The sequence below is a fragment of the Phyllobates terribilis genome, unplaced genomic scaffold, assembly GCF_046119375.1.
Source record: "Phyllobates terribilis strain yellow unplaced genomic scaffold, ASM4611937v1 Scaffold_1__5_contigs__length_1240528914, whole genome shotgun sequence".
Lineage (NCBI taxonomy): Eukaryota > Metazoa > Chordata > Amphibia > Anura > Dendrobatidae > Phyllobates > Phyllobates terribilis.
Genome location: NW_027362761.1, coordinates 281814602 through 281886690, shown reverse-complemented (window position 1 = coordinate 281886690; position 72089 = coordinate 281814602). Strand labels below are relative to the sequence as shown.

Here is a 72089-nt window from a genome sequence, read left to right as displayed (position 1 = left end):
TGATTGTAGTCATGCCTTGACCTAAACACTCCACAATTTGTTGCTTCTCAGCAGCCGACACATCCTTTTTCTTTCCCATTTTGGCAGAAAATGTAGGCTGCTTAATAATGTGAGAGAGCCTTCTTAAGTAGTCTTGCCTTTCATTGGACACACCTGCCAAACTAATTAGCACATGTGTCTGCAATTGCTTACAGTGATATAAAGAGCCCTGACACACATCACCATCAATGAGTTTAACTGACAAACAAACAAATTCTTCCCTTATCACTCCTAAACACTTTTTGCATAATAATTTGGAATGCAGTGTACATGTGCTTTTCCACAAAACACCAGCGGTTCACGTAGTGAATCTTACAGTTCTAACTTGCCAACCGTGGTCTGTATGGAGTTGTTCAATAAAGGGCCCAAAATTAAGATAACATAAATGGGAGAGGTCTCTATGAATAGGAATTCCTAAGTATTTGATACCCTGTGAGGGACAGGCAATGGGAAAGTTGGACTGGATGGAATCCTATATGGATTTGGGGAGGGAGACATCGAGGGCCTCAGACTTCGCTGCATTGATTTTAAAATTTGACCATGTAACAAAGTGATCTATTTCAGCCATAACAGCAGGGATGGATATATGTGATTGAGTGATATATACTAGGACATCATCAGCAAATAGAGAGCACTTGTACTCGGTGCCTCCCACCTCAATCCACCTAATATTGGGGTTATGGCGAATTGATGAGAGCAGGTGCTCCGTCACTAGGATGTATAAGAGAGGGGACAGAGGACATCCCTGCCTTGTCCCATTGGTGATTGTGAAAGGTGATGAAAATGTTCTGACGCACCCCCTGGGCCTTGGGACACCCGGAGCCGGACCCTTTTTGGTGGATGCTGGTGGTTGTAGTCTTCGTGGCGGCGACCCGGTTCCGTGGCTCAGGGCGGTCAAACCAGTGGCGGAACTATTTATGTGGTTTTGATGTTTAAATGTCCGACTACGCCACCCGTGGATTGCGGTCAGAGTGAACCGCTGCTACAGGGCAGACCGCTGAGGCTGGTGCTGTGGGTGCAGCAGAGCGTAGCATAACTCCCCACGGGAGGAGTATAGCCTCAGGGCAGTGTATGCGGAGGATGGGGGTGATGGTGCAGGGCAGCAGCAGTAACGACACGGAGTCAGTGATGCAGTCCAGGGCCTTTACTCACAGTTCTTATTATCCAGACCACGTCTGCAGGTAACGGCTGCCCACGTCGTACTGTGCTCACCAGGTGAGGGGCTCAGACAACTCCCAGATAACTTTGGAGCACTTCACAGGACCCCCTTTGTGTGTCCTTTGTCTGGCCTTTCTTACCAACACTTCTGTCCGGCTGCCTCGGGCCTCCTCTTGGTAAACTTGGCGCCAGTTTCCCTGACCCTATGTGGTGCCTTCCTAGCGGGTGTAGCGAGGGGCTGCGCCACATAAAATGTCAGAGCCTCCGGTTTCTAGCTGAGGGTCGTTTCCTGCCTCCACTAGTTCGGGGACCGGTCTCCCCCTTTGGCCTGACCCCTCCACGCAGGTGGATTCGGGCGTGCGGTGGCGACTCGCCCGTCCGCACCCCTGGGATCCCTTCATTCCTCGTTCCTGGAGCCTTCTCCGCTCCTCTTCCTTCCTTCTCCCTCTTCCAGGCCTGGGCCTCTGTTACTAGGCCCGCCTCCGGAGCAGAGCTCATGCAGAGCCCCTGCTCCCTGCCACTTCTGCTCAGACTTCTCTGCACTGAACTAAGATGGTGCCCACCTTTTATACTCCCTTCTCAATGCACCCAGGAACTGCTTCCTCCCTGCTCCTGCACTACAGGGTTCCCCTTCCTCAGTGTTCCCTCCCCCCACTCCAGCCAGGGACAGGGACTGTCGTGCCCATCTCAGGGGCATATTGGTCGCCCTGCCCCACGGCAATGTGGTGTAATGCATGCAGGTGTCGGGTCCTGATCCACACTCCATCCTTACCTGAGAGTGAGATATCACACCTCTGGGTGAGGTGCAATACGTCTGTAGCAACCGAGCCCTCAGGGTGCTACAGTTCCATTTATCTTCAGCCTAGGTGACGTATTGCGATACAGGGCCGTGATTTTGGCTATAAAAGGGTCCCCTAGACCCCTACCCCAAGCTTTTTAAGAGAATCATATATGGCGTGCCAGGAGACTCTATGGAATGCTTTCTCAGCATCCAACGAGAGTATCTAATTACAAATTTTTAACTGCATCTAGCCCAGGAAATACTTTGTGCCTAGTAGCAGTGTCTGCTAGTCAGCGGATTATCCCGGCTGTTAAGCAAGCTACACCACCTGTAGTTTAGACACTTAATTTTTTCAAAGGAAATGATTCGGGACCATGGGATACTTAGTGAAGAGCATCAGGAGGCACCCCAAGGCATAGGGGCTGGGACTGGCATTAGGATGCCTTGCGGTGGACAGCCGAGCTCGATCCTTATAAAAGCTTTTTAACTGCAGCAGCTTTAGTGGACGCTACTGGAGCTGGAATTACGCGGCTGCTGGCATGAGACTTGCCCTCCAATAGATCCTTGTAAATGGATTTAAAGTGTATTCATTCAAATTAGAGAGACAATTTAAATTAAAAAGCTTAGAGCTGCCTCCACCACAGGGGGGCTCGCTCGACCCACCAGCGGACAGGCACCAGTATTGGGAGAGGGGGGCTGGCCGTCAGGGTTCACCGCGGCTCTGGCACAAACCCGGCGACACGGAGGTGGCACGGGCAGGAGCGGACTGGCCGTGTCGGCTTCTCACTTTTTGGATTTTAGAAGGGCATGACATGCCTATATCTGTGTCTCCCCCTCCTTTTACTCCTCCACCTCTTTTATTTTCGCATGACTATATGTACTTGTCACTTTTCCATGTGTTAGTTATGTCTTCTGAGCAGTTTGTCAGCTTTTGGACACCTTTGAAGGTGTTTTCTATGTGTTTCTATGTGTTTTTGTTTGCCTGCCATTGTTTTTAACGGTGTTCGAAGGTGTTCGACGAACAGTTCGACGAACAGTTCGGCGAACACACGGGTGTTCGACGAACCGAACTCGAACACTACGGGGGTGGCTCAACACTACTCTTCACCACCTGCCAAATTGCCCAGGCAGTCAGAGAGCCCTGGACAGGAGCCATCTCTACTTCTGTTCTCTGAATCTCTTGGCTTGGAAAGAGGGGGCCAGCCAAGCAGAATTCGAGAATTTGAAGAAGAGGTAGTATGCAGTGATGCGCAACCGTTTTGTTTCTCTGAATCTGAAGAGGCGGGTGGGCCAGTGCCTATGGTCAGCAGCACAGCTCAGTACGCATCTGATGATGAGACTCAGGTGCCACTTTCTGGTGCGTACTGTGCTGTCGAGACTACCCAGGAGAAGCAGTTGTTTGAAGAGGGTGGTGTAGATGATGAGGTCCTTGACCCATCATGGCGTGAGGGACAGGAAGGTGGTGGGAGCAGCTCTGATGAAGAGATTCCCCGAACAGCCCAAAAAGGAGGCAGAGGGAGGGGGCAGACTTGGTTGCCTGTAGCCTCCACTTCGGCACCCATTAGGAGCATGGCTCTTCCAAAATCCAAAGCGGGCGCTCCCAAGACTTGCAGTGCCTGGTCCTTTTTTGACACAGTTGCAGATGACATTTGCTTTGTCAAATGCAAGCTGTGTAATCAGAAGGTGAAAAGAGGGAAAAGTGTCAGCAACCTCAATACCACAAATATGTGGAAACATGTGCGGACCAAGCACGTGGTGGAGTTACAAAAACACACTGAAGACCTAGGCCAACCTACAGCGCCACCTACCACCTCTTCAGCTCGTGTTGTAGCCTCTTCCTCCAGCTCACACACAGCTGGTTCGGCTTCCTCACAGGATCGCCATGGAAGAATCTCTGGCACTGTTGTACAGAGACACAGTGTAATTCCACCCACAGCACCACTTTCCCAGTCATCCTCACACTCCCAGGTCAGTCTACAGCCATCGTTAGCACAGACATGGGAGAAAAGGCGCCCATACTCGGCAAATCACCCCCGAGCACAGGCTCTGAATGCTGGCATTGCTAAACTACTGGCCCTTGAAATGCTATCATTCAGGCTGGTGGAGACTGACACATTCTGTGACTTTATGGCATTGGCAGTCCCACAATACAACGTGCCCAGCCGATTTTATTTCAGCAGGCAAGCCGTCCCTGCCCTGCAACATCATGTGGAGCGAAAAATTAAACATGCACTACAAAACGCCGTCAGTAGCAAGGTCCACCTGACCACCGATGCGTGGACCAGTAAGCATGGACAGGGACGATACCTTTCCCTCACTGCCCATTGGGTAAATGTTGTGGAGCCGGGTACAGATCTTGAGAGTGGCGCTGTACGTGTTCTGCCAACTCCAAGGATTGCAGGAATCCAGTCTGTACACATTGACTCCTCCTCATACTCCAGTTCCTCTGAATCAGCGCTGCAGGAGCCGTCACGGTCTACCTCCACATCGACCCGTCAACGGTTACCTGTTATGGTGACCAATATGAGCACAGCCGTGGCCAAACGTCAACAGGCCGTATTAAAATTAATTTCTTTGGGGAATCGAAGCCACACAGCGCAGGAGCTCTGGAATGCCATCAAGCAGCAGAGCGACGTGTGGTTTGTGCCAGCGAATCTCCAGCCAGGCATGGTAGTGTGTGACAATGGCCGAAATCTGGTGGCAGCTCTGGGCCTAGGCAACCTCACTCACATCCCATGTCTGGCACATGTGCTCAACTTGGTCGTGCAGAGTTTTTTGAGGGACTATCCGGATCTTGATGCACTGCTTCACAAGGTCCGCATAGAGTGCGCTCACTTGCGGCGTTCCAGCAATGCAAGATCATGCATTGCAGCTCTGCAGCGCCGATTACGTCTTCCGGAACATCGCATCATATGTGACCTACCCACCAGGTGGAATTCAACGTTACATATGTTGGAGAGGTTGTGTGAGCAGCAGGCAGCAGTAATGGAGTACCAGCTGCAGCAGGCGCAAACAAGTCGCAGTGCGCGCCGTTCACACTTCACCACCACTGAGTGGGCCTCTATGAAGGACATTTTCCACGTTTTGCATGCCTTCGATTATTCCACGCGGATGGCGAGTGCAGATGATGCACTAGTCAGCATGACTATCCCCCTTATCTGCCTGCTTAAAAAAACACTGCAAGCACTAAGGGACGAGGTTTTGGAAGAGGTGGAGGATGAGGAGTCACAAATGCCATCTGCTTCTCTACAGTCTGCGCAACGTGGTTCCTCACAAAGGCCTAGGCAGGGGACACTTTGTGAGGAGGATGAGGAGGAGTCAATGGATGAGGAAGACATCTGTCCAGAGGAGGGAGGTACACAATGCTCTAGTAGTCACTATCTAGAGCGAGGGTGGAGTGATGCAGAGCAGGCAGAGATCACGCCTCAAGCAGGGGACAGCGTTTCTTGGCCAGTTGGCAGTCTGCAGCACATGGTTGATTTCATGCTGCAGTGCCTGAGAAACGACCGCCGCATCGCCCACATTCTCAACACGGCTGATTATTGGGTGTCCACCCTCCTAGATCCTCGCTACCGGGACAACTTACAAAGCCTCATAACACCGTTGAACCGGGAGCGTAAAATGCGGGAGTACCAGGATGCACTGGTGCATTCCATCATGTTCTCCATTCCAACCCAGAGCAGTGCTGCTAGTGCTTTACAAAGCAGCTCAGTGCGTCGAGGCAGTGGAGGAAGCTCTGCACAAAGAGGGAGCAGAAGCAGCGCCTCAGCACAAGGCAAGACCAGTATGGCCGAAATGTGGCAAAGTTTTGTGTCCCCGCCGCCACAAATGTCTACACCATCACAGACGGCTCCAGTCAGCAGGAGGCAACGTTTCCGTCAGATGGTGACAGACTACATGTCTTGCCCTCTTAGTGTACTCCCAGACGGCTCTTCTCCCTTCAAGTTTTGGGTCTGCAAGCTGGATACATGGCCAGAGCTTAGTCAGTATGCATTGGAGGTGCTAGCTTGCCCTGCTGCTAGTGTATTATCGGAACGCATCTTTAGTGCCGCAGGTGGTGTACTAACAGACCGTCGCATGCGACTATCCTCCGATAACGTTGACCGGCTTACTTTTCTCAAAATGAACAAGGCCTGGATCTCTCATGAATTTGCCAGTCCTCTTCCAGAATAAATAATTGGTTGGCAACAGTATCCAGGTCTCCTGTTGTGTTCATGTTTCTACCACCTGAACTGTAATCCCTGAGCTCCAACACCGCCAGTTGGCGCTTGGAAGTGCCGTCTGCACAGTCAACACTTGCTGCCGTGTTATTGGGGTTCAGTAACGTCAGCTGTTCCCCTGCTGTGCGGACGGCAATTTCTCCTGCTCTGTCCACATTCTCACTACTACAGATTTTAAAGTTGCTCCAATTACACCTCTGGCACCTCTGTTTTCAGTATTATCCCTGAGCTCCAACACCGCCAGTTGGTGCTCGGAAGTGCCGTCTGCACAGTCAACACTTGCTGCCGTGTTATTGGGGTTCAGTAACGTCAGCTGTTCCCCTGCTGTGCGGACGGCAATTTCTCCTGCTCTGTCCACATTCTCACTACTACAGATTTTAAAGTTGCTCCAACTACACCTCTGGCTCCTCTGTTTTCAGTATTATCCCTGAGCTCCAACACCGCCAGTTGGCGCTCGGAAGTGCCGTCTGCACAGTCAACACTTGCTGCTGTGTTATTGGGGTTCAGTAACGTCAGCTGTTCCCCTGCTGTGTGGACGGCAATTTCTCCTGCTCTGTCCACATTCTCACTACTACAGATTTTAAAGTTGCTCCAATTACACCTCTGGCTCCTCTGTTTTCAGTATTATCCCTGAGCTCCAACACCGCCAGTTGGCGCTTGGAAGTGCCGTCTGCACAGTCAACACTTGCTGCCGTGTTATTGGGGTTCAGTAACGTCAGCTGTTCCCCTGCTGTGCGGACGGCAATTTCTCCTGCTCTGTCCACATTCTCACTACTACAGGTTTTAAAGTTGCTCCAATTACACCTCTGGCTCCTCTGTTTTCAGTATTATCCCTGAGCTCCAACACCGCCAGTTGGTGCTCGGAAGTGCCGTCTGCACAGTCAACACTTGCTGCCGTGTTATTGGGGTTCAGTAACGTCAGCTGTTCCCCTGTTGTGCGGACGGCAATTTCTCCTGCTCTGTCCACATTCTCACTACTACAGATTTTAAAGTTGCTCCAATTACACCTCTGGCTCCTCTGTTTTCAGTATTATCCCTGAGCTCCAACACCGCCAGTTGGCGCTCGGAAGTGCCGTCTGCACAGTCAACACTTGCTGCCGTGTTATTGGGGTTCAGTAACGTCAGCTGTTCCCCTGCTGTGCGGACGGCAATTTCTCCTGCTCTGTCCACATTCTCACTACTACAGATTTTAAAGTTGCTCCAATTACACCTCTGGCTCCTCTGTTTTCAGTATTATCCCTGAGCTCCAACACCGCCAGTTGGCGCTTGGAAGTGCCGTCTGCACAGTCAACACTTGCTGCCGTGTTATTGGGGTTCAGTAACGTCAGTTGTTCCCCTGCTGTGCGGACGGCAATTTCTCCTGCTCTGTCCACATTCTCACTACTACAGATTTTAAAGTTGCTCCAATTACACCTCTGGCTCCTCTGTTTTCCGTATTATCCCTGAGCTCCAACACCGCCAGTTGGCGCTCGGAAGTGCCGTCTGCACAGTCAACACTTGCTTCCGTGTTATTGGGGTTCAGTAACGTCAGCTGTTCCCCTGCTGTGCGGACGGCAATTTCTCCTGCTCTGTCCACATTCTTACTACTACAGATTTTAAAGTTGCTCCAATTACACATCTGGCTCCTCTGTTTTCAGTATTATCCCTGAGCTCCAACACCGCCAGTTGGCGCTCGGAAGTGCCGTCTGCACAGTCAACACTTGCTGCCGTGTTATTGGGGTTCAGTAACGTCAGCTGTTCCCCTGCTGTGCGGACGGCAATTCCTCCTGCTCTGTCCACATTCTCACTACTACAGATTTTAAAGTTGCTCCAATTACACCTCTGGCTCCTCTGTTTTCAGTATTATCCCTGAGCTACAACACCGCCAGTTGGCGCTCGGAAGTGCCGTCTGCACAGTCAACACTTGCTGCCGTGTTATTGGGGTTCAGTAACGTCAGCTGTTCCCCTGCTGTGCGGACGGCAATTTCTTCTCCTCTGTCCACATTCTCACTACTACAGATTTTAAAGTTGCTCCAATTACACCTCTGGCTCCTCTGTTTTCAGTATTATCCCTGAGCTCCAACACCGCCAGTTGGTGCTCGGAAGTGCCGTCTGCACAGTCAACACTTGCTGCCGTGTTATTGGGGTTCAGTAACGTCAGCTGTTCCCCTGCTGTGCGGACGGCAATTTCTCCTGCTCTGTCCACATTCTCACTACTACAGATTTTAAAGTTGCTCCAATTACACCTCTGGCTCCTCTGTTTTCAGTATTATCCCTGAGCTACAACACCGCCAGTTGGCGCTCGGAAGTGCCGTCTGCACAGTCAACACTTGCTGCCGTGTTATTGGGGTTCAGTAACATCAGCTGTTCCCCTGCTGTGCGGACGGCAATTTCTCCTGCTCTGTCCACATTCTCACTACTACAGATTATAAAGTTGCTCCAATTACACCTCTGGCTCCTCTGTTTTCAGTATTATCCCTGAGCTCCAACACCGCCAGTTGGCGCTCGGAAGTGCCGTCTGCACAGTCAACACTTGCTGCCGTGTTATTGGGGTTCAGTAACGTCAGCTGATCCCCAGCTGTGTGTCCGGCAAATTCTCCTGCTTTGTCCACATCCACTGTACTACAGATTTAAAACCTCCTCCAAATACACCTCTGGCTCCTCTGTTTTTAGTATTTACCCTGGGCTCCAATACCGCTAGTTGCTGCTCAGAAGTGCCGTCTGCACAGTCAACGCTTGCTCCAGTGTTATTGGGGTTCAGTAACGTCAGCTGATCCCCAGCTGTGTGTCCGGCAAATTCTCCTGCTTTGTCCACATCCACTGTACTACGGATTTAAAACCTCCTCCAAATACACCTCTGGCTCCTCTGTTTTTAGTATTTACCCTGGGCTCCAATACCGCTAGTTGCTGCTCAGAAGTGCCGTCTGCACAGTCAACGCTTGCTCCAGTGTTATTGGGGTTCAGTAACGTCAGCTGATCCCCAGCTGTGTGTCCGGCAAATTCTCTTGCTTTGTCCACATCCACTGTACTACGGATTTAAAACCTCCTCCAAATACACCTCTGGCTCCTCTGTTTTTAGTATTTACCCTGGGCTCCAATACCGCTAGTTGCTGCTCAGAAGTGCCGTCTGCACAGTCAACGCTTGCTCCAGTGTTATTGGGGTTCAGTAACGTCAGCTGATCCCCAGCTGTGTGTCCGGCAAATCCTCCTGCTTTGTCCACATCCACTGTACTACGGATTTATAACCTCCTCCAAATACACCTCTGGCTCCTCTGTTTTTAGTATTTACCCTGGGCTCCAATACCGCTAGTTGCTGCTCAGAAGTGCCGTCTGCACAGTCAACGCTTGCTCCAGTGCTATTGGGGTTCAGTAACGTCAGCTGATCCCCAGCTGTGTGTCCGGCAAATTCTCCTGCTTTGTCCACATCCACTGTACTACGGATTTAAAACTTGCTCCAATTACACCTCTGGCTCCACTCTGTTTTTAGTATTTACCCTGGGTTCCAGCACCGCCAGCTGGTTCTCGGTAGTTCCATTTGCTCTTGTACCTTCTACTACCCATCCGGGTTCCAGTACCGTCAGCTGGTTCTCGGCAGTGACTTTGGCACGGGTACTCCCTCCTGCCCAGCCTGGTTCCAGCACGCCAGCTGTTTCCGGGTAGTGTCAACGTCACTTTGCCTCCAATGCGTTGTCCTGTCGTGTTGCGGTTGGGTTAGCCGACTCTATGGTGCCTGCAGTTTAGGTGACTCCTATGTGGGCTGCGGGATCTGGCAATGAAGGCTGGTTCCATAGTGCCAATAGGACAAGCACCCCCTGTAGGACTGTGGGTTTTGGTAACTGCGGCCGGCTCGCGGCCTTGAACTTTTTTTTACATGGGTACCTTCTGCTACCCATCCGGGTTCCAGTACCGTCAGCTGGTTCTCGGCAGTGCCTTTGGATTAGGTGCCTCCTTCTCGGTATCCAAGTTCCACCAACGTCTGCTGGTCCTTGGTAGTGCTTTCTGGCACAGGTACCTCCTGCTTAGTAACCGAGTTCCAGTACCATCAGCTGGTCTTCGGCAGTTCCATTGGCTCTTGTACCTTCTGCTACCCATCCGGGTTCCAGTACCGTCAGCTGGTCCTCGGTAGTTCCTCAGCTTTCTTGTACCTTCTGCTACATTTCCAAGTTCAAGCTTTTTGAAATGGTTCTTGGTAATCACTCTAGATCTCCCTGACGAGGACCCTGAAGACGAGGACCCTGAAGACCAACCCTAAGAAGACGAGGACCCCGAAGACGACGACCCTGAAGACGAGGACCCCGAAGACCACCCCGAAGAAGACGAGGACCCTGAAGACCACCCCGAAGAAGACGAGGACCCTGAAGACCACCCCGAAGAAGACAAGGACCCCGAAGACGAGGACCCAGAAGACCAACCCGAAGACGAGGACCCCCGAAGACGACAACCCTGAAGACCACCCCGAAGAAGACCAAGAAGATGACCCTGAAGAAGTTGACCAAGAGGACAAAGAAGAGAAGACAAGCACCAAGATACAGAAGAACAAGAGACAGAAAACCAAGAAGCAGAAATACAAGAAGCTGCAGAACAAAAAGCGGAAGAACATTAAGCATAAGACTAAAAATCAGAGCAAAAGATAATATCTAAATTATAAGCAGAAGATGACTAAGCAGTGTATGGGGGTGAGTCCGTTCCTCCTCGTGGTGCCCCTGGAAAAGACCTGCTGCTGCAGGCCAAACTGAACGCGGACAAATCCTGTTGTAAATCTTTTGTGACGGGCAGAACGAAAGGTGTAATGTCCAACCTTTTATAGATAACAACTACAGGAATGCCTGCCACAAATAAGAATATGATGAAGAAGAAGAGGATGAAGAAGATGAAGAAGTAGAATATGAAGAATGTAAAAAAAAAGAATAATACGAAGAAGGTGAAGAAGAAGAAGAAGGTGAAGAAGAAGTGGATGAAAAAGATGCTGAGGATGATGAAGGAGAAAGTGTGGGAGAAGTAAAAAAGAAGGTGAAGAGCATGGAAGTAGTGAAACATAAATATCTGACAAAATATAAAAATACTTAACATAGTCAATATTTCCGTAACTCAGAACGTCTTAAAAAAAAATATTAATTCCTGCTATTCCATTTGATTGGGCTAAACCTCTATGCCTTTATTGTCTCCCCCACCTCCCCCAATACATTCTACATTATTCTTAGTTGTTTTCCTTCATGTAGAATTAACCTACAAGGAAAGAAAGGGTTTATTTTCATTCCGATATTTCTGTCCCATTGACTTGCATTGGTTTCCGGTATCGGAATCGGCGATATCCGATACTTTTTCGGTATCGGTCCGATCCAATCCGATCCGATATTTCCCGATATCGGAAGGTATCGCTCAACACTATTCCTAAGTAAAGATCAATCGGTGCTTGATTATAAGCAACTAGTCAGTGAAGTGGCAGCACATTTAACACCTGATATTAAAGATATGTTGGCAGCTGTGGTGCAATCTTACTTAGCTTATCTATAGGAGGCTATTAACCAACATGGCACTCGTCTCACTGAGACGGCACAGTGCATTTTTGACTCTGAGGAGGCACTGGCTGCTATCTGTTATCAATGAATTGGGGACCTTATTAAATCATCTCAGGTGATGCACAATAAACTTGAAGACCTAGCGACTCGGTCTTGATGGAATAATCTGAGACTGGTGGGACTGACAGTATCGGTGAATACATAACACTTAAAAAATCTGTGTGTCTGATCTACCTTGAGCTTTGGTATTACAGGGTTCATTTAGAATGAGGAGGACACACAGAGTGGGTCCTTTATATAACAAAGATCCTGTTCCCAGGACATCATTGAGATCTATGTTTAATGTGTTAGAGAAAACTAGTTGTTTTATACTGCAGGTAGATTATGATTCATTGCATCAGCACACTGCTTTTAACATTAAAAGGAAAATAATTGTCTTTGAGACAAAAGGTTTGTTATCTTTATATGGGAGAATAGAGAAAAATGAAAGTATGGTCATATTAATTAGATCCAAATTTTATGATCATATATGGTGAAAATTGTAGAGTGGAAAGTGAAAGGGCTGAAATTTCCCATAAGAGATAGATGATACTTCGCCATCTTAAGTGGCAGATGTGGCATTATCGCAGGAGATCCACTTGCAAGAACACAATTTTTTCTGAATGAATAAATTGTGAGTGGAAAGCTATTTATGGATCTCCTTCTATTGATTAACAACCACTTCACACGCAAAGTGGAGTCTCAAGAAAAAGACAATATAGACAGTATAAAAAAGACAATATAGACAGATACAACCATCTCAAGAACTCAGGTCCTACTAGGGATATGAGCATTTATAATATATATGTACCAATTTCCTCTCAAAAGCCCTATCTTTGAAAGTCTCAAGACTAGAGCCTTGACAGATAGTCGTCCAATAAGATATTTGGGGGTGATCTTAATACTGTGGTGTCACCTTCAAAAGTTAAACAATATAATATGAGGCAAGTGTGACACTTAACAACCCAGGAAACGGCATTGGCAGACGTGTTGATTGCTTCCTTACTCCATAACGGCTAGAGGTTCATTTATCTGAATGGGCATCAGTATACACACTGTTTGTACCCTTGTGATTCATGGTTGAGGATTGACTATATAATGGTGAGTGAGCCTTTGCTGCAAAGAGTAACCTCAGTTTATATAGAAGACCCAGTCAAATCGGATCACAGTCCAGTGTCTCTGAACCTATTAACTACAATCCCATGGGAACAGATTATCTGTAGCGATTTCCATAGTCATTGGGGATAGTAATTTTCATAAGGTCTTGAGAGATTGTTGGGTGGAATATGTCGATGACAATAAAGAGCATGCCCCAGGCTCATTGGTTTTCTGGGAGAAAGTGAAGTCGGTTCTAATTGGGAAATTGATGGGCTATGTTGCTAAGCTTAAAAAAGATGTTAAGGATCAATGTATTAAAGCGAGTAGACAGTTAATAGAAATCTACAAGTAATTTTTGATGTACCAGTCACCTTAGTTAAAAGAGGCATGGTTACTAGCTAATACACACACAGGTGACATTTGCACAAGGAAGATCTGCTGTCATCAACATTCAGAAGGTTCCTTTGACTTTAGATGCGGAAAGGCACAGAGAGGTTGACGAGAAGGTACTAAATACTCTGATAACCCTAGATGTAGGAAAAGCAATCAACATTGTCAGATTAGGATGACTGGATCAGGTACTTGAAGTAGTGGCGGTGGGGGATGCCTTTAGAGACTTTTTATGGACTTTATATTCTAATCCGCAAGTGAGAGGGCACACACCACGGTTCCTGTCTGTGCCTTTCCGCACTAGATAAGGATGACCGCTTTCCCCACTTTTGTTTAACTTGGCGATAAAACCTTTATTGAGATTTCTTAACTTGGAAGGTGTTTTCAGGAATAAATATAGGGCAGAACACGATAAGGATGGCTTTTTGTGCTGATGGTGTAAAAAAAAAAAATTATGTCTGATCCAAGCGGTGATATACCTAGAGAACTATAATATTTCACAACATATGGCTCTTTTCCTGATTTTAAGGAAACATTATCACAAAATGTGAGATCTTTTTTTTAAGAAAAGGAGGTTATAGCATGAAAATGAGTAATGGAGATTATTTACATGGAATTCCAAAAGCTAGTACCCATATAAAATATTAGATAATAAAAATAGGTAAAACTCCTGTCTGAACTTATGTACATAACTACCCTCCTTTATTTGCTGAAATCGAGCAAGGAGCTGAAGAGTTGGCACAATCTCCCTCTGCCGACCATCCCATTGTAATTGAAACATAAAATCTTGGCAAAATTTAATAAGGGGACGGAAACGTCCTCATTTCCAGTTGCAGAAAATGATGAAAGCAAGGGAGGAAGGGGGTAATAATTTATGATATACATCATATCACAATAAGTGTACCAAATGTCAAACTTAGGACTCGGCGCTGCTACATTTTTATCTTAAAATGTGATGTGATTCACCAGCAATGATTTCTATAGACATCCAATACCTACTGTTTATTTAAGTATTTTATGGAATGCAGATAAAAAGGGGTATATTAGCAGATGCTGAGACCTCATGATGTAAAGGATTTAATACCAGGGGTTGGCTTACCATGGGGGCATTCTATGCAGCTGCCCCTATGGTATGCCAACCCCAAGAGATAAGGGGGCCCACTTCCAGCTCCAAAGCAGTAAGGAGCTTTTGTCACTGACGTATAAGGGTGTGCCTTGTAGTGCAAACAGCCCATATAATGATCTTGCACAGAAGTTCTCTTCTATCTGTACCCGCCCCTGGTTAATATACACTGCTCAAAAAAATAAAGGGAACACTTAAACAACAGAATATAACTCCAAGTAATTCAAACTTCTGGAAATCAAACTGTCCACTTAGGAAGCAACACTGATTGACAATCAATTTCACATGCTGTTGTGCAAATGGAATAGACAATAGATGGAAATTATTGGCAATTATCAAGACACCCTCAATAAAGGAGTGGTTCTGCAGGTGGGGACCACAGACCATATCTCAGTACCACTTTTGAATGTTGGTTGTGCTTTCACACTCGTAGTAGCATGAGACGGGCTCTACAACCCACAGAAGTTGCTTAGGTAGTGCAGCTCATCCAGAATGGCACATCAATGCGAGCTGTGGCAAGAAGGTTTGCTGTGTCTGTCAGCGTACTGTCCAGAGGCTGGAGGCGCTACCAGGAGACAGGCCAGTACAGAATTAGACGTGGATCGGGCCGTATGAGGGCAACAACCCAGCAGCAAGACCGCTACCTCCGCCTTTGTGCAAGGAGGAACAGGAGGAGCACTGCCAGAGCCCTGCAAAATGACCTCCAGCAGGCCACAAATGTGCGTGTGTCTGCACAAACGGTTAGAAACCGACTCCATGAGGGTGGTATGAGGGCCCGACGTCCACAAATGGGGGTTGTGCTCACAGCCCAACACTGTGTAGGACGCTTAGCATTTGCCACAGAACACCAGGATTGGCAAAGTCGCCACTGGCGCCCTATGCTCTTTACAGATGAAAAATGGCTAACATTGGACATCATTTAAAAATAAAAGCAAACACATAACAGTAAAAGATAATGCCTTACCAACACCAGGTCAGATTACCAATGTACTGCAGGATGCAGCAAGCCTCCATGATAAAGGTAGGTTACATGATAAAGGCTGCTACACAGCCACCCCCTCCATGAATTGGTAGGTTAGTGAGGGGCTGTCTGCATCAGTATCCTGCACATGTGCTACCTCCGCCTTTATCATGGAGGCTTGCTGCATCCTGCATCCTGCAGTACATTGGTGTTGGTAAGGCATTATCTCTTCACAGATGAAAGCAGGTTCACACTGAGCACATGTGACAGACGTGACAGAGTCTGAAGACGCCAAGGAGAGAGAACTGCTGCCTTCAACATCCTTCAGCATGACCAGTTTGGCAGTGGGTCAGTAATGGTGTGGGGTGGCATTTCTTTGGAGGCCTCACAGCCATGTGCTTGCCAGAGGTAGCCTGACTGCCATTAGGTACCGAGATGAGATCCTCAGACCCCTTGTGAGACCATATGCTGGTGCGGTTGGCCCTGGGCTCCTCCTAATGCAGGACAATGCCAGACCTCATGCGGCTGGAGTGTGTCAGCAGTTCCTGCAAGATGAAGGCATTGAAGCTATGGACTGGCCTGCCCGTTCCCCAGACCTGAATCCGATTGGGTACATCTGGGACATCATGTCTCGCTCCATCCACCAACGTCATGTTGCACCACAGACTGTCCAGGAGTTGGCGGATGCTTTAGTCCAGGTCTGGGAGGAGATCCCACAGGAGACCATCCGCAACCTCATCAGGAGCATGGACAGGCATTGTAGGGAGGTCATACAGGCACGTGGAGGCCACACACAATACTGAGCCTCATTTTGACTTGTTTTAAGGACATTACATCAAAGTTGGATCAGCCTATAGTGTGTTTTTCCACTTTAATTGTGGGGGTGACTACAAATCCAGGCCTCCATTGGTTAATAAATTTGATTTCCATTGATGATTTTTGTGTGATTTTGTTGTCAGCACATTCAACTTTGTACAGAACAAAGTATTCAATGAGAATATTTCATTCATTCAGATCTAGGATGTGTTATTTGACTGTTCCCTTTATTTTTTTGAGCAGTGTATAACAAAATTATGTAGAAACAGTTCCTATTAAAAGTGTACCTTTGTATAAGTATGATAAAAGATTAACTCAAAATAGTGCAGTATTGTCATCTGGATTGTCCCGGTATAGAAGGAATAAAATGAAAGTAAAAATATAAAAAGAGTCCTGGATAATATCATATACAGTACAGACCAAAAGTTTGGACACACCATCTCATTTAAAGATTTTTCTGTATTTTCTTGACTATGAAAATTGTACATTCACACTGAAGGCATCAAAACTATGAATTAACACATGTGGAATTATATACTTAACAAAAAAGTGAGAAACAGCTGAAAATATGTCTTATATTCTAGGTTCTTCAAAGTAGCCACCTTTTGCTTTGATGACTGCTTTGCACACTCTTGGCATTCTCTTGATGAGCTTCAAGAGGTAGTCACCGGAAATGGTCTTCCAACAATCTTGAAGGAGTTCCCAGAGATGCTTAGCACTTGTTGGCCCTTTTGCCTTCACTCTGCAGTCCAGCTCACCCCAAACCATCTCGATTGGGTTCAGGTCTGGTGACTGTGGAGGCCAGGTCATCTGGCATAGCACCCCATCACTCTCCTTCTTGGTCAAATAGCCCTTACACAGCCTGGAGGTGTGTTTGGGGTCATTGTCCTGTTGAAAAATAAATGATAGTCCAACTAAACGCAAACCGGATGGAATAGCATGCCGCTGCAAGATGCTGTGGTAGCCATGCTGGTTCAGTATGCCTTCAATTTTGAATAAATCCCCAACAGTGTCACCAGCAAAGCACCTCCACACCATCACACCTCCTCCTCCATGCTTCACGGTGGGAACCAGGCATGTAGAGTTCATCCGTTCACCTTTTCTGCGTCGCACAAGGACACGGTGGTTGGAACCAAAGATCTCAAATTTGGACTCATCAGACCAAAGCACAGATTTCCACTGGTCTAATGTCCATTCCTTGTGTTCTTTAGCCCAAACAAGTCTCTTTTGCTTGTTGCCTGTCATTAGCAGTGGTTTCCTAGCAGCTATTTTACCATGAAGGCCTGCTGCGCAAAGTCTCTTCTTAACAGTTGTTGTAGAGATGTGTCTGCTGCTAGAACTCTGTGTGGCATTGACCTGGTCTCTAATCTGAGCTGCTGTTAACCTGCGATTTCTGAGGCTGGTGACTCGGATAAACTTATCCTCAGAAGGAGAGGTGACTCTTGGTCTTCCTTTCCTGGGGCGGTCCTCATGTGAGCCAGTTTCTTTGTAGCGCTTGATGGTTTTTGCAACTGCACTTGGGGACACTTTCAAAGTTTTCCCAATTTTTCGGACTGACTGACCGTCCTTTCTTAAAGTAATGATGGCCACTCGTTTTTCTTTACTTAGCTGCTTTTTTCTTGCCATAATACAAATTCTAACAGTCTATTCAGTAGGACTATCAGCTGTGTATCCACCAGACTTCTGCACAATACACCTGATGGTCCCAACCCCATTTTTAAGGCAAGAAATCCCACTTATTAAACCTGACAGGGCACACCTGTGAAGTGAAAACTATTTCCGGTGACTACCTCTTGAAGCTCATCAAGAGAATGCCAAGAGTGTGCAAAGCAGTCATCAAAGCAAAAGGTGGCTACTTTGAAGAACCTAGAATATAAGACATATTTTCAGTTGTTTCACACTTTTTTGCTAAGAATATAATTCCACGTGTTAATTCATAGTTTTGATGCCTTCAGTGTGAAGGTACAATTTTCATAGTCATGAAAATACAAAAAAATCTTTAAATGAGAAGGTGTGTCCAAACTTTTGGTGTGTACTGTATATGTTATTTCAGAAGAGCAGTGTTGCCTCGCTCTATGGATGCAAATTGTCCATATAAATGTCCATATAGATATAAGGTATAGTGGGCAGTTCAATTATCATATGAGGGGATCTGGCTCCTCTGTGGCTGTGCTGAAAATAGAAGTAGCGCTGGATTCTGTCCTCTTTAAATTGCAATGCTTGCGGCAGCAAAAAGAAAGATAATTATCATCCGGACATCCTACCCCGTCTGACCCGACCTCAGATGTCCGCTACCGGCCGGAGCACCGCCTGCGGTGTAGGGCCACGTGTCAACAGCGTGGAGAACGTCCTGATACTGCTCTAAGTCCATCCACTGATGTATTTCCAAAAGGAGAATTACCTGGAGCACCACTGATAAGGTCAGTTATTGACACCTATGGAATTCTTTCTTTTTGTTGCCGCAAGCATGGCAATTTAAAGGGAACAGAATCCAGCGCTAATTCTATTTTCCACGCAGCCACAGAGGAGCCAGATCCCCTCATATAATAATTGAACTGGCCACTATATCTTATATCTATATGGACATTTATATAGACAATTTGCATCTATAGAGCGAGGCAACACTGCTCTTCTGAAATAACATATATATGATATTATTCAGGACTCTTTTTATATTTACTGTCATTTTATTCTTTCTAAACCGCGACAATCTATATGACAATACCTTCAGCGCTATTTTGAGCTAATCTTTTATCATATATATATAATATATAATTTTCTTAGCAACATGTAGTTATTGTTAGCTCATTCCAGCAGTGGGGGATCGTTTCTCTGTGTTTATAACACCACAATCTAATTAACCAAGCGCCAGTGCTATTTGTATTTCTACCTTTGTATAAGTATTCCACCATCACCCCCTTAATGTAGAAGGCGGAGAGTTCAACGATAGATGTGACTCTTCTGTATGACCGGATACAGGACAAACATTCCGAGAGGGACTGGTTGTAAAATGCTTTATACATAATCATTCACGTTATGTGTTGTTTGACATCTTAGTAGTTTATGTTTAGCAACCTAATGAAAAAGCTGTGTTTGTCGTCCAGGAGAACAGTATGTTTCGTGAATGGTAGATAGCGCTCATTTCTGCCTGCCTCCTCGGTGTTATTTATTGTATAATAATCTTTCCTCCTACCCTTTCCACTCGTTTCTCAAAGTGGTTTACAGAGCCAGGAGCAGTGGAGCATCAATCAACGGAAGGCTGAGAATTACAGGTTAAGAACTGCTAAAAGGGCATCTCAAAGTCAATTGGGCCAGCTGCCACTTCAAGCAGGGACATATTGAACTTTGTCTCAACGATCCATAGGCCTTGTTTTTAATTTTAGTGGTTTTGCAAAGGGCAGGTAACTGGGAATAGAAATGAGCTGAAGACCTTGCCGTGACATTCCTGTCTAATCATACTGAATATAATAAAACTCTTTGAAGATAAACCTATTATCCCAAACTCCATGCTCTTGTCAAATAGATTATTTTGCGATCAAAAGAAGTTTTAGTACAGGGGCATAAACATGATGTTTGTTATATGAATTTATGGAGACCTCCAGGAGCATCTGGCAAGAAGAAGCGGTAAAGAAGCCACCGAGAAGTTATTTGATGTTAGCGTCACCCTTGATATTCCTTGTTGTACAGTCAACCATGAAGACTTCTTAGTGCTCCTAGTTCCGTTAGTTGAGAGAAATGCAAGACAGTGGAAGAAATGATGTAACCTATAAATATTTCCTTAAAGAAGCAAACTCAGCTCATGGATAGAGATAAAATGACTTCAGTACATTACACTGGTAGAAGACATGTTTATCTGGAGTAAAGGGGAAAACTGATGCTGGTCCTAACATCTAATGATGAGCTAGATGTACGAGATGTACATGTGCTCATACAGCACATTGAAATATCATTTTCTCTAGAAATTTCTTACACCTGTCCACACCCTTTGATCCCTCTAGAAACATGTTGGGCTTGGTCAATTTCTACTGGAGGGGAAAGGCCAGGTGCTTTTTCGGCTTAATTTGAGGGTGTGGGGTTCAGGAGATACTTGGAGGAACAATATGAACAAATATGGATAACTCACCATGGATGTCTAACCATAAAATACATGCCATTGTCTGTATATATTTTTAGAGATTCATATTACATCATAGATATATCGAGGAACTCTTGAAAACCCTTGGTAACTCTACTTGTCCAGTTACCCTTCATACATTTAATTGATTGTTATGCAATATATCAGTATCTGTCACCATTTCACTAATTACAGACGAGTAACTATATGGACTAATGGACATCACACAAGTTCACAGTGGTGTAGACACAGATATTTGACTCTCTTCACAGGAGTATTGTTCTCTAGTAGAGTTGGTGAAAATGGATTCGCGGGGCCCAGTCCACCAGTCAGGTCTGTAATCTGTGGCTTCTGTACCGGATCCCTGTGATCCGCCTCCTACCCGCCGGCATCCTCAAAACTTCTTTTGATTAGCCAGCCTATCATGACCTCATCCTTGTGGAGTGGCACATATCTGACGTCGTGCCAGGCAAGCTAGTCACATGAAGAGTCACGGATGCCTGAAGATGGGAGACACCAACTCTAATCCTAAGGCCACATTCACACATTCAGTATGTAGGCTATGTGCCCACGATGCAGAAATGCTCAGGATTTTTTCCTGAGCGTTTCTGCATCTCCCTGGCAGAAAAAAACGCATGTGGATTGTACATGCGGATTGTACATGCGTTTTCCTGCCAGGGACATGCGGAAATGGAGCAGTTACCCACTGACATTTCCGCATGTGGATTGACAAGCGCTTTCCAAGCGATTGGCATCACTTGGAAAGTGCTTGTGACAACTAGGTCACACTATATAAATCCATGCAAACGGCATGGATTTATATAGTGTGACCCGAGAAAGTGGTAAAAATAAAAAAATAAATGTATACTTACCCTCCGATGGCCCCCGGTGTCCTGCTCACTCCGTTCTCCCTTGCCGGCAACAGTGAATTGAAAGACCTGCCGACGTCAGCGTCACGTGACCCGACATGACTCTGACGTCAGCGCAGGTCCTTCAACTCACTGCAAAGTGCCGGGAACCAAGCAGGAGCGGTGCGCGGGCCGACAGAAGGTAAATATACATTTATTTTTTATTTTATTCTTTTTTTACAGATTTTTTAATGGTACCTGGGTGTGGAGTAGACTCTCCTCTCATCTACACCCGGGTACCATCCTCACATTAGAACGCATGGAATGCGCATCTACATATACAGTGATGCGTAATCCATGCGTTCTAATGCAAGTCAATGGTGGCGAAAACGCAGCACTTCCGCAAAATAATTGGTAGTGCTGAGTTTTTTTCCGCAATGATAATCCGCAGCGGAAATTTCCGCAGCATGTGCACAGCACATGCGGATTATCATTGGGGAACATGGCAGGACTTCTACCATGCGTTTTTAATGCGTTTTTAATGCGTTTCCGCAGCTGCAAAAACGCTGCGGAAACGCATTAAAAACGCATCATGGGCACACAGCCTTAGTCTGTTTTTTACCTCAGTATAAGTAAGCCAAAACCAGGAGTGGGTGATAAATACAGAAGAGGTGACGTGTTTCTATTATACTTTTCCTCTGATTGTTCCACTCCTGGTTTTGGCTTACAAATACTGATGGAAACTACTGACCAAATACTGAACGTGTGAACATGGCCTTAGGCTAGTTTACATCAGCTATACATTTCTGCATCCATATTGTGACTTCAAGTCCTGGCCTGACTACGGGTCTAATGATTCAAACTGACAACATCATGGAATCCTTGTAGGGGAATGAATGCAGTCTTCTCTCCTATGTATATAATGCCTGTGTTTGGACAGCAGGTGGCAGCAGAGAGAAGCCATGTGTGACAGTTTCTAGGAATGAGTAAGTGCGGTCAGTGTGCACAGTGAGTGCATGTGCAGGCCGAGCACAGATACTGCAGTTGTGTAGGGTAACCTGTGCTGTGTAGTGCACACTCATGCTATGTATGGAAAATGTTATTTATTCTGTGCTGCTACTTAGCCTGCACTAAATTCCAGTACATTGTATGTTTGTGTTTGATGACTCAGTGTTAATAAAGCTTTTTCCAATCAAAATAGTGGTTGTGCGGGAGCCTTCTCTAAGTCCTAAGCTTTCATTTACAACGAGTTTTTGAGGAGAATTTTGAAGCGGATTCCCCTCTAAAAACCTCCTTAAAGACCACTTGAAAAACACTATTAACCTGTATTAGAGCCGACTGTTAGTCAGTATCAGGGGTGCGGTTACTGGCCGGTCTCAATACACTGAGCAGTGACTGAAGCTACGCCGGCTCAGCCCTATGACTGAAAGTCCGACACTGCCAGGAGGAATAAAGTTAATTTCCTCCCAGCAGTGGGATTCTCAGTGTGGGCGCTGGTCATTAACCTACAGATTAACCCCATATCTGCAGGTTAATCCCTTCACGACCTATGACGTATATTTATGTCATCGGCCGTGTCCCTGCCTTTCTTTCCCCTCTCTGACTGATTGGTAAACGTCGTAACAAGGACAAAAATCAAAACGCTAGCGTTACAGTTTTTTGATCGCCTCAACATTGCAATAAAATGCAATCAAAGGCAATCCAAACATCGCATCTGCTCCAAAATGGTATCAGTAAAAACATCAGCTCAGGGTGCAAAAAATAAGCCCTCAGACAGCCCCATACCTTGAAAAATGAGAACGTTACAGGTCTCAGAAAATGGCGACAAAAGTGAAATTTTTTTTTGCTAAATTTCAGATTTTTTTTTTTACCACTTAAATAAAAAAAAAACTATACATGTTTGGTTTGGTATCTGCATGTTCGTACTGATCTGAGGAATCATATTGCCAGGTCATTTTTACTATATATTTAACATGGTAAATGAAAAACCCAAAACATCATTGTGGAATTGCACTTTTTTGCAGTTTCACTGCACTTGGAATTTTTTTCCCATTTTCCAGTGCACTGGAATCGCCGTGTTAATAGCGTTTTTTATACATGACAGGTTCCCTTTAAATACTGTTCTTATCCATTGCAATTCAAAATCCACTTTGCTGCTCATTCAAGTTTATTGAGAAGCTTATTGGGCTTTTTTTTTCCCAAAAAGGTTTTTGAAAACCTCGCCGCAAAAAAAGAAGCGGCGTGTCACTTCTTTGAGGTGGACTCCGAGCTTGACAGCTTCATAGCTATATATATGGCTGTCAAGTTCAGGTCAGGAGACCCGCGGTCACTCCATCCATCGCAGTCTGTACTCAGACCATGTTTCATGGAGGTCATAATGAGGCTTCATATATAGGCATACGTCATCTTATCAGGAAATAACCACGCCACCTATTATTTGTTTTTTACCCGCGGTCACTCCATCCATCGCAGTCTGTACTCAGACCATGTTTCATGAAGGTCATAATGAGGCTTCATAATGAGCCCCCATAGCTATACCATAACACCGCAGTGATTGGCTTATTAACAGCGAATTGTAGCTGAAGTAACAATTCCTGACAATGAAACGTTTTATTTTTGGCTTAAAATAACATTAACAATATCAAATATAAAAACCTGGAAATTCAATCTGACAGGAATTACCCATATCCATTTCCACTGAGGAACATTTGGCCTCAGCTAACGCTCCACTTATATTCTAATGTTATGTATATTGTCTAATTTGGAAAATGATTATCTAAAATGTCGGTATGGTCATATTTCTTAAAATGCCCTTGAGACACTTAGGCGATATGGATTCTCGTCTATGATGCCAAGCTGCTTGATTCAACTCAGGTTGGTGATTTTCATCCCTAGCCAAATGACATTTCCAGACCCTCACAAGGGGAACGCGCGTGGCATTACAATCATTTGTATCATTGTTGCCGAGCTAATTAGCACACTGCCATCAGCCAAGTTCTTCCAATGCACTTACATTCATTAAACCTCCCGTGACGGATACGCTGTTTACTTTGAATGTTCCCAGAATTGTTCCTTGATTATGGCACTATACGAGAAGTCCCCAAATTGTTCCACAATGATGACACTATACAAGAAGTCCCCAATGAAAAGCCACGAGCGTGTCCAGTGATAAACAAAAAGCTTTATTCTCTTTAATCCTTACTTTGCTAGCCTCAGGATAAAATAGGTGGTTGCACATAACAGGTGTTTACTGCTGGATTCTGCGGATGGATTGGATCTGGAAAGTCTGTGCGTGGGATCCCCATTCCCTCCAATGTTTGTACTCTCCTGAGTGACGGTCACATTCCAGGATGTACTGGAAACCACGATAACCGGGATACTGGTAGCACACCCAGCTGTTGACATAAAAGAAAAATATATATATTTGATAAATTTCTATATTTTATATAGAAAAATATTTAGATTTGAGAGTCCTCAGTGCTTGATACCTTTTAATGGCTAACTGAAAAGATGGTAACAAATTGCAAGCTTTCAAGACTACTCAAGTCTCTTCATCAGGCTAGTATACCACAAAATCTGAAGAGTCACATATTTATACACAATAAGACACAAAAATAATGCAACAGATAAGACATGTGATGTGACTCTTCAGATTTTGTGGTATACTAGCCTGATGAAGAGACCAGAGTAGTCTCAAAAGCTTGCAATTTGTTACCATCTTTTCAGTTAGCCATTAAAAGGTATCAACCACTGAGGACTCTCAAATCTAAATATTTTTCTATCTACTGGCTAACACGGTACAAGAATATATATATTTTCCCTATATTTTATTTATACATTTATAAAATATATGTAATCCGGTAATTGCTATATACACAATGCCTCAATCATATTTCAATACATGGGTAGACCTAGATTTGTAATATACTTGCACCATAGTGAAGTGCAATAAAGACTAAAGACCAAAAACTGTTTCAATAAATACTCAGTACCTAATAAATTTGAAATGAATATGTTCATTTTTAGAGGTAGTTGTCCAGGTGTTTTTAAGGTGGGTTCCAGACAGAAAAGATGTCATGTACACACATCCTTGAGGTATTTGCACACAATGTCTTTTACAAGTGGTTCAGCTCTGAAAAAGCACTCAGAAAATGCTCAAAAAAATTAACGCATTATTTCTATGTAGAAATGACTTGCAGGATATATGGTCAACCTTTCCAGCGTCTTTAAACCGCTTCACATTTTCTAAGACACCAAGCGGAAAAAAGAAGTGAGGTGATCATTCATTATGCGTTTTCTGCTCTGAAGATGATTAATATTTTACAATACATGACAATGGGATGGATCAAAAAAAGTCAGTATACAAAAATGATAAAAAAAAAAAGTGCTGTTAAAAACACTGCAAAATAAGACGCTTCATTAAAAACAAAATACCGGAGTTTCCTGAAGAGTCTCCATCTTGAAAAATTCAGGGGTTTGACTTGTGTGTAAAAGATATTGTGAGCACATACCCTTAAAAGAAGAGTTGAGTCCCTAATTTGGGGCCTAAATCTATTAGCTTAAGCAAAGATCGGCTACAAAAAGCGTTTCACACCCTTAAGGCCCTCATGCACATTAAAGTCAACCGAACCGGCTGATAGCACCAGATCTGATGTGTACGACAGCCTTACGACTGGTCCTTGACAGATGATGTCGAGGAAGAGATGAATCTGACCTGTTGAATTTGAACAGCTTAGCATTTTGTTCGGCGCTGAGATAAGTGACTCTCTTTTAGAGAATACAGAGGTGCTCTGCCGAGCCAAGAATTCACATGTACGGGGGAAGTCATGAGAAATAACTGTCGACTGAAAGATCATTCAGCCTTCTGCTATCTAATGTTCTTGGGGTCCTTTAGAGTTTGGAGCCAGCTGATTAATTCTTCATTTCCTCTTGCTGCGACATTCATCTGCAGATTAAAGCAGAGGGATTCCAACAGCAGGACACCCTGTATCAAGGAAAACCTGGTAGTAATTAGAAAGGATTTTCCAATGGAAGTGAAGAATTCTTTTTAAACCAATTTGTATGTCAAAGATTTTTTGAGCTTATGTGCAACTTCTCAACTGTAATGAAATGAAGCAACCAGGAGAGAAAGGAATCCATGATGAAGTGAAGTTTCCAATGACTTCCCTGCGGCTACCTGTAGAATATAGACCGTATCCTGTAGCGGTAGAGTCCAGTAGATTGTTAGGCAACCACAGAGATTTTTAAAGGTTTTCCAATTTTTTGTAAAAAAAAAAATACAATCACCATAATTTTTAATAAATATATATTAATAAATTTCTGAGCATTAAAGATAGATAGATAGATAGATAGATAGATAGATAGATAGATAGATAGAAAAAAAGAATCCAAAAACAGCACTAGCAAACAAAAAATATATATGACTGAACATATATATGACTGCGGGTGCACGTCCCTCAGGAAAAACCAAACCTGCTACATAGAGATCTATATGCTATCTATAGACATGTGAACAGTAAGAGTATTTAACATACAAGAATAAATAATTTAATTATACAATAAAGCATTGGAAGCTTCATTAACTGTTATATGTGATTATGTACATGGTGCCTCTGTTTTACATTTTTGCACAGCACAATTGCACTTTATTTGTATCATTTAATTATTTATTCTTGTATGTTAAATACTCTTACTGTTCACATGTCACATTGCTTGAGAAAGGCTGAAACACAGAGCCGAAACGTTGCCTCAGCTCTTTTGAGCTAATAAATTACTGGACTTTATTGGGAGTGCTGTCCTTATTTTTTCGATCTCTAAATAGATAGATAGATAGACAGATAGGCAGGTGTGGGTCACGGGACTTGGGAGTCTCATCATGTCAGTTTCGAGGAGCAGCTCTTCAAATCAAGCAAAACTGCTTATTCCCCTGACTGCCTGCCACTGAGGCTCGTCTCTTCACTGTTAGTTCAGGCACCACTTACAAGTAGGTACGTATGTATACATATTTGGCTCGTTGTGTATGTATATACAGTGGAGAAAAAAAGTATTAGTCAGCCACCAATTGTGCAAGTTCTCCCTTACTGTATATCAAAGTTGAAGTAATGCATATAAAAGGGTAGACAAATAGGACCGGGTCCCAACTCCAGACCACCTAGGCCCGTGGTAAGCTACATATATACCAATCAGCTCAACAAAGGGCATGCCACACCCTTAAATTGCACAGAATGCAAACAAGTCAAAAAACCAGACAATGTGAACTGAGGTCTAAGATGGCAGACATACAAGAAACAGAGGCATGTTCACACTAGCAAAAAAGAAGCAAGACAAAAATATATCTCATACCCTACCATAATTATATATAAATGTAAAGCAAAGTTGCATAATAAATATAGGGTACTTAGTGAACTATTTTTGATCAAAAAAAGTATACAAGCCGTCCCACCAGCGGCAAGGTGACCCTAAATTGGGACGGTACCTATACTGCCTATATTAAAAACCTTACTGTATATCAAAGTTGAAGTAATGCATATAAAAGGGTAGACAAATAGGACCGGGTCCCAACTCCAGACCACCTAGGCCCGTGGTAAGCTACATATATACCAATCAGCTCAACAAAGGGCATGCCACACCCTTAAATTGCACAGAATGCAAACAAGTCAAAAAACCAGACAATGTGAACTGAGGTCTAAGATGGCAGACATACAAGAAACAGAGGCATGTTCACACTAGCAAAAAAGAAGCAAGACAAAAATATAGGGTGTGGCATGCCCTTTGTTGAGCTGATTGGTATATATGTAGCTTACCACGGGCCTAGGTGGTCTGGAGTTGGGACCCGGTCCTATTTGTCTACCCTTTTATATGCATTACTTCAACTTTGATATACAGTAAGGTTTTTAATATAGGCAGTATAGGTACCGTCCCAATTTAGGGTCACCTTGCCGCTGGTGGGACGGCTTGTATACTTTTTTTGATCAAAAATAGTTCACTAAGTACCCTATATTTATTATGCAACTTTGCTTTACATTTATATATAATTATGGTAGGGTATGAGATATATTTTTGTCTTGCTTCTTTTTTGCTAGTGTGAACATGCCTCTGTTTCTTGTATGTCTGCCATCTTAGACCTCAGTTCACATTGTCTGTTTTTTTGACTTGTTTGCATTCTGTGCAATTTAAGGGTGTGGCATGCCCTTTGTTGAGCTGATTGGTATATATGTAGCTTACCACGGGCCTAGGTGGTCTGGAGTTGGGACCCGGTCCTATTTGTCTACCCTTTTATATGCATTACTTCAACTTTGATATACAGTAAGGTTTTTAATATAGGCAGTATAGGTACCGTCCCAATTTAGGGTCACCTTGCCGCTGGTGGGACGGCTTGTATACTTTTTTTGATCAAAAATAGTTCACTAAGTACCCTATATTTATTATGCAACTTTGCTTTACATTTATATATAATTATGGTAGGGTATGAGATATATTTTTGTCTTGCTTCTTTTTTGCTAGTGTGAACATGCCTCTGTTTCTTGTATGTCTGCCATCTTAGACCTCAGTTCACATTGTCTGGTTTTTTGACTTGTTTGCATTCTGTGCAATTTAAGGGTGTGGCATGCCCTTTGTTGAGCTGATTGGTATATATGTAGCTTACCACGGGCCTAGGTGGTCTGGAGTTGGGACCCGGTCCTATTTGTCTACCCTTTTATATGCATTACTTCAACTTTGATATACAGTAAGGTTTTTAATATAGGCAGTATAGGTACCGTCCCAATTTAGGGTCACCTTGCCACTGGTGGGATGGCTTGTATACTTTTTTTGATCAAAAATAGTTCACTAAGTACCCTATATTTATTATGCAACTTTGCTTTACATTTATATATAATTATGGTAGGGTATGAGATATATTTTTGTCTTGCTTCTTTTTTGCTAGTGTGAACATGCCTCTGTTTCTTGTATGTCTGCCATCTTAGACCTCAGTTCACATTGTCTGGTTTTTTGACTTGTTTGCATTCTGTGCAATTTAAGGGTGTGGCATGCCCTTTGTTGAGCTGATTGGTATATATGTAGCTTACCACGGGCCTAGGTGGTCTGGAGTTGGGACCCGGTCCTATTTGTCTACCCTTTTATATGCATTACTTCAACTTTGATATACAGTAAGGTTTTTAATATAGGCAGTATAGGTACCGTCCCAATTTAGGGTCACCTTGCCGCTGGTGGGACGGCTTGTATACTTTTTTTGATCAAAAATAGTTCACTAAGTACCCTATATTTATTATGCAACTTTGCTTTACATTTATATATAATTATGGTAGGGTATGAGATATATTTTTGTCTTGCTTCTTTTTTGCTAGTGTGAACATGCCTCTGTTTCTTGTATGTCTGCCATCTTAGACCTCAGTTCACATTGTCTGGTTTTTTGACTTGTTTGCATTCTGTGCAATTTAAGGGTGTGGCATGCCCTTTGTTGAGCTGATTTGTATATATGTAGCTTACCACGGGCCTAGGTGGTCTGGAGTTGGGACCCGGTCCTATTTGTCTACCCTTTTATATGCATTACTTCAACTTTGATATACAGTAAGGTTTTTAATATAGGCAGTATAGGTACCGTCCCAATTTAGGGTCACCTTGCCGCTGGTGGGACGGCTTGTATACTTTTTTTGATCAAAAATAGTTCACTAAGTACCCTATATTTATTATGCAACTTTGCTTTACATTTATATATAATTATGGTAGGGTATGAGATATATTTTTGTCTTGCTTCTTTTTTGCTAGTGTGAACATGCCTCTGTTTCTTGTATGTCTGCCATCTTAGACCTCAGTTCACATTGTCTGGTTATTTATAAGCTTGTCTATATCCTGGCTATATTTCTATGTATTTATGTATATATAAGCCTGCCTATATATAAGCTTGCATGTATATGCGTATATATATATGTATAAGCCTGCTTATATGTGCATATTTATACTTATAACCTGCCTATATTTGTGAGTATGTATATGTAAAAGCTTGCCTAAATGTGTCTAGCGCAAATATACATATGCAAATTTATGTCAATTATATGCTGCTCTGGTGGATCCATCTTTATTTTACACTGAAGCTGAATATATCTTCTGAACTAACAGTATGCAGATTATGCAAATGTAACTCCTAATGTTTTTCTATGCCTTTGAAAAATTAAATTAAAAGGATCCAGTCAGGTTCTAAAAGCGTCCCAAACAACCACCACCATTATGATTTCAAGCCCTATTCTTGCATTCCCAAAATGTCCTTGATGGTCCAGACAATTATTGTTAGAACTACAAAAACAATTTCTATTTCAGTTCCTTGTCCTATCTATGTAGAAAACTGGGTTCTGTTCCTGTATCTATGTAGTAAGCTTCATTATGTTACTGTATCTATGTAGTAAGCTTGGTTATGATACCTTATCTATTTAAGCTTGGCTCTGTTACTGCATCAATGTAGTAAGCTTGGTTCTCTTACCGTATCTATAAAGTAAGCTTGGTTATGACAGTGTATCCATGTGGGAAGCCTGGTTCGCTTACCGTATCTATGTAGTTAACTCAATCGTGTATTTGGGATTACACTTGCATATGCAATCACAACATAAAATAAAACTTCCTGCCACGTCTTAAACAGGGGCTGGATTTAAACTCTGCTGCCATGTATGACAAACAGAGGTAAATAGGTTACAGATGAGCCACTACTCATTGACAGATGCTGCATGCATGCCCCCAAACTTAAATTTGTCAGCCCCTGTGATAGATAGATAGATAGATAGATAGATAGATAGATAGATAGATAGATAGATAGATAGATAGATAGTCTCTTACGCTCCAGACTGGACACGGAAAGAGCCAACTTCATTGTTACACCAGCCCATGGCCTGAAGAGAAGGGTAATCATCACTCAGTTCTCCTTTTTTTCCAAGGAAGTTTTCTCTCTCAAAGATGGTCATCTTACAGTCACGGTGGTTCTGTAGGAAAGACATATAGACATCATCCATCTCTTCTTTTTTGTTTGCTCAATAGGAATATATATTTTTCGTTTATAATTTATTCTGTACTTGAAACTATCTATACAGATGCATTATTTATACACTGGTGTTAGCTGCATGTCTTGTCTACATACTTATTCATCATTATATTTAATACCTGCAGTTAAACACTGGCGTTATTTGTTTAGGATTCATGTGCTATAATATAATCTAGTAATGTGTGTACAACGAAATCAGTGCTCCTTCCCCCAACAATTATTAATTTCTGAAAATATACATGACTCCTTTATCAAAATGTACAGTTTTTCTATATATTTCTTAACCGCTGATGGTCTTTTGCAGTGCTGCTATCTTTTTTAGCCCTGTTAAAGAGCATCTGTCACCACTTTTGAGCTGTGTAAGCTAATAATATGGGCACAGAAACACCAGCGTGCAGAAACACTGGGAGAGGAAGTACCAGTGACTACCCGGCATGTGAACGTGAAGCCAGTGCCCAGGGAAGGGCTTAACACTGAAGAGGAACGATGGCACTGGGACTGCGCAGGTGTGAGATTACAGGACAAAAACCCGACTCCACAGGCACACATTGACGCTGTGGGAGGCGATTCACATGATAATGAAGTACATAGGCAGAGTTATCGTCTGGGCAGCATCCGACCCATAGCCTGCAAGAGGCCATTTATATAAAGTGATAAAAGTGGATTTCTCAACAACCAGGCATCTAATATGAGGCATACAAGTAGGAATTTTTTCAGCAGTCGATAACCTGTATGCCCATATTAATAGGTTACACAGCTCAAAAGTGGTGTGTAGATATTTATATATAAACACTGCTCAAAAAAATAAAGGGAACACTCAAATAGCACATCCTAGATCGAAATGAATGAAATATTCTCGTTGAATGTGCTGACAACAAAATCACACAAAAATCATCAATGGAAATCAAATTTATTAACCAATGGAGACCTGGATTTGGAGTCACCCCCAAAATTAAAGTGGAAAAACACACTACAGGCTGATTCAACTTTAATGTAATGTCCTTAAAACAAGTCAAAATGAGGCTCAGTATAGTGTGGCCTCCACGTGCCTGTATGACCTCCCTACAACGCCTGGGCATGCTCCTGATGAGGTTGCGGATGGTCTCCTGTGGGATCTCCTCCCAGACCTGGACTAAAGCATCTGCCAACTCCTGGACAGTCTGTGGTGCAACATGAAGTTGGTGGATGGAGCGAGACATGATGTCCCAGATGAGCTCAATCGGATTGAGGTCTGGGGAACGGGCTGGCCAGTCCATAGCTTCAATGCCTTCATCTTGCAGGAACTGCTGACACACTCCAGCCACATGAGGTCTGGCATTGTCCTGCATTAGGAGGAACCCAGGGCCAACCGCACCAGTATATGGTCTCACAAGGGGTCTGAGGATCTCATCTCGGTACCTAATGGCAGTCAGGCTACCTCTGGCGAGCACATGGAGGGCTGTGTGGCCCTCCAAAGAAATGCCACCCCATACCATTACGGACCCACTGCCAAACCGGTCATGCTGAAGTATGTTGCAGGCAGCAGATCGCTCTCCACGGCATCTCCAGACTCTGTCACGTCTGTCACATGTGCTCCGTGTGAACCTGCTTTCATCTGTGAAGAGCACAGGGCGCCAGTGGCGACTTTGCCAATCCTGGTGTTCTGTGGCAAATGCCAAGCATCCTGCACGGTGTTGGGCTGTGAGCACAACCCCCATCTGTGGACGTCGGGCCCTCATACCACCCTCATGGAGTTGGTTTCTAACCGTTTGTGCAGACAGATGCACATTTGTGGCCTGCTGGAGGTCATTTTGCAGGGCTCTGGCAGTGCTTCTCCTGTTCCTCCTTGCACAAAGGCGGAGGTAGCGGTCCTGCTGCTGGGTTGTTGCCCTCCTACGGCCTCCTCCACGTCTCCTGGTGTACTGGCCTGTCTCCTGGTAGCGCCTCCAGCCTCTGGACACTACGCTGACAGACACAGCAAACCTTCTTGCCACAGCTCGCATTGATGTGCCATCCTGGATGAGCTGCACTACCTGAGCAACTTCTGTGGGTTGTAGAGTCCGTCTCATGCTACCACGAGTGTGAAAGCACAACCAACATTCAAAAATGACCAAAACATCAGCCAGAAAGCATTGGTACTGAGATGTGGTCTGTGGTGCCCACCTGCAGAACCACTCCTTTATTGAGGGTGTCTTGATAATTGGCAATAATATTCATCTATTGTCTATTCTATTTGCACAACAGCATGTGAAATTGATTGTCAATCAGTGTTGCTTCCTAAGTGGACAGTTTGATTTCACAGAAGTTTGATTCACTTGGAGTTATATTCTGTTGTTTAAGTGTTCCCTTTATTTTTTTGAGCAGTGTATGTATATATATATATAATATATATATATATATATATATATATATATATATATATATATATCCACACTTTGTCATTTGTGTTGTCTCTATTATGATAGATCATTAATAGCTTTTTATTTTGAACGGATATGTCGCAATTTTTATACATTTTTAAGCTAAAACCTGGAATGTATTCCAAACAGCAGCATGGTTGTGAATGTTTGTGAATAAAGCATGGTTGTGAATAAAGCAGCATGGTTGTGAATGTCGCTGCCTTTACTCATTGTCGTTAGCAGGACTTCAAACTTTTTCTGTTGGTGCCTCACCAGAGAAGCCAAGATGATGCTTGGGCCTCACCATGATCACTCTTGGGCCAAATTAAAATGTCTGTGTATTAGGGTCCATGTACAGGACCGCAATGCATTGACTGCCAGTGGGTCTCCTGACCTGAACCTGACAGCCTAATAGAGCTGTCAAATTAAGGTCAGGGGATGAGGGGTGACAAGTGTGTGCATCGCAGTCAATACCTGGACCGTGAAACATGGATGTCTGAATTTGGTCTAATGAAAACTGCCTTCCAAACTATGCTTCATTAAAGGGAACCTGTCACCCAGTTTTACCTATAAAAAAGTATGACCACAACCATTAAGGCCTCTTTTATAGCATACTAGAATTCTGTAAAAAAATCCCCAATCCACACTGCAAATCCCAAAAAAGAGCTTTTATTATACCCACAGGACAGGGAAGCATACTATCATGTGCATGTGCCAGGAAAGGCTAAAGAGTACCAATGACCCGGAAGTAAAGCCGATACATGCCGGCACGTACCATCTTTATGCTGATGACACACAACTATACACTCCATCCCCTGACCTTACCCCAACTGTACTACAGAACACCAGTGACTGTCTGGCCGCAGTCTCCAACATCATGTCCGCTCTCTATCTGCAACTCAACCTTTCCAAAACGGAACTTCTTCTGCTCCCGCCGTCTACTCACCTCTTTAAATCTGACATCTCCCTCTCCGTGTGTGGCACCACAATAACGCCGAGTCTGCAGGCGCGCTGTCTGGGTGTTGTGTTTGACACCAATCTTTCCTTCACCTTCCATATACAATCTCTTGCCCGTTCTTGTTGCTTGTACCTGAAGAACATCTCTAGAATCCGCCCCTTTCTCACCTTGGAAACAACAATAACCCTCACTGTTGCCCTGATCCACTCCCGCTTTGACTACTGAACTTTCTATTAATTGGCCTCCCCTTCACTCGACTTTCCCCTCTCCAGTTCATTCTTAATGCAGCAGCCAGGGTTATCTATCTGGCTAATTGTTATTCGGACGCTTCTGCTCTGAGCTAGTCATTGCACTGGCTGCCCATACATTATAGGATCCAATTTAAATAGCTTGTTCTCACCCACAAAGCTCTCCACAGTGCGGCACCCCTCTACATCTCCTCCCTCATTTCTGTTTATCGGCCTACCCATTCTCTACTCTCCGCAAGCGACTTCCGACTAACATCCACACTAATCCGTACCTCCCACTCCCGGCTCCAAGACTTCTCCCAAGCTGCACCTATTCTTTGGAATGCTCTATGCCAAGAAATTAGGACGAATCACAACTTACACAGTTTTAGGCGGTCCCTAAAAACACACCTGTTTAGGGTGGCCTATCACGTTCCCTAATCGAAGTCCTTTTATATTTTTATAGCCCATTCATTATTTCTCCAAACATAAGTCTCCATCAAACTCCACCGCACCCAAAAGCACTACAAATAATGGCTGATGACGAGCTCATGCAGCCTTTATCTATCCCTCATCCCCTCAAGATGGCGGGACCATCATAGTAAATAAGCCCCTGTACTTTGTGTCACCCCACCTCATTGTAGATTGAAAGCTCTTACGAGCAGGGTCGTCATTATTTTTGCTATAATTATTGTATTATCTTTAGCTATGTTACTTATGACTGTTGAATATGAACCTCTGAATTGTAAAGTGCTGCAGAATATGTTGGCGCTATATAAATAAAGATTATTATTATTATTATTGTTACATGCGCACTACAGTACTTTTCTCTGTCCTCGGAAGGGCAGGTAGAAGCCGTGAGGATAGCGATTGAAGGAAGAGAGGAGGTGCTGGATCAAGACCAGAGACACCCACTGGACAGAACCATACCGTCTGGTATAATGAAAGCTCTCTTTCGGGATCTGCAGAATGAATTGGGGACTTTTTTACAGCATTCTAGTTTGCTCTAAAGTGGCCATAATGGTGGTGGCTGTACTTTATAGGGGGAAAACCTGGTGACTGGGTCCCTTAAACAACTCGGGGGCCCCTCACTAATGGGGACAACCTCACAATTTGAGAACTCCTCATCTGTAGAACTGATAAAAATAGCCGAGCGTTGTACTCTGCAAGGTAGATGAGGATTCTCCCTGAAAAATCTGTTGTTTGTTCGAAATAGGAGTTGGGGTGATTAGCTAATAACACCAAATGCTACATTTTTAAAGGGTTTGTCTTTAATGAGATAATCCCCTTAATTCTGCAATATTATTTCTGTGTATTTCTAGACTTTCAGGGTTGAGACAAACTTTTTTTATCAGTGTCTTGTAAATGTTATTCATAGCTCATTATAATTGGATGTCTTGAGCAGCAATCTCGTAAGTGAAAACAATTATCACGAGCTCCCCTTGGACCGCTATGTAATGTATACTTACAGCACAGGCAATTGGTCGGAAGGAGGTCATTCTCTCAACGTGGTAAGCATTGCTGCCACTCCAGGCCTCCCAGCGGGGGTACTCTCCTCTCTCCAGTACAAACTGCTGACCTTGGAATCCTAAGTGCTCGTACCCAACCCAGCTGTGGGAATATAACAAACACTACACTTTTACTGCAAGTTTAAGGGGAATTGAATGCCAATAGCAAGGGCATGTCATCCAACAGACACCTGCTTTTATCACTTCTCTTATAGTTTGCCTCTTTCTCAGAATAATAGAAATGAAAACATAAAAGTGTATATGTGCTTATATCATCTTATCTATATGATACATAATAGTATGGTTGTGGGATTTAAAGAGGACCTGTCACCAGGTCAAACGTGGCCAGTTTTTGCTCTTATTTTTTCCCACTGCTCCCCTGAGTCTTCTGTTTTTGTTTTTGAATTTTCCATACAGTTCCAGAGATATTTGCCTTTTTATTTGCTGCTAGTCTTTATAATCTTTACAAGGGGGCAATAATAGGGTAATAATGCAGAGGAACTTAAAGACACAGCCTCAGAGAATCATGTGAGCCATACCACCCTGTAAAGAGTAAAAAAATCAGCACTAAATAAAAAACCTCATATCTCTGGAACCATATACTGGATAAAAAAAATACTCGGGAACAGTGGGGAAAAAATAAGAGCAAAAACTAACAACATTGGACAAAAAAATATATTTTTTACGCAAATCCATAAAATATCCAAGATTATTAAACCAGGGAAAATCACAGTAAATGCACACTGAGTTTTTCGAGGAGTTTTTAGAGCAGATATTGAGTGGAAACTGAGCTGAAAGTCCCCAGATCCTCCTCCAAATCTCAAACCTCCATTATAAACAGAGTGATCTATTTCAAGTGTTTATTTCTGTTAATGTTGATGATTATGGCGTACAGCCAATGAAAACATAAAAGTCATTATCTCAGTAAATTAGAATACTTTATAACAGCTTGAAAAATGTTTTTAAAATCCGAAATGTTGGCCTACTGAAATGTATGTTCAGTAAATGCACTCAATACTTGGTCGGGGCTCCTTTTGCATCAATTACTGCATCAATGCGGCGTGGCATGGAGGCGATCAGCCTGTGGCACTGCTGAGGTATTATGGAAGCCCAGGTTGCTTTGATAGCAGCATTCAGCTCGTCTGCATTGTAGGGTCTGGTGTCTCTCATCTTCCTCTTGACAATACCCCATAGATTCTCTATGGGGTTAAGGTCAGGTGATTTTGCTGGCCAATCAAGCACAGTGATACTGTTGTTTTTAAACCAGGTATTGGTACTTTTGGCAGTGTAGATAGGTGCCAAGTCCTGCTGAAGCATGAAATTTCCATCTCCAAAAAGCTTGTCGGCAGAGGGAAGCATGAAGTGTTCTAAAATTTCCTGGTAGACGGCTGCGCTGACTTTGGTCTTGATAAAACACAGTGGACCTACACCAGCAGATGACATAGCTCCCCAAACCATCACTGATTGTGGAAACTTCACACTAGACCTCAAGCAGCTTGGATTATGTGCCTCTCCAATCTTCCTCCAGACTCTGGGACCTTGATTTCCAAATGAAAATTGGAACTCTGGGACCTTGTGGAGTGTGTCAATGACTGCCTTCTGGACATCTGTCAAGTCAGCAGTCTTCCCCATGATTGTGGAGCATACTGAAACAGACTAAGGGACCTTTTTAAACGCTTTGGAAGCCTTTGCAGGTGTTTTTTGTTAATTATTCTAATTTACTGAGATAATGACTTTTGTGTTTTCATTGGCTGTAAGCCATAATCATCAACATTAACAGAAATAAACACTTGAAATAGATCACTCTGTTTGTAATGACCCTATATAATATATGAGTTTCACTTTTTGTATTGAAGAACTGAAATAAATTTACTTTTTGATGATATTCTAATTTTGTGAGATGCACCTGTATGTCCCCAAACTAATATCCACATAAATGGTAATACTTACGCCCCACTCTCTATTTTAAATGAGCGGACAGTTTCAAATCCATATTCCATGATATTGTAACACTCGGATGTAAACTCATGTCTGCGGCCCTGGAAACATTCCTCATCCCAGGCAATAATCTGAAAGTAAAGCAGAAAGTGAAATACTTCATAAAGCAAGGACACCGATAGAAGCAATAATATGGTCAGATAAATGATATTGAGAAAGACATGGAAGATTTCCCCAAAGATTCTCTAAATGAAAACATATCAGTCCAGCCAAAGACACAACTCTCTACTGTACACTATCCATGTCCAATTTTGCTTCATGTCTTCATAGATCTGGAGGGTCATTTGAGCTATCAGCTTCTTTCTGGCTATTGCAGGACATTTATTGAGCAGAACATTAGAGGTATAAATCTGATGCCAACCTCTGGGAATAGATGTCCGCATAAAGTGATGGTCTACAGTAGCTGGCTACTTATCACAATCTTGGAGGCTATAAATTATGGATAATGGTTGCTGACCCGCTTCTAATATATGTAACATTAATGATCATACAGAATGTCACCATCAACAGTACACTCAGGACAATATTACTGAATTCTATTATTAATATGTAAAAGATAAACTACACTACATGGTCAGCACATAAAGTGTATGTAGTCACTGTACAATTTATGTATACAGGTAACCTTGTAAATACATTCTGTGATTTATATCTACAATTCTGGTTTCTACTCAGGTCAGTCGACACTAGTACCAGAAAAAAAAATCACTGTAATATTCTCAAAAAAGGCTACTACTGAAAGACATCACTTAGGGATTATACTATAAAACGTAACATTTATTAAGTACCAAATTATAGAACGCATCACAATAACATACTACATAAAGTGCACTATTGTAATTCATCTCCTGATTATTACTTAATTCAGGAAATGACTAATAAAATGAAAGTGTATCTTAGTCTCTAGGAATCTATATTCTATGATCCAGACATGAATCCTGGATCACAATTTACCTATTCACCTAAATGTCCCAACGCATTTCATCATTCCTTTAAAGAACCACTCAGTAGGAGACAATAACTTCCAAACATGGTGTTATATACAGTACCATATTCCAACAGACCCCAATTAAAATGCCCATATAAAACAACTGTTCTTATTATGATTATAGTAAGCCTCCAATATACCCTCCAGGAGGTAACTCACAGACCTTCATGGGCCCTATAAGAGGATGGCAGCTATAGCCACCGAGGTAGACTCCCATTTATTATACAGTCCTGCTCATTGTTATTTTCACCCATGACATAGTAACATAGTTTGTACAGCCGAATAAAAACTTGCGTCCATCAAGTTCGACCTGTTAGTTCTGTAATTGCTAAAGTTGATCCAGAGAAGGGCAAAAACCCCAAATGATTTGGCCAATCTTCACCTGAGGAAAAATTCCCTCCCGACTCTGAAACCAGCAGTCAGAATAAATCCCTGTATCAACCTACTATTTTATTTTATTTTTAAGTATATGCTGAAATCTGCCTGGTATCTAGAAATGCATCCAGTCCCCGCTTGAACTGGTGTAGTGAATCCGACATTACCGTCTCCTCACTCAGTGAATTCCATATTCTCACTGCTCTTACCGTAAAGAACCCCTTCCTATGCTGGTGCTGAAACCTTTTCTCTTCCAGTCTTAGTGAGTGCCCTCTTGTTACCGTAATATCCCTCCTTTTGAACAAATCCCGGGCAAGATCTCTATACTGTCCCCTAACATATTTGTACACATTTATTATGTCCCCCCTCAACCTTCTCTTTTCCAGGCTGAATAGTTCTAGTTTTGCCAACCTCTCTGGGTATTGCAGTCCCTCCATTCCCTTTATTAATTTTGTTGCCCTCCTTTGTACCTTTTCAAGCTCATTTACATCCTTTCTATATATTGGGGCCCATAACTGAGCACAGTATTCCAAGTGTGGTCTGACCAGTGCTTTGTACAGTGGAAGAACAATGTTCTCATCCTTTGCAGCTATACCTCTTCTGATACATCCCATTACCCTGTTTGCCCTTACAGCAGCGGCCTGACTTTGGGCACTCCAATTTAGTTTGCTATCAATCAAGATGCCCAAGTCCTTCTCCATCTCTGAATTCCCCAATGATTTCCCATTCAGTGAGTACTGGTGACTTCCATTTTTCCTTCCCATATGTATGACCTTACATTTCTCCTCATTAAACCTCATTTGCCATTTAATGCTCCACCTACCCAGCTTATCCAAATCCCTCTGTAGGTCTGCACTGTCCTCTTTTGTATTAATTGTTTTACATAACTTTGTGTCATCTGCAAATATTGATATTTTACTGTTTATCCCGTTGACTATGTCGTTAATAAAGATATTAAATAACATTGGGCCTAGTATAGACCCCTGTGGTACCCCACTAGTGACGCTTACCCAATGTGAGTATATTCCATTTATAACCACCCTCTGCCTTCTATCCTTTAGCCAGTTAGCTACCCACTTGCAGACATTTTCCCCCAGCCCCATCATTCTCATTTTGTATACCAACCTATTATGTGGCACGCTATCGAACACTTTTGAGAAGTCGAGATACACGACATCCACTGGTTCCCCCTGATCTACTCGAGAGCTAACCTCCTCGTAGAAGTCAATCAGGTTTGTTTGGCAGGAGTGATTCCTCATGAATCCATGTTGGTTCGGGATTAAAAGATTATTAGCATCAAGATGCTCCGTAATTGCCTCTTTAATGAAGCTTTCAAAAATTTTGCCCACAACGGACGTCAGACTCACCGGCCGATAGTTTCCGGCGTCACTTTTCGCTCCCTTTTTGAATATTGGCACTACATTCGCCTGTCGCCAATCAAGTGGCACAGACCCAGTCTCAACAGAGTCCTTAAATATAAGATATAACGGTCTGTCTATCACATTACTTAGTTCCCTTAGTACCCGTGGGTGTATGCCATCAGGTCCTGGTGATTTGTTTATTTTAATGTTACTGAGGCGTTTCTGTACCCCAGCTTGGGTTAGATTTGTCATACTTAGTGGAGGATTAAGTTTGTCACTTCTCATTTCTCCTGTTAGTTCGATTTCCTTTGTGAAAGTTGTCGAAAAAAAATTATTTAATAGATTAGCTTTATCCTCATCTTTCTCTATGATTTTGCCTTCCTCACTTTTTATCGGTCCAATATTATCCGATTTAATCCTTTTACTATTTATATACGTAAAGAACAGTTTGGGATTTGATCTACTTTCCCTAGCAATACGTCTCTCTGTTTCCTCCTTCGCTATTTTTATTTGTTTTTTACAGGTTCTCGTTTTTTCCTTGTAACACATTAGTGCCTCCTTACTGTTTTCCTGTTTTAATCTCTTGAATGCCTCTTTTTTGCCATTTAACGCCCCTTTTACGTTCTTGTTCAACCATATTGGTTTCCTCTTATTTCTGGCCCTTTTATTCCCATACGGTATATACCTCTCGCACTGAGTATTCAGAATTCTTTTGAAGGTTTCCCATTTACTATTCGTATTCCTTTAAGAACTTTGTCCCAGTCAATAAGTTGAAGGCTTTCTTTCAGCTGATCAAACTTCGCCCTCCTAAAGTTTAATGTTTTTGTTGTTCCCTTATTGATAACCCTACTGAAGGGCATTTTGAAGTCGATAATATTATGGTCGCTATTACCTAGGTGCCCCCCTATCTGTACCTCAGTTATTCTATCAGGCCTATTAGTCAATATTAAGTCCAACACGGCCTTCCCTCTCGTTGGTTCCTGCACTAGTTGGGAGAGATAATTATCCTTAATATTTGTCAAGAACCTTTTTCCTTTCTGAGATCTACAGGTTTCTGTTTCCCAGTCAATATCCGGGTAGTTGAAATCCCCCATTACAATCACTTCATTATGTTTTGCTACTTTGTCTATTTGTCCTAATAGCAGATTCTCATTCTCCTCTGTTATATTTGGTGGCTTATAGCAGACCCCCAGTAATATTTTATTATTATTTTTAGTTCCCTCTATCTCTACCCACATGGACTCGACCCCCTCTTCTCCCTCTCCTATATCTTCCCTTAGTCTGGGTTTTAGACATGACTTTACATATAAGCAGACTCCTCCGCCTTTCCCCTGTTTCCGGTCCCTTCTAAATAAACTATAATCTAATAAATTTACTGCCCAGTCATAGCTATCGTCCAGCCAAGTCTCTGTTATACCTACGATGTCATACCTCTCCTCCGATATAAGCGCCTGCAGCTCATCCGCCTTATTGGTCAGGCTTCTTGCGTTGGTCAGCATGCAAGATAAAACTTTGGGGTTATTTAGCATCCTATTCTTCTCTAACGATCTAACTGTACTATCCCCACCCCCCTCTCCACCCTCATTATATTCACTTCTCCCCTTCCCCCTTTAAGTCCATAATGTGGAATATCTCCTGAAAAAAATTAATCTAGTGAAACAGTTTTTTTATTTAGAGCAGTTGTGTTAAATACAAAAGAGCAAATTATAAACAATAATTTAAAACAAAAAAACAATGGGAGGGAAAAAATAGAAAAACCTAAAGCTTGCTGTGTCACTGGTATTGGCACCCTTTACATTAATTTATTATGGAAACACATTTTGACTTGCCTGTGGCAAATCACAAAAGAGATTCACCTGTGATTAATTGTCGGTGCACATGTGACATGAATTAGCCAATGAATGATGACTTCAGTGTTTTATAAAGCCACATGGTAGGCCCTGTTCCTTTGTCACACTAGTGAAGACAAAGGAGCTGTCTGAGGACATCAGAACCGCTATTATTAGCAAACACAAGACTTCCAAAGGCTATAAGGACATCTCTAAAGACCTTGGTATCCCAGTTTCAACAGTGCGCAATGTTATTAAGAAATTGGCTATGCATGGAACCGAAAAAAAACTCCCTGGACGTGGGGAAAAGAGGAAAATTGACAGGAGATGTCTTCAAAGGTTGGTGCGAATGGTAGAAAAAACAGAACATCAAACATCCAAAGACCTGAAGGCCAACGTGGAACAGTCTGGGGTCATCATTTCAACAAGTACCATATGCTGCACACTAAACCAAGCACAGAGAAGGCCAAGGAAGAGACCATTGCTGGAGAAAAGACATAAAAAGGAACGACTGATCCTTGCCAAAGAGTACCTTAACAAACCACAATCCTTCTGGGAAAATGTTATGTGGACAGATGAAACAAAATAGATCTTTTTGGCAATGCAAAGCAAGTTTGTTTTCAGACGGCGCAATAAAGCTTATAAGGAAAATAACACCTTACCAACAGTTAAGCATGGTGGAGGATCCATACTGCTGTTGGGTTGCTTTGCTGTGACTGGTACTGAAGGCTTTGACCATATCACAGCAATTATGAACTCAGAGAATTATCAAGAGATTTTAGAGAGAAATGTCCTACTCAGTGTAAGAAAACTTGGTTTGAGTCGAAGGTCATGGGTCCTCCAGCAAGACAATGACCCAAAGAACACATCCAAAAGTACACAGGAATGGTTGAAAAAGAAAAAATACACTGTTTTAAAATGGCCAGCAATGAGTCCTGACCTTAATCCCATTGAAAATCTTTGGGGTGAACTGAAATCTGCCATTGGGAAAAAGAACCCTGGAGACATTCAAGAGCTTGAACCAACTGCAAAGGAAGAGTGGGAGAAAATTCCAGCTGAGAAGTGCAAGAAGCTTATCGATGGCTACAAAAAACATTTGGAGGCTGTCAGCAATGCCAAAGTGAGTGCAACCAAGTATTAATTAGGGGTGCCTTTATTGCTGCACATGCTGTTTATTCTGTTTTTCTTTTGTTGAGGGAGGGCAGTAATGACCCTTCACGGTTGACCAAGTGAGTGTCAAATTATTATGTTACAAGGTTGATTGCAATCCAATAGAAAACCAGACGGAGGCAAAGCTCTGTATGGGGGGATTCAAGAATCTCTAACCCCGTTTATTTCTACTTAGCATTTTATATTGTTTTGAGTTTATTAATATCCAATCACCTACAGCCATACTACAAGCTTGAACCAATGTTAGTACCATTATTACGGAAATACACATATGGTCATGTTATTGTTAGTTCAGTGTATGGTGGAAAGTTACAAGGTCGTACATCCCGGCTCAGATTAGCTAGATAACAGGAGCAGGGTGTCTCATAGAATGTTCCTGAGAGAAAAGGTTAGTGTGGGAAAGTTGCATGTGAATCAAGAGGAAAGAAGGAAAGAATGTATGTTATGCAAAGAGTATAATAACATGATTTTGAAGCAAGCAGACAAAATGGAGTTGCCATAGCATGAATATCAATATGTCCTTTACACTTTGAAATTGCAACATGGAAGTTGAAAAACAATGAATATAACTTTGGTACATTTCCATTTATTTCTGAAGATATTGTACAGTCTATGAAAAAAATGAAGGGGTGCCAATAATGGTGTGCAGCACTGTATCTCTACTGATGCCAATACCATCACAGGTTTTACCCCCACTCTCTATAGTCTTTATCACTGCCTGACAGTACACAGTAGATCAAAATCCCTTATGCACCTTCCAGATATGGGTACTCATTCATCCTCAACGTGCCATATAGATACATATATGAATAGTCTTTATAGAACCATGCCACTCTCAACAATCAATGTCTCATCTTTAAACAATACAGCACAGAATACGCATCGTGCCCACATAAAATACTGTCCTATTTATTTATTTATTTTTTTAATTACTGTAGTCTCAGAATCAGAACATTAAGTAATCCAAGGCCACACATACAGTTGTGTGAAAAAGTGTTTGCCCCCTTCCTGATTTCTTATTCTTTTGCATGTTTGTCACACTTAAATGTTTCAGATCACAAAACAAATTTAAATATTAGACAAAGATAACACAAGTAAACACAAAATTCAGTTATTAAATGAAGCTCTTTATTATTAAGGGAAAAAGAAATCCAAACCTACAGTACAGGGCTCTGTGTGAAAAAGTGATTGCCCCCAAAACCTAATAACTGGTTGGGCCACCCTTAGCAACAATAACTGCAATCAAGCGCTTGCGATAACTGTCAATGAGTCTTTTACAATGCTCTGAAGGAATTGTGGCCCACTTATCTTTGCAAAATTGTTGTAATTCAGCCACATTGGAGGGTTTCCAAGCATGAACCACCTTTTTAAGGTCATGCCACAGCGTCTCAATCGGATTAAGGTCAGGACTTTCCTAGGCCACTCCAAAATCTTAATTTTGTTTTTCTTAAGCCATCCAGAGGTGGACTTGCTGGTGAGTTTTGGATAATTGTCCCGAGATGATTTAGTGAATCCTGCAATGAGCAGGGGGTTGGGCCAGAGTACTCTGGAGGTCCCTTTCAACTCTTCTTTTCTATGTTTCTATGTTTCTAGATCTCAATTACTTTGTTTCCCATTTTTCCTGAATTTCTTTGGATCACAGCATGATGTCTAGCTTTTGAGGATCTTTTGGTCTACTTCACTATGTCAGGCAGGTCCTATTTAAGTGGTTTCTTGACTGAGAACAGGTGTGGCAGTAATCAGGCCTGTGTGTGGCTAGGTAAATTGAACTCAGCTTCCCAAAGATGTGATAAACCACAGTTAATTTATGTTTTAAGTGGGGAAGGGTAGGGGGCAATCACTTTGTCACACAAGGCCCAGTAGGTTTGGATTTCTTTTCCCTTTAATAATAAATACCTTCACTTAAAAACTGAATTTTGTGTGTACTTGTGTTGTCTTTGCTAATATTTTTTTTTTTTTGTGATCTGAAACATTTAAGTGTGACAAACATGCAAAAGAATAAGAAATCAGGAAAGGGGCAAACACTCTTTCACACCACTTTAAATCTATGTATATTAAACTATTCATTGCTTCATTGCTACTCCTTCTAAATCGAAAGCAACCTGATAATTCACTGCTGCCACTTTATATCTTATAGTGCAGCATTTACATTGAGCCCATATTATTTCTATAGTTCATATAGCAGCATCACATCTATATTTATCCTTGGCTACCCTTAGATCAGATTGTGTTCTGTTATTAGTTTCTTTATTGCTGTCACTTTATCACAACATTATACAGTATTTCACATCCAATTCTATTTCCTCCCATTAAGAATTCTAGTGCCCAATACACCCATAGCTTTCCTTAAAACTTACACGTACTCCAAAAATCCAAGGTACCGGGTATCTCCCTTCCACAAAAATATCTTTTTTGACACCAGTGTACACATAGGAAAGTTAGCAATGTTTCGGCCATGCAGGGCCTTTGTCAAGCCAAGTAAAAGTGCATAGTCAACTAACACAAGACAGGAAGTATTTATAGTGAATTTATAGTGAATCAGTCATGGACCACTCCCCTAAGTTCCTCTTGTTGGTCCAGCCTCCGCTACCATAGAGACACTACGACAAGAATTCAAAACAATCTAAAATACAAAAAAAAGAGAAAGCATCAAAAGTCACTGATGGAATCAGTGGTTTGAACATAAAGGATGGGGCTCTTTTTTATCCTTCGATGTGTGCAGTTTGTACACATAAATTGACCATAAGAGTGGGATGGAGGCTATAGAAACTACCCTTATGCAATCAAACATGCTGGAGACACATAGACAATTCATACTGTCTTTGCTCAAAATTGTGCCGTATAGGAATTATTTTATTTTCCAGGACAAATTTTTTTGACAGCGGCAGGGCACCGCAATGGGGGCGGATGTAGCCCCAACTTACACTAACCTCTTTATGGCGCTATTGGAAGAGTCTTTTGTGTATTGCAGCCTGTTCTTCCAGCATTGATGTGGGATCTGGCTGCAATACATAGATGACATCTTTACCATTTGGACTGGAGATGAGTTGTCCTTGCATGCCTTTTTGGGGGAATTTAAAAGTAGACATAATACTGTAAAATTTACTATGGTTTACTCTAGAGTGGAATTGAGTTTTTTTTAAATACATTGGTATATGTCAACAATGGACACCTCTCAACAGATCTGTTTACAATGAGTATGGATATGAACTCCCTATTCTTGGAGTATGTGCAATTTTTACAATCTAGTGGAGGGGCTGTTCCAAGTCTGCATGGGATAAGGAGTGGTGCATGAGATACACCTTGCTTTGCTCCTTAAAACTTAGTTCAAACAGCTTTGTAGGAGGCTCATATGTAAAAAGAATACAGTCGGCACTCCGTTTGCTTGAGTCCTCTGTGGTGCACGTGGAGGATAGAAATTCAACAGAAGAAAAATGCATCCCGGCACTCACATGTAAGTAGTTAATTAATTTATTCCACAGCAGAGTTACAAGACATTTCAGCCCCTTGTGAGCTTTCATCAATTGTGGATAACAAGGTGGTTTGCAAACATATATAGGAAATACTAAAGGAAATTACATCATAAATTTAAGAAATCCACAATAGAATATTTTAATCAAATCCATAGAAATATAATATGAGATTAACAATAAAGAAAAAAAGGAAAAAAGATTATATAAAATAAAAATAAAAAATTCCCTAATATCATATAATCTATGCCTAGATAATTTAATCTTATAAGAACAAAATTGATTATATTCATGATCAATCCTCCAGTCACCTATTCTACCTCCAATATCTCATATATAAAGACCCACATATATAAATGAATTTAATAATTTATATAATTTTTCTGTTATTTTTTATAAATTTTTAAAAAGATTGTTTTTATATATTTTTTATCATTACTTCACCCTAGAAAGACCCATTTATTTGTAAGTGCTAAAGAATATATCACTAACTAAACATCGATGTTACCATTGTATCTATAGAATGTCACTATTTCAATCATATATATCTCATAAATCATTCTTTACTACAAGTCATTAATTTTATTCTCATAATCTCATTCAAAAAAGTGCATATTAATATAGATATATATAAATATATTATCATAATGTGGAAATGTATATCAATTATTTCATTTTTTCCATATAGCAAAATATCAATCACCCCTAATTGTGCTATAATTTATCTAGAATATTTTATCAAGATAGTACAATGTCACAAGAGATAGATTTGTCATATTGAATATATTCTACCACATCCCGACATATCCAAACTCTAACTCCAATTTTAGCTTGTCGGAACGATTTCTTTTCTTTCACAAATACTGTGTCGCATGGTGTACAATATATTCAATGATTCTGTTGAGTCTAAAAAGAAAAATAAATAATAAATGTTAATAAAATCAAAACAAATGACTCACATTGTACTCTCTTTTTAAACCATTAGGAAACAGACTATTCAGCGTGAAGATCCAAAAAGACTCTCTTTTCAAGAGGAGCTTCTTGAGACTTCCCCCTCTTCTGGGTGTATTAATCTGTTCTATGACTTGATATTTTAATTGAGCCACAGAATGATTTTTTTCTTTAAATTGTTGTGGCAATGGTAGTGTAATATCGCAACATCGGATTGTAGATTTGTGTTTATTTATGCGTGTGCCAACAGCTTGCGTGGTTTCGCCTATGTATATGAAACCGCAGGGACACTTGATTAAATAAATTACATTGGCAGATTTACAAGTAAAAAAGTCTTTTATGTAAAATCCTTTCCCAGTATGTGGATGACAAAAATATTCGCTTTTGATGACATTATTTGTGCACTTTGCACACCCCAAACATGGAAAAGTTCCCTTATTCCTTGTAGAGAGAAATTTTTGTTTAGGAATTTGTGTATTACTCCCAATGTCAGCATGTATAATCTTATCCCTAATATTGGGAACTCTTTTATTACATATGCGTGGTGGTAACTGAAATTCTGTCACATTAGGAAAAGCTTCCCTCAAAATGTGCCAGTGTTTTTTCACAATATGGTCCACTTTAGTATTAATAGGATGACATTGTCTAATAAAGGGTATCCGTGGCACTTTTCCACCTACTTCAGTTCTCACCATTTGAATATCATTTTCAGCTTGATCTAAAATATATTTGGGATAACCACGGGAATGAAATTTCTCTCTCAAAAAATGACTCAGGATAATAATGATTGCTTGAAATTATTTGATCTAGGTTTGAGAAATAGAAGTAATTTTTTGCCACCTAAGATATACCACTCAACCAAAACTTATACAGATTTTGTTAAAAGAGATATTGATTCCTTGCTCAGTGGTATACAGAGAGAGGGTTTTTCATTTTACAGAAATTTTACATCTGTTGAGAAAGGTACACTTGAGCAACAACAGAGGGACAAAACCATTGAAATTAAGCCTGCTGATAAGGGGGGTCAATTGTTATGATGGACAAGGAGAAATATGTCGGTGAAATACTAAAACAGTTATCTGATAGAGAAACATATGTACCTTTAAAAAAGAATCCACTTCAAGAGATTCAAATAAAATTAATAATGTTGTAGAGAAACATAGATCCAGGGGTATTATTGATACCAAATTGGTGGAATATTTGATCAAAACCGATCCTATTACTTCTGTGATCTATGTATTACCTAAAGTCCATAAGACCTTGATTGACCCCCCCCCCCACCCGGCAGGCCAATTGTTGCATCAACAGAATCTGTTTTGACTCCCCTGTCAATTGTTCTGGAACGCATTCTTACACGTTTCACTAGAAAAAAACAAATCCTTTTTGCTGGATACTGGCGATATTTTACAAAAAATAAAAAATATTGAAAATATATCTGAGGGAGCTATTCTTGCCACTATTGATGTGACGAGTCTTTATACGTCGATAGAACATAAAAAAGGAGTTGACTGCAGTGAGGTGGATACTGGAACGAAATGCTTTTCCTGAAATGCAGAAAGAATTTGTAACTGATTTATTGGAAATTGTTTTACATGAGAATTATTTTTTATTTCAAGATGTTATTTACAAACAAAGGAGGGGATCGGCGATGGGTGCTAATGTGGCCCCCTCATACGCAAATATTTATATGTCGTTTTTTGAAGAACAATTCAATTATAATCATCATCTATTTAAAACCTATGCCAAAATTTGGCTACGATTTATAGATGACATTTTTTGCATATGGGAGGGGCCACATAATACATTGATTGCATTTTTGGACTATTTAAATCAGATCTGGATTGAATTAAAATTTATCATATCACACAGTACTGAACATATGAATTTTTTAGACACAATGGTTATAAAAAATGGTATTGCAGGATACGAGGTTGATCTATATAGAATTTTTATTTTTTTTTTTAATTCAAAACCTTTATTAATTTATTAAATCTTAAAATGCAAAATATCTAATGCATCTATAGATGCATATAAGGTAACCATCTATTAGAGTATAGAGATGGTACCCACTAATAAGTCTGGCCAAATGAAGTGTAGGGCAAATTAGGGACACCTCTGTCCAATCCCTCTAATATAGGACCGAGGTTATATGTGAATAATATCCCCATATATTGGAATAGCCTTAGTACTAATATCAGGTGGAGCAGTTATACAAATCCAAGAAATAGGAAAATTAATTGTTATTATAGCAAATCATATCACTATCATGTGTGAATCTGCCTTGGAACACAACTGTGCACCCCCTGATTATCCCATATAATGGGATGACATTAATCTAGCGGTTTGTAATGTATAGCAGTGATAGATGTCAGCTAATATCACTAACTCTGCCCATTACCGCAATTTTCTTAGGTGCTCTGTGTGTGCATTGATGCTTGTAATGACTGAGCCGGCACCGCTTGAAATCTTAGGCGGGAGGAAGACCTCACTGCCAAGCGATCATAAATATTGTGACACTGAGGAGCGGCCCGCCGTGCCGAGCGACCCCTCATATGTCAGGTACTAAGGATCACTTAGATCAGATTCACACATGATAGTGATATGATTTGCTATAATAACAATTAATTTTCCTATTTCTTGGATTTGTATAACTGCTCCACCTGATATTAGTACTAAGGCTATTCCAATATATGGGGATATTATTCACATATAACCTCGGTCCTATATTAGAGGGATTGGACAGAGGTGTCCCTAATTTGCCCTACACTTCATTTGGCCAGACTTATTAGTGGGTACCATCTCTATACTCTAATAGATGGTTACCTTATATGCATCTATAGATGCATTAGAGATTTAATAAATGAATAAAGGTTTTGAATTTAAAAAAAAAAAAAATTTCTATATATCCACACTTCTCCTACTTCCCCTTTCCCCTATCTAACATGACTATTTTGGTGGTGTACACCTGTGGATATAGATCTGATGAGAATAGACCATCTCCTTGACTGATCTATATAGAAAAAATGCAGACAGGAATAGCCTCCTACATTTTAAGAGTGCACACCCATACTCATTGAAAAAGGCGATACTTAAATCTCAATTTTTAGGTTAAAAAGAATATTGACTAATTCCCTAACCTGCAAAGAATGTATAGGTGAAATGAGAGAGAAATTTCATTCCCGTGGTTATGCCAAATATATTTTAGATCAAGCTGAAAATGATATTCAAATGGTGAGAACTGAAGTAGGTGGAAAAGCACCACAGATACCCTTTATTAGACAATATCATCCTATTAATACTAAAGTGGACCATATTGTGAAAAAACACTGGCACATTTTGAGGGAAGCTTTTCCTAATGTGACAGAATTTCAGTTACCACCACGCATATGTAATAAAAGAGTTCCCAATATTAGGGATAAGATTATACATGCTGACATTGGGAGTAATACACAAATTCCTAAACAAACATTTCTCTCTACAAGGAATAAGGGAACTTTTTTCCATGTTTGGGGTGTGCAGAGTGCACACATAATGTCATCAAAAGCGAATATTTTTGTCATCCACATACTGGGAAAGGATTTTACATAAAAGGCTTTTTTACTTGTAAATCTACCAATGTAATTTATTTAGTCAAGTGTCCCTGCGGTTTCATATATATAGGGGAAACCACGCAAGCTGTTGGCACACGCATAAATAAACGCAAATCTACAATCCGATGTTGCGATATTACACTACCATTGCCATAACATTTTAAAGAAAAAAATCATTCTGTGGCTCAATTAAAATATCAAGTCATAGAACAGATTAATACACCCAGAAGAGGGGGAAGTCTCAAGAAGCTCCTCTTGAAAAGAGAGGCTTTTTGGATCTTCACACTGAATAGTCTGTTTCCTAATGGTTTAAAAAGAGAGTACAATGTGAGTCATTTGTTTTGATTTTATTATTAACATTTATTAATTCTTTTTCTTTTTAGACTCAACAGAATCATTGAATATATTTTACACCATGCGACACAGTATTTGTGAAAGTAAAGAAATCGTCCTGACAAGCTAAAATTGGAGTTAGAGTTTGGATATGTCGGGATGTTGTAGAATATATTCAATATGACAAATCTATCTCTTGTGACATTGTACTATCTTGATAAAATATTCTAGATAAATTATAGCACAATTAGGGGTGATTGTTATTTTGCTATATGGAATAAATGAAATCATTTAAATACATTTCTGGAATTTTTTTTAGATTCTACCTCTCACAGTTGAAGTGTACCTTCAATAAAAATTACAGACCACTCCATTCTTTGCAGGTGGAAAAACTTGCAAAATCAGCAGTGTATCAAATACTTATTTTCCCCACTGTATTACAGTACAGCAAGCTCTATACAGAGAGGAAAGACCCCATACATATTAAAGAAAGATGAGCCCACTGACATTGGCAGGATTGGACGACAATCTAGTGTGAATTGTGTCTTCCCTACTCTCCATCTACAGATGATGTGCTTAGAATTTAAATACCAACATTTTTCTTCTCCAGGAGATAACCTGAAGACAGAGCTGTCTGGCAGTGCCCTTCCCTGCTCTTTCCATTGAAAATATTGCCAACAAGTATTGAATTTGTATGGTCACCTCAAAGATGGTCATGCACCTTACACAGCTGTTGGTCGAACGCTCATCAACCATTCCTTCAGGCTCAAATCTACACATAGTAATGAGAGGTGATATGCAGTCCATACTTCATGCTATCACTGTGCATCTATCCAATTATTCTAAATTATAAAGGCACCCCCAACAAAAATAATATGCCTTTCTAAATGTTTGTGCACTGACAATTTCCAACACCACTTTGGTCCTCTTCTCACTCACATGACTTCAATTCCAACTCACTGGATCAGACGAGACAGCGGTTTTTGTGTCGACCAGAAGTCGCTTTTACACTGTAAGTCTATAGACTTACAGTGTAAAAGCAACTTCAAGTTCACACAAACTCTTGCATGATGTGGCAAGTCGGAATTGAAGTCAAGTAAAGTGAGAAGAGGACTGAAGCGGCACTGGAAACCTTCGAGGACAGCGATCACTAAGTATTTTATTGCACATTCACTATACACACATTTAGAAACTTATTCTTAGGAGGGCCTCTTTAATATGGTTTACACTCTAGTTTCCACCAATGTATGATTCATGTCATAGTAGGTACTAAGATTTATAAAAGTCCACACTACAATTAGCAAAGAGATTCATAGGACCAGCAGCCACATCGGCAGTCCGTAGAAGCCAGAATACAGCCCAGAAAACTTCCTAAAACTACCAGAATACTTGGCACCTCTACTGCTTAGTTAGCCTGGTGCTAAATAATGCGTGTGCCATGCCGCAACAATAACACTGCACCAGCCTACTAATCACAAGAGGGACCAGGGGTGGCCAGATAGGAGAAGGTTCACAAGATTCCAATCCACTGTCCATGGCTTACCGAAGTTGAGACTGAACCAGGGTGCTGGGACTCTTTCTGCTCAACCTTAATTACAATTCCAAAAGCAATATACCATGTGCCTTGTCCATATGGGCAAAATGCGTGTAAACAGCTAGCCACCATGGTCACATCGTCCTACCCACTGTCAATATAGAGATATATTTCACTACTGATGATATTGCAACATACATATATGCTGTCCATAAATTATATGTCTAAGGTACTTTTTTAAATTTAAACTTTACCCATACAAATAGGTTAGTGTACATTACTTTGGACATGTTTGATGCATATGAAAACTTATTACCTTCCAATGTCCAGCGAATTTAGTACAATGTTGAGTCATATTGGCTGTGTCCTGTAGGAATAAACAGACAACATTTATAGAGCCTAATAATGTTTATGATCCATTGTCATGTAATAAATAGCAGTGCATGATTAGAGAATCTGAGTGTAACCCTTTAATAATAATATTCTCACTTGGTTTAAATCAATTAAATGAATTAATGAATAAGAGGATTTTGTTGGCCTAGAGTCTTTTGGCAGTGCTCACTTAATGGTGCTTGTATTGGAAAGTATGCAGAGGGCATCCCGGATGACTGCACTTAGTAGCCCACTTAGTATGCCAGCCATTGCATTAAATAATCAATCTGGCATCACTGCTCCTTCTTGTGTCTCTAAGCAAAAACAACTAGGAACAATTATTCTCAACACAAGAATTTATCAGAAACCAGATATTTACATTGTTTTAAAAATGTTAGTGGATAGATTAAATAGATGGAATATATAGTTATGGCCGAAAGTGTTGGCACCCTTGAAATTTTTCCAGAAAATGAAGTATTTCTCCCTGAAAACTGTTGCAATTGCACATGTTTTGTTATACACATGTTTATTTCCTATGTATGTATTGGAATAACACAAAAAAAACAGAGAAGAAAAAACCTAATGGGACATAACTTCACAAAAAAAAAAATGGGCCAGACAAAATTGTTGGTGTCTTTCCAAAATTGTGGGTAAACAATTTTGCTTCAAGCGTGTGATGCTCATTCAAACTCACATGTAGCAAGTAACACGTGTGGGCAATATGAAAATCACACCTGAAATCTGATATAAAGGGGAGAAGTTGACTCAATCTTTGCATTGTGTGTCTGTGTGTGCCACACTAACAATGGAGGACAGAAAGAGGAGAAGAAAATTGTCTGAGGATTTGAGAACCAACATTTTCGAAAAATATCAACAATCTCAAGGTTTCAAGTCTATGATGTTCCTTTGTCCACGGTGCGCAACATAATCAAGAACTTTACAACCCATGGTACTGTAGATAATCTCCATGGATGTGGATGGCAGAGAAAATTGATGAAAGGTTGCAGTGCAGGATAGTCCGGATGATAGATAAGCAACCACAATCAAGTTCTAAAGAAATTCAAGCTGTCCTGTGGGCTAAGGGTGCATTAGTGTCAGCACGAACTATCCGTTGACATTTGAATGAAATTAAATGATATGACAGGAGACCCAGGAGGACCCCACTGCTGAAACAGAGACATAAAAAAGCAAGACTGCAGTTTGCAAAATATGTATGTGAGCAAGGCAAAATCCTTCTGGGAAAGCTTCTTATGGATAGATGAGACCAAGATAGAGCTTTTTGGTAAGGCATATCATTGTACTGTTTGCCGAAAATGGAATGAGGCCAACAAAGAAAAGAACACAGTACCTACTGTTAAATAAGGTGGAGGTTCAAAGATGTTTTGGGGTTGTCTTGCTGCCTCTGGCACTGGGTGCCTTGACTGTGTATAAGGCATCATGAAATCTGAAGATTACCAAAGTATTTTAGGTCGCAATGTAGTGCCCAGTATCAGAAAGCTGTGTTTGCATCCTAGGTCATGGCTCTTCCAGCAGGACAATGACCCCAAACATACTTCAAGAAGAACCCAAAAATGGATGGAAATAAAGCGCTGGAGAGTTCTGAAGTAACCAGCAATGAATCCGGATCTAAATCCCATTGAACACCTGGATATCTTAAAATTGCTATTGGGAGAAGGCACCATTCAGATTTTAGAGACCTGGAGCAGTCTACAAAAGAAGAGTGGTCCAAAATTCCAGTTGAGAGGTGTAAGAAGGTTTTTGATGGTTATCGGAAGCGATTGATCGCAGTTATTTATTCCAAAGGGTGTGCAAAAAAATATTAAGTTGAGGGTGCCAACAATTTTGTCTGGCCCATTTTTGGGGGTTTTGTGAGAAATGATGACCATTTTGCCTTTTTTTCCTCAGTTTTTTTGTGTTGTTCCAATACACACAAAGGAAATAAACATGTGTATAACAAAACACGAGTAATTGCAATAATTTTCTGGGAGAAATACTTCATTTTCTGGAACAATTTCAACGGTGCCAACACTTTCAGCCATGACTGTATGTGGAATATATTTTAGCATGCTATATACAGTATACATAACCGCATATTTTGTTATCTTTTGTTTGCATAATGTATATTTTACATGCACCTTCCATTGCCGCCTCCCACTAAATAGATTGCTAGTTTTCTGTTCAGGCAGTGCTTGCTTGCTTAGTTTACTGTTCAAGCAGTGCTTGTCTACTCTGGGCAAGTGACAACAGTCAATCTACATAATGGGAGGCGGGCGAGGGAAGGTAATTGAGAGAGGCGGAGGGGTGCACTGGGCGCTTGGCCACAGCAAAGTGCACTGAACATCCTCATTTGCATAATGAATAAAGAACATTTTCTACTCAAAAAAGGCAGAGAAACCTACATTATAGGAGTGATTTTTATAGAGACCAAATCTCCTATATAACCATCTAATTAATTTAAATTGAGTTTTGGGGATGACAGACTTAAAGAGGTTCCCTCTTTAAGATAATCTATTTCCGTGTTCCTTACTAAAGTATGTGGATGTAATGGAGGTGCAGGGATCCCCATCCAATTCCCCCTCACTCTGGCTGACCCCACCCATCTAATTGCAAGATTTACCGATGGTGAAATGGGGCCATGAGAACTAGCAGACCACAGATGAGCAGGACTCTTGCACTTCTGGTTTATCCTAATTTTCTTAACAAATAACCAGATAGCCTTAGTGATAATATTATATTATAAGTGCTATGTTAGGGCACAGGTTAAGAGGATATTAAAAGGAGACCAAATTAATCTGTGTGTATCGCAGGTACTTTAATTATGGGGAGGATCATGGTGCTTCTTTCAGAATACACAAAAGCTGTTTGCATTAGGAAATGAAACAGCAATGCACCAGAGATAAATCTTCTTGTAAACCATTTTTTTAATTAAATCATTGTATTATATTTCAAATTCGGGTCATGTCCCTGTTAATGAAACATGATTTTAACGCAAACATAAAAAGGCTTATTTTGCCAATTTTATTTATTTGATTTTTTATCTTTTTATAGTTCTGTATTTAAATATGTATACTGAATAAAACATTATCAGCTAACATCCTTGTTTTACAATACATCTGTATCTATTCCCTTTTGTTAATTTTTGCACTACATTCTGATCGTTAACACTGGCATACATATCAAAAAGGCAGACCATACAGATGTTATGGAAAGGAGGCCCCAGCTCAAACTGGCAAACTTCTAGAATCCAATTAATGATAAAGATGACATTGCCATTGGAACTGTAGTGTGAGCAAAGGAACATCTCTAAGGTAGAATCAGTCAGGTCACACTGCCTTTTTCTTTAGAAAGGATGAGATTAGGTCAAAAGGCACCAATTTCTTTATGCCTCAGATCAGGGTTATACATAGAAATCATAGGTCCCCATAGCAAAAGTCTTTATTGGGTTTTTCCACCTCTCCCCACTCCCTTAAAGGGATTTTTCAGAAGGTTTTTGCTACCTCATCTGAGAGCGGCATGATGTAGACAAAGAGATTATGAATCCAACGATAAATAACTTACCGTATTTTGCGGACTATAAGTCGCACTGGACCATAAGACACATCCCAAATTTTGGGGAGGAAAATAAGAAAAAAATGTTTTCAAATAAAATGTTGGTGCGTCTTATTTTCCGATTTTACGGTAGCTTACCGGGGGGGCGGCTGCAGTGGAGCGGTGTCACAGGAGGCAGGGTCGCTGCTTCAGTAAGCTGGTGGCGGTGGCAGGAGTAGGCAATACTGCAGGCCCCGTGCTCGGAGGAGGGGGTGTCCCGGCGGTGTGAGACTGCGGGTCCTGGGCTTTCATAAAATGTCGGCCGGTGAGTGGAGTCCCCTTCCCATTGATTTCCCTGCAGTGGGCTTCAGGAAAATGGCTGCCGAGATTAAGATCTCGGGAGCCAAGATGACGAGTCAAGATCTCGTTCTGCGTGTGCGCCACCTCTGGCGGCTATTTTCCCAAGGCTCACCACATAGAAATCAATGGGAAGGGGACAACAGATCACAGGCCAACATTTTATGAAAGGCCATGGCCAGCAGCCTCACACCACCGGGACACCCCATCCTCCCAGCCCTGGTCCGCAGCATCACCCCACTCATGCCGCCGTCCTCCTACAACAGTGACCCTGCCTCCTGTCACTCTGCTCCACTGCAGCCAGTACGATACATTCGGATTATAAGACATACTTCCATTTTACTCCCAAATTTTGAAGAAAAAAGTGTGTTTTATAATCCCAAAAATACGGTAATTTACTGGGTGCAGCAGTTTTGACACAATCAGAGATTTAGATTTAGCAATGTAGCAGAGCTGAGTTAGCGACACCCCCTCCACACCAGGCTCTGTGTGTACATTGTGTGTAGACAGTGAGCTGCTTATCACAAGAGGTAGCTTGAGTCAGAAAAGCAATGATAATTGCTAGGTGCTAAAACATTCAGTCTAAGTAAACAACAGAACACTGCTTGACATGTGACACCTTGTGGAATTCTGTGTTTTAACTTCTACCTCATGCTGTCCTCAGTTTACATATCTACATATCAAAAACCTGCTGACAGATTCCCTTTAAAAAATATTTGGCATAGTAGATGGGCTCATTGCAGCACATACAAAGTAATTTTCTCCTATTGATGACCCTTATAAAGTTCCCATATGCAAAATATGATGCACTCCCACACTACTGCATTGTGTCCCCACAGTGAGTGTCAACACAGTATAGTATAATCCTACAGTCCCAACACATTATGATGACTCTAAAGTGCCCCCCACACAGTATGATGTCCCTATAGTTCCCCCACATGCAATATGAAGACCCTCACAGCCCCCACACATAGTATTATGGCACACACATCATTGTACTGATATTAAGTCTTGCCTCAATGGTGCAGCATGTGGACTGAGGCTCCGTTTTGCAGGTGTGATCTAATGACATCATCGTGCCTGCTTTGCTGAGAGTCAGACGGACAGACTGAATGGTGAACAGGGAGTCGATGACTCCATTACACCATTCTGTTCAATGATATCTTCAGTCTAGGGATACAGATACCGTTGAAATTGTGAAGACAGGAGGGGTTGGGGTGCAATGCCGCCCAACATGAAACCTTCATGACCCGACTCACAAGTCACATAGGGGCCGCGTGGTCTGGTGCTATGTTCTTTGAGCCCCTAGCTCAGAGTGTGTATGATTGTGTAACCAGCTGGAAAGTGGGGCCCCACCAAAATATTTGCTGTAAGACCCTATCTATTTTATACAAGCCTCTGCTCTTGCCCCTTGTGTTCGTTTGTAAGACGTAAACCTTTAATTCTTCCCCTTCCCAGCAAGTTATCTGTATTAAGTTTCTATAGGCTTTTCTTGTATTTTTAACTTCTTCCATCATTTTTTTGTTTCTATGGACTCACGGTACATAATCTATATTTTTCTGTAGGTGAGGTCTCCGTATCAGATTGGAGTATTGCAAATAATAGTCAGAAACTTTCCTGCATATGGTAATAATTTCACGAAAAATGTATCTATGGTATTTACTATATTTAGCATTTAATCCATGAGCACAGATTTACATAGAGTAGATGTCATCTTATAAACTTTTGGTACAGCTTTTTTAATAGCTTATGACTATAACATTTAGGAAACAGCTAGAAAATGGGCAAAGGATGATAGTATGATTGCTGAAATCATGTAAAAAATAATAACGTAACCCGGGAGCATTGAGTGAATATCACATATAGATGTAAAACATCAATGACCTTGTTGTAGATTAGATCAATGTTTTCTCCCAATAATGAGAGATATAATATTATGTAATCATTTATCAGACCCGACCCCAGATTAGATTTTACATTACGTAGCTCTTTCCAATGTTAAATGAGTCCTTGATATATAAGTGCTGCATGTATCCTGACTGAAGCTATAAAATCATGGAGAAACTCATATTTTAAGCAGTTGACAGATCCGTTGCTGTAAGTACATTCTGTCATCTGTACTCCAGCAAATTTGGCTATTCCTCATGTCAAAATGTTTGTCTGGGCTGTGTAATTTGACTGTATTGAGAACGTGATTGATATACCAATGAATCTGCCCCAAAGAACTGACTTTAAATGGATACAGCCGGAAACATTGCCTGATGCCAGTTTTATCTATTCAATGTCATTCTACCAAACTGGTTTGTAAAATTATTATTGCTATTGATATTTCAGACTCGCTAGTCAGTAAAATTCTTGGTGGTCAATGCATCATCTAGTGTCAAACAAGGATGGCTTTTATGATTGTTATCTATTTTCATTTTAACTATTTATCTAAAATAATAATATTAGTAATAATTATTTTTTTACTTTTTACTGCTTGCTCATGGACTGATTGTACTTTTGCTGCTTGCCTATGGACTGATTGTACTATTACTGCTTGCTTCTGGACTGATTGTACTATTACTGCTTGCTTCTGGACTTATTGTACTATTGCTGCTTGACTATAGACTGATTGTACTACTGCTGCTTGTCTTTGAACTGACTGTACTATTACTGCTTGCCTATGGACTGACTGTACTACTGCTGATTGCCTATGGATTGATTTTACTATTGCTGCTTGCCTATATATTGTCTGTATTATTCCTGCTTGACTATATACTGACTGTACTATTCCTGCTTGCCTTTGGACTGATTGTACTATTACTGCTTGCCTATGGACTGATTGTACTATTACTGCTTGACTATGGACAGATTTTACTAATGGTGCTTCACTATGGACTGATTGTACTACTGCTGCTTGCCTATAGACTGAATGTACTATTCCTGCTTGCCTTTGGTCTGATTGTACTATTACTGCTTGCCTATGAACTGATTGTACTACTGCTGCTTGTCTATGGACTGACTGTACTACTGCTGCTTGTCTATGGACTGATTGTACTATTGCTGCTTGACTATGGACTGATTGTACTATTGCTGCTTGCTTATGGACAGATTTTACTAATGCTGCTTGCCTTTGGACTGATTGTACTACTGCTACTTGGCTAGCGACTGACTATACTATTCCTGCTTGCCTTTGGACTGATTGTACTATTACTGCTTGCTTATGGACTGATTGTACTATTGCTGCTTGACTATGGACAGATTTTACTAATGTTGCTTGCCTTTGGACTGATTGTACTACTGCTGCTTGCCTATAGACTCACTGTACTATTCATGCTTGCCTTTGGACTGATTGTACTATTACTGCTTGACTATGGACAGGTTTTACTAATGCTGCTTACCTTTGGACTGATTGTACTAGTGCTGCTTGCCTATGGACGGATTGTACTATTGCTGCTTGTCTATGGACTGATTGTACTATTGCTGCTTGTCTATGGACTGATTGTACTATTGTTGCTTGTCTATGGACTGATTGTACTATTGTTGCTTGCCTATGGACTCATTATAAAATTGCTGCTTGACTATGGACAGATTTTACTAATGCTGCCTGCCTTTGGACTGATTGTACGATTGTTGCTTGCCTATGGACTGATTATTGATGCTTGACTGTAGACTGATGTAAATTGATGTAGTAATTGCAAATAGCAATACACATTAGACAGTAATAGGCTACATCTCCCAAATATATACAGCATTTTGTATTTCATTATTGCCATAGACACCAGCTGGCATGAATGGCACAGTCCAGTGTAAAGTGCTCTCTATGGTCCATTTCCTAGTATGCTTCGTTGGTCTCACTATCTTTCAAGTTCGTTACTCACCATGTTCTTATAGACTTAACTTTGATCTGCTAAATATTTTAAGCTAAAGAATATTTGCATAAAAAGTTGAACAATTTCACATTACTTTTTAATAAGGCTGAAAGACAGTAGAAGTGAAGCTGAGCTACTCTAGTCTTATGAGAAAGAAATAGTATGGCCCATGAGAAGAATATGATGGATGATTAGCAGTATATAGACCTTACCTTCCGAGATCCAGCAGCTGAGAGTCCGGAGGCAACATGACAAGTGGCATATCTAGTGGAGTTTATATAGCCTGCTGAATGAGCCACAGACAGATAGAGGCAGCTTTACTGAAATTCCTCAGTCAGCACATGCAGGGAGGCCCAATTCAGGCGTTTTGTGGCCTGAACAATGAATGTAATCTATAGAGGAGGTGGTAATGTATAGAAATGCCAGCACATCAGGATTTAGGTTAACAGGACCTATATATGTTTGCAACAACATAACCGGATATAATTTCAATGTATGAATTATAAATAATGCAGTGAATAAAATATCTGACCAGACATTGCAGTAAAAGCAAAGTATAACATGATTAATTATTAAGTTCCGTAGATTTTATATAGTGATCTTAAATGTGGCAACTTTTTCCTTTCCAGATACCTGTACTTATACATTACATGTGAATGTATAGAAATGCTAGCACCGGACCAGTCTCCTTTTAAGAACAAATTACAAAGTTTTAAAACTAAATCACAACTTTCATCTTCCATAGACTAAGTTCATAAAATAAAAAAAATTGTCAGCGTTTCATCCAGAAAAAATTATTTGTCATCCGTATGGCATCCGTTTTTATGCGTCAGCAGTTATTAAAATTCACAAGACCAAATACAGTGTCCTTTGTTAAAGAATTGCAATTTATCTGTAAAAATTGGATGCTACACGTCTGAGCCGTATGGGATCTCATTTTTGTTATGCATCCATAGACTTGAACAGGCGAGTCTCATCTGTCATACGGAAGAAACTAGCTGCAATTTTTTTCATATGCAGATTCAGTCCGTGTGAAAAAAACAAACATCTGAACAGCAAAATATCATAACATTGATCTGAGCACTGTTTTTTCACAGACAGCTCTTGGTCCGCAAATATGGTCATGTAAACTTGGCCAAAGACTGATACAGAACTTAAAGGGGTATTCCCATCTCCAATATCCTATAGCAATATGTAGAAGGTGTAATAATAAAAATATTAGCAAATACGTCCCAACAGAAATGTAGTAGTCACAACCACTAGAAACTAGCAGAAACTAGCTGTCACTATATCAGTGGCTATAGATACCTAAGGTCCTGCAATGCCTGCACATGATGAAAGAGACATAGCGAATCAGAAAAACTATACTACATTTCTAATTGTAGGTATTTGCTAATATTATTATTATTACACCTACTACACATTGGTTTAGGATCTTGGAGATTGGAATACCCTTTTAAATACATACACATTTGCACACACACATAACAAAGTTGGCATGTAATAACCTTCTTGCCCTGTAATCATTCTAATCATTAATGACCAAAAGAAAAATTAGCAATTTTGATATGACTTTATTTATGAGTTTCTGTTTATGAGTTGCTGTAAAATTGAGGAACCTGAGGGTAAAAAGGTAATTTCTGGATCCCAAAACATGTTTGGTAGCACTACATTCTGCATTTACGCAATTGTGGCTTCCACTATAGTATCAGAACTAGCACTTGTGGTGTCACTCTATAAAATTTCCACCATTTGAAGCAAGTTCTGTGTTACTGTCGTTTAGGATAGATTGCAGGAATGCGAGAGTATTAGAAGGGAGGCCACAGAGCAGGAGGTTGCAGTCGTCGAGAAGGGAGATGATGAGTGTGTGCACTAGTGTTTTTGTAGATTCGTGGTTGAGGAATGTGCGCATCCGGGAGATTTTTTTTACTTGAAGTTGGCATCTTCCTCACCCTGATCCTCCTTTCTCCCACCATTCTGAGTGCCCTGAGACAACTGATCCCACACTTGGACACTCCAAAGAGCTGTTTTGTTCATCTTTCCATTTATAGATTCTGGCCTCTCGCTCGGTCGGCTTGGAAAAGGAAAGAGCTTGGATATGTGGTTTGAAAGAGAGATTAGAGTCCAGGGTTACTGTAGCGTCGGCGTCCCTGCCTCCTGCTAGGCAGGGAAGCGGTTCCCCTCACCTCTCCGCTCCGTGCCCGGCGTCTTCCTCCCGCTCTGCTGGCAGCGCGCACTGCTTCCCGGCCACTGTGCTTAGGGCCGCGCGCGCCGTCCTAAGGAGTCCCCGGCCAATGGTCGGAGGACCTCACCATATATAAGGCACCTCCTCCAAAATGGAGGTGCCCGAGCAATGTTGTTGCATAGCCTATCACTCTGCTTCAGCCCTCAGGTCCCGTTACCAGATACCTGCCAGTTTCCTGCCGGATTCCTGCTTGATACCTGCTTGATACTTGTCTACCTGCTTACATTCCTGCGGTCCAACAGTCTGCCTACCAGCCCTGCCAGTCTGTCTATGGATCTGTCTGCCCGCTCACCTGGGAGCGCTCACCTGCTACCGGCCTGCTAGCCTACCTGGAGGCTCTGCCTTCACGTGTCGTGACCACCTGCCTGTCCAGACACTCCTGCCCGCTCACCTGGGAGCGTCCACCTGCTACCTGCCTGCTAGCCTACCTGGAGGCTCAGCCGTCACTTGCTGTGACCACCTGCCTGTCCAGAGACTCTTGCCCGCTCACCTGGGAGCGTCCACCTGCTACCTGCCTGCTAGCCTACCTGGAGGCTTAGCCATCACTTGCCGTGACCACCCGCCTGTCAAGAGACTGTCCCCGTCACTTGCCGTGACCTCCTGCCCTTCTACCCAGAGACTGTCCCCGTCACTTGCCGGGACCTCCTGCCCTTCTACCCAGAGACTGTCCCTGTCACTTGCCGTGACCTCCTGCCCTTCTACCCAGAGACTGTCCCCGTCACTAGCCGTGACTACCTGCCCGCCTACCCTGGGAGCCACCCGCTTCCTTACAAGGACTGCCCCTTTGTATAGTTGCTCAGAGGTTCCACCTCCCAGTCCCGATACAGTTTGCTCGGGGCATGGAACCCGGTGGCACCCAAGCGCCCTCGCTCTCGGACCTATGTCATGAACTTTCCCGTCAGAGGTCCCAACTGGAGTCCATCCTGAGTCACCTGCGTAGTGTTAACTCCCGCCTGGACACATTGACTACCTCATCGGGAGCTGCCTCCACTCGCACATTTACTACCCCGGCACCGCCGCAGCCTATCAACACCATGGAATCTCTTCCCGGTCCCCGCCTCTCCGCCCCTCCTCGTTTTGGCGGAGATCCCAGCCAGGCACGAGGCTTCATTAACCAGTGCACTCTGCACTTCGAACTGTTGGCACACCAGTTTTCCACCGACCGAGCCAAAGTAGCCTTCATCATGTCCCATCTCACGGGAGAGGCACTGGCTTGGCTAAATCCTCTATGGGAGAGAGGAGACCCCCTGGTGTCCAACCTGCCAGCCTTTCTCATGGCTTTCCAGAAAGTCTTCGACGAACCAGGACGGAAGACCTCATCCGCATCATTTCTGCTACGCCTCCGTCAAGGAAATCTCACCGTGGGCCAATATGCCATTCGGTTCCGTACCCTTGCTTCGGAGCTGGCCTGGGATAACGACCCCCTGGTGTCTGTCTTTTGGGAGGGTCTGTCCGGCCGTATTAAAGATGAACTCGCCGGTCGGGACATTCCTACCACTCTCGACGACTTAATAACACTTGCCACCCAGATTGATATCCGGTTCCAGGAGCGCGCCAAAGAGGTCACCCGTGAGAGGAGGTTTCCACGTCTAGCTACTACCTTCCAGAAACCTGTCACTTCTCCCGTTACTCCCCAGGCGCACTCACCCGAGCCTATTCAGGTCGACCAGACCAAGATGGTCAAAACCCGTCAAGAGTTACGCCGAGCCGAGGGGAGCTGCTTCTACTGTGGCAGTAAGGAGCACCGGATCCGTTCCTGCCCGGAGAGGTCAGGAAACGCCTGTGTCTAGGATCGCTCAGATAGGTCGTCCTAGACAAGAGTAAACCCTCTCCATCTCTGTTGCTGTCGGTCTCTATCATTTGCGGGGAGAACCGTTATTTTGAACTAGCCCAACTTGACTCTGGAGCTGCCGGAAATCTAATTTCTCAGTCCCTGGTAGAGAAATACCGCATTCCCACCAAACCTCTGGCTGTACCCTTATCTGTCGCTGCCGTGGATGGGGGCCTCTTACCACATCCCATCCAACTCATCACCGAATCCATAACTCTGCAGGTGGGAATGCTGCACTCTGAGAGCATCTTCTTTCATGTTCTGCCTGGACTCTCTCACGCCCTCTTGCTAGGCCTACCTTGGCTTCAGAAACATGCACCCGTGCTTGATTGGCAGACCGGAGAAGTCCTTCGGTGGGGACAGGACTGCCATAAGACTTGTTTAGTTCCCGTCCATCCTGTCCGTCCTTCTCCTACCCCAGCCAATCTACCTGGTCTTCCGGTTCCCTATTGGTCTTATGCGGACGTCTTTAATAAAAAGGAGGCAGAGACATTACCCCCTCATAGACCATACGACTGCCCAATCGACCTGATACCCGGCGCTACTCCTCCCCGTGGGCGCATTTACCCTTTGTCCGCTGCTGAGACCCGGTCCATGTCTGAATATATTGAGGAGAATCTGGCCCGGGGATTTATCCGAAAATCTACCTCCCCGGCGGGAGCAGGCTTCTTCTTCGTCAAAAAGAAGGACGGCTCACTCCGTCCCTGTATAGACTATAGAGGCCTTAACCAGATCACGGTGAAGAATAAATACCCCCTTCCGCTCATTCCTGAATTATTTGACCGTCTGAGGGGGGCTAGAATCTTCACCAAGCTGGACTTCCGTGGGGCGTATAACCTGGTCCGTATCCGTCAGGAGGATGAATGGAAGACGGCATTCAACACCCGGGACGGCCACTATGAATACCTGGTAATGCCCTTCGGTCTCTGTAACGCTCCCGCCGTCTTTCAAGAGTTGGTCAATGACATCTTCCGGGACCTTCTCTACTCCTGCGTAGTGGTGTACCTGGACGACATCTTGGTCTTCTCTCCGGATCTTCTCACTCACCGGAGGGATGTTCGTCAGGTCCTTCTCAGGCTCAGGCAGAACCACCTCTATGCTAAATATGAGAAGTGCCTCTTTGAGCAGACCTCGCTTCCGTTTTTGGGCTACATAATCTCTCAGACCGGCCTACGAATGGATCCTGAGAAACTGTCTGCCATCCAGAAGTGGCCCCGACCAGAGGGGTTGAAGGCTATTCAGCGGTTCCTGGGCTTCGCCAACTACTACCGCCTCTTCATACCGCACTTCTCTTCCCGGACTGCCCCAATCTCTGCGCTCACCCGTAAGGGCACTAATCCCAGAGAATGGCCGCCCGAAGCAGAGGAAGCCTTTCTTTCCTTAAAACAGGCTTTCTCTTCCGCCCCGGTGCTGCATCGTCCGGACGGCAACAAACAATTCCTCCTGGAAGTTGACGCCTCCTCCTCTGGAGCCGGAGCGGTACTTACCCAAAAGTCGCCTTCCGGAAGAATGGTAACTTGCGGCTTCTTCTCCAAACTCTTCTCCCCTTCTGAGCGCAATTATTCTATAGGTGACCGAGAGTTATTGGCCATTAAGCTGGCACTGGAGGAGTGGCGTTACCTGCTCGAGGGGGCTCTTCACCCGGTAATAATTTACACGGACCACAAGAACTTGGCTTACCTCCAGAGTGCCCAGAGACTTAACCCGCTTCAAGCCCGGTGGTCCTTGTTTTTTGCCCGCTTTGATTTCGTTCTTCGCCCGGCAGACAAAAACATCAAAGCTGACGCCTTGTCCCGATCCTTCCTGGTGTCTGATCTAGAGGAGGAACCTAAGCACATCATTGATCCCGCCAGAGTAATGCAGGTGGCCCCCGTGAATCTAAATCGTCTCCCTCCCGGTAAGACGTTCGTAACAGTACCTGATCGGGAGAAGGTCCTACTCTGGGGTCACTCGTCTAAGCTAGCTGGCCACGCCGGTCAGAAAAAGACCCTCCAGCTTATTACCCGGCATTACTGGTGGCGTACCCTGCACAAGGACATAATAGACTTTCTTTCAGCCTGTGTGTCCTGCGCCCGCAACAAGGTTCCGAGACACCTGCCAGCCGGTCGCCTCCTTCCTCTTCCAGTACCTGCTGCCCCGTGGCAGCATATAGCTATGGACTTTATAACGGATCTCCCTGTCTCTGCCGGTTGTACGGTCATTTGGGTGGTCGCTGACCGCTTTTCCAAGATGGCTCACTTCATTCCCCTGCCGGGTCTCCCGTCTGCACCCGAGCTGGCTAAAGACTTTATCCGCCACATCTTCCGTCTCCATGGCCTGCCCCTCCACATCGTGTCGGATCGTGGGGTTCAGTTCACCTCACGCTTCTGGAGAGCCACATGTAAGCTGCTTGACGTCACCCTGGACTTCTCCTCCGCTTACCACCCACAGTCCAATGGTCAAGTGGAGCGGATCAATCAGATCCTGACCACTTACCTTCGGCACTTCGTTAATACCCACCATTCGGACTGGGTGGATCTTCTACCATGGGCCGAATTCTCTTACAATAATCACAAGAGCGAATCTTCCTCCAAATCCCCGTTTTTTGTAGTCTTCGGTCAGCATCCTCGGATCCCATTTCCCGTCTCCACCTCGGTGGACAATCCGGCTGCGGAATCTCTCATTAGCGAATTTTCCTCCATTTGGGAGAGTACCCGATCCGCACTCCTTCAGTCGTCCGAGCGGATGAAAAAACACGCTGACAAAAAACGCCTGGATCCTCCACAATTCCGTCCTGGAGATAAAGTCTGGCTCTCGTCCAAGTATGTCCGGCTCAAGATTCCTTCCTACAAGTTAGGGCCTCGGTTCATCGGCCCACTGGAAGTTATCAAACAAATCAACCCGGTGGCCTATAAATTGAAACTCCCGGCCAACTTGCGGATCCCTAACTCCTTCCATGTATCTCTCCTCAAACCCGTGGTACTTAACTCTTTTTCCAAGTCTACAGGTACGCCCCATGCTCCGGTTTCCGCTGAAAACGAGTTTGAGGTAGAGAACATTCTGGCCACCAAAAGGGTAAGAGGAAAGACCTTTTTTCTAGTAGATTGGAAGGGGTTTGGTCCTAAGGAGAGAACGTGGGAACCCCGGGAGAACATCCATGCCCCTCTCATCCTTGATAAATTTCTGTCTGGCCTAAAAAAGGGGGGGCCTAAAGGGGGGGGTACTGTAGCGTCGGCGTCCCTGCCTCCTGCTAGGCAGGGACGCTGTTCCCCTCACCTCTCCGCTCCGTGCCCGGTGTCTTCCTCCCGCTCTGCTGGCAGCGCGCGCTGCTTCCCAGCCACTGTGCTTAGGGCGCGCGCGCGCTCCCCCTCTCTTAAAGGGGCCGCGCGCGCCATCCTAAGGAGTCCCCGGCCAATGGCCGGAGGACCTCACCATATATAAGGCACCTCCTCCAAAATGGAGGTGCCTGAGCAATGTTGTTGCATAGCCTATCACTCTGCTTCAGCCCTCAGGTCCCGTTACCAGATACCTGCCAGTTACCTGCCAGTTTCCTGCCAGATTCCTGCTTGATACCTGCTTGATACTTGTCTATCTGCTTACATTCCTGCGGTCCAACAGTCTGCCTACCAGCCCTGCCAGTCTGTCTATGGATCTCACCTGGGAGCCCTCACCTGCTACCGGCTTGCTAGCCTACCTGGAGGCTCTGCCGTCATGTGTCGTGACCACCTGCCTGTCCAGAGACTCTTGCCCGCTCACCTGGGAGCGCTCATCTGCTACCTGCCCGCTAGCCTACCTGGAGGCTCTGCCGTCACTTGCTGTGACCACCTGTCTGTCCAGAGACTCTTGCCCGCTCACCTGGGAGCGTCCACCTGCTACCTGCCTGCTAGCCTACCTGGAGGCTCAGCCGTCACTTGCCGTGACCACCCGCCTGTCAAGAGACTGTCCCCGTCACTTGCCGTGACCTCCTGCCCTTCTACCCAGAGACTGTCCCCGTCACTTGCCGTGACCTCCTGCCCTTCTACCCAGAGACTGTCCCCGTCACTTGCCGTGACCTCCTGCCCTTCTACCCAGAGACTGTCCCCGTCACTAGCCGTGACTACCTGCCCGCCTACCCTGGGAGCCACCCGCTTCCTTACAAGGACTGCCCCTTTGTTTAGTTGCTCAGAGCTTCCACCTCCCTGTCCCGTTACAGTTACCCCAAGAGTTGTTCACTTTTCCATCGATAGATTCGGGCCTCTCGACTGGCCAGCTTCGAGCAGGGCAACAGAAGATCGCATGTAGCGATTTGAGCAGCCATGGTCACCCAAAGGTGATGGTGGGAAAGTGCAATTACTGTCGCAAGAGGTGGATAATGATGAGACACAATGGACAGAAAGTCAGGAGGAGGACCAGGGTGCGGAAGTGGAAGGCGAAGCGGTGGACGATGAAGTCACTGACCCAACCTGGCAAGGGGACATGTAGAGCGAGGACAGCAGCACACAGGGGGAGAGAGGCATGGCAATACAACAGGCAGGAAGAAGCAGTGTGGTGGCCACAGACACAAGGCGGGCAACTGCTCCCCGGAACACCAACAAGACGGAAGTTGCCAGTACAACTGTTAGGTTTTCCAGAGTCTGGTTCTTTTTTAAAGACTGTTCAGATAGCCCCAAAAAGGCCATTTGCAACATCTGCCAGACCAGCATCAGCAAGAGCACCAACACTACCAGCCTGACCACCACCAGCATGCTCAAGCACATGACAGCAAAGCACTCGATTAGTTGGGCCGAAGCCTGGGTCCAGAAACAGTGTCTGCGGGTGACATCACTGCCTCTTCCGCTGTTGTGCGTGCACGCCAATCCCCTATTCATGGCGCATGCGAAGATGCCTCCCGCCCTGCACCTGTCGTTGCAGACTTGCAACCATCACCATCCATGTCCTTGTCCCTTCGCAGCATTCAGTTGTCCCTACCACAGTCCTTGGAATGTAAGCACAAGTATGCAGCTAACCACCCACCCACAGGCCACAATACTAAACTGTCACATTTCTGGACTGCTTGATTGCACTTGAAATGTTGCCTTTTAGGCTCATGGAGGCGGAAGCTTTCCAAAACCTCATGGCGGCGGCCGGGTGTCTCCTAGACAACGAGCAAATTTTTCATGATGAGGCCATCCATCTCCTTAGCTTTCTGTTACTTGGAATGCAAGCGCAAGTATGCAGTCAGCCACCCACCCACCCACAGGCCGCAATACAAAACTGTCACATTTCTGGACTGCTTGGACTTGAAATGTTGTCTCTTAGGCTCGTGGAGGCGGAAGCTTTCCACAACCTCATGGCGACAGGGGCTTGGTGTCCATACCCGGTCCCCAGCCACCACTATTCCTCCCGGTATCGTCCCGCCTTCCACAAGCGCGGGTCCCAGAACATTACCCGTGCCCTCCCCAGTGCACTTAAGTGGGAAGGACCGCCTACCCACAAACACGTGGACAAGTGAATGTGGCCAGGGACGGTTCATCTCACTGACGCATTCCACTGGGTTAATATTGTGGAAGCCGGGACCCAGTGGGACCCTGGGACGGAACACGTCCTCCCCAAGGCAGAGTTTTGCGGGCCCTGGGTCAATTAGGGTTACCCCTACATTCTACTGCTCCTGCACCACCTCCTCCTCCTCCTCCTCCTCTTCAGCCTCCATCTCAATCACTTGATTCATTTTTTCAGGACATATTCCAGATTATTTAATTTAACTTTGTGTGTGCCAATAACAATAAGAAGGACTGTATGCATAGGCGACAAACCGCACACCGTTGCAGAGTTGTTGAAAGTTGCATCAGAGAACCTGGTGACGGCTCTAAAGCTAGGCAAGCTCGCACACATACCATGCCTGGCCCATGTGCTCAACTTAGTGGTTCTGCAGTTTCTCAAAATCTACCCGGATCTGCCAGAGTGGCTTGTGAAAGTACACCGTGTGTGTGCCAATTTCAGTAAGTCAGCTACAGCTTCCACCTCCCTGGCAGGGCTTCAGCAGTATTTGCAGCATCCAGCTCACCAACTGGTATGCGATGTGACTATGCGTTGGAAATCAACATTGCAGATATTTGGAATGATTTTGAGCAGCACAGAGCAGTTGTTGAGTACCAGCTTCAACACGTCCATCGGCATTCAGGT

At 42.9% G+C, this 72089-nt stretch overlaps 1 protein-coding gene across 1 annotated transcript; it reads right to left on the bottom strand.

Moving 5' to 3' along the window:
* Positions 1-24285: 24285 nt before the first annotated feature.
* Positions 24286-62225, bottom strand: CRYBA4 (crystallin beta A4). Its single transcript, XM_073654029.1, has 6 exons — positions 62106-62225; positions 54099-54149; positions 38134-38252; positions 36145-36286; positions 30911-31053; positions 24286-24480 (listed from the first exon to the last, which is right to left on the bottom strand). Exons 2-6 carry the CDS (start codon positions 54135-54137, stop codon positions 24333-24335), a joined length of 591 nt encoding a protein of 196 aa, XP_073510130.1. The 5' UTR covers positions 54138-54149; positions 62106-62225; the 3' UTR covers positions 24286-24332.
* Positions 62226-72089: the final 9864 nt, after the last annotated feature.

Excerpts from the sequence above, each read along its gene's own strand:
- CRYBA4 (XM_073654029.1), bottom strand. The coding sequence starts at position 54,137 with ATGACTCAACATTGTACTAAATTCGCTGGACATTGGAAG. Across the intron at positions 38,253-54,098 it reads AATTCGCTGGACATTGGAAG|ATTATTGCCTGGGATGAGGA; the intron begins GTAATAAGTTTT and ends CTTTACTTTCAG. Across the intron at positions 24,481-30,910 it reads TTCCGTGTCCAGTCTGGAGC|CTGGGTGTGCTACCAGTATC; the intron begins GTAAGAGACTAT and ends TTATGTCAACAG.